Source organism: Sus scrofa, chromosome 8, assembly GCF_054392235.1.
Source record: "Sus scrofa isolate SSC_HxYL_T2T_F1_AM1 chromosome 8, Sscrofa_HxYL_maternal_Yorkshire_Landrace_v2.0, whole genome shotgun sequence".
In the NCBI taxonomy this organism is placed as follows: Eukaryota; Metazoa; Chordata; class Mammalia; order Artiodactyla; family Suidae; genus Sus; species Sus scrofa.
In genome coordinates this window covers 80,853,688-80,925,776 of record NC_139390.1, presented here as the reverse complement: position 1 = coordinate 80,925,776, position 72,089 = coordinate 80,853,688, and the positions used below count along the sequence as shown (strand labels likewise).

The following is a 72,089-nucleotide window of genomic DNA, read 5'->3' as shown; positions in this document are numbered from 1 at the left end:
AGCATATGGAAGCTCCTAAGCTAAGGGTCGAATCAGAGCTATAGATGCCGGCTCACGCCACGGCCACAGCAATGTGGGCTCCCAGCCGCGTCTGCGACCTGCGCTACAGCTCATGGCAATGCTGGATCCCCGACCCACTGAATGAAGCCAGGGATCGAACCCACATCCTTATGGATGCTAGTTGGATTCGTTTCCGCTGAGCCACGATGAGGACTCCCTCATTCAAGCTACTGTTCATTCTTTTTTTTTTTTTCTTTGTCTTTTTGCTATTTCTTGGGTGGCTCCCGCGGCATTTGGAGGCTCCCAGGCTAGGGGTCGAATCGGAGCTGTAGCCACCAGCCTACGCCAGAGCCACAGCAACGCGGGATCCGAGCCGCGTCTGCAACCTCAGCTCACGGCAACACCGGATCGTTTACCCACCGAGCAAGGGCAGGGACCAAACCCGCAACCTCATGGTTCCTAGTCGGATTCGTTAACCACTGTGCCACGATGGGAACTCCTACTGTTTATTCTAAATGTTATATACTAGCTCCTTGGGGGTCTTCCGTGAAGTTTTCTCTGGGCAAGGAAATCTTGGGATGACAGGAAGCCAGAGTGATAAACAAAAGTCAGAATGATGTCGTCTGTTAGAATAGACTGAGATTATCAGCAGTACAGAGTTCAGGCAGAGGCTTTCCCATGAAGCTTGTGACATTTCTAAAAGTCATCAGCATCAGTTAGTGAAGAGTTGATGCAGAAAAGTGGAGTCTGACGGGCGCCATGGGATCAGGCTGGGAGCGCAGACCTGAGGGGCTGAGAGAAGGCTGTGCTGGTCTCCAGAGGGCAGTGCTCGAAAGGAGATGGAGGCAGCGTGGATGGCACAGGCTGAGATGCGTAATTGTTTTCTGCTTACTTTTTAATTTTTTTTGGCCATGCCCACGGCACCTGGAAGTTCCCAGGCATTGAACCCGCACCACAGCAGCAACTGGTACCACGGCAGTGACAATGCCTGATCCTTAACCCACTGAGCCCCCAGGGAACTCCTGGAGATGATTTTTTTTTTTTTTTCTTTTTAGGGCAGCACCTGGGGCATACAGAGATTCCTGGGTAAGGGGTCAAATTGGAGCTGCAGCTGCGACCTACATCACAACAATACCAGATCCTTAACCCCCTGAGTGAGGCCAGGGATCAAACCCATGTCCTCATGGATACTAGCGGGGCTCTTAACCCACTGAGCTACAATGGGAACTCCCTGATTTTTAATGAATACGCTTATGGGACTTGATATTGTATGTAGTTTGCACATTCAAGAGGCAAAAGCATTTCTTTTAAAGAGGGATCTTTGAAGATTCCTTTGCATTTAGGATAAAACCCAGTACAGGACTCCAGCTGCCCTTGGACCAGTCTCTGTCAGTCTCCTCAGGGAGCGTTTTGAGGACCTCTCTGGCCCCCACACTCCAGCCTGACTCTCAGTTCCTCTGACATGCTTTGTCTTTTTTTAAGCTCAAAAAGGAGAAAGTACATTCACCTCTGTTTATATTCTTCCTGCCGTCTGAAATGCTTCTTTCCTTTGCTTATTCCCTTCTTCCACAGAGAAAACTTAAGTTCACCTAGGGAGTTCCCTTTGTAGCTCAGTGGTTAATGGATCTGACTAGGATCCATGAAGATGTGGGTTTGATCCCTGGCCTCACTCTGTGGGTTAAGGATACAGCATTGCCATGAGCTGTGGTGTAGGCCAGCAGCTGTAGCTCCGATTCTACCCCTAGCCTGGGAACTTCCACATGCTGTGGCTGTGGCCCTAAAAAAGCAAATAAAATAAAGTAAAAATTAAAATAATTAAAAAATAATTAAAAAAATAAATTAGGTTCATTTACTAGTCTCTTACAGAAGGATGAGATTATATATTTATTTGTTTGGATTTGAGTGCCTGTCCTGTGCACCACCTCCTACCTTATCAGGCCAGGGTAGTGAGAGAAAACTTTTTTTGTTGAGATTCAGAAAATCCAAGTTCTGATCCTAGCCCTGCATCACTGTGGTCTTTGGCAAATCGCTTCTCCGGGTTTCAATTCTCTTCTCTGTAAAATGACAAAACTAGAGCAGTTGATTTTTATTTTATTTTATTTTATTTGTGGTTTCCTCTTTATTGATGTGCCTCCTACCTCCCCCCCCCCACAATTTCAGTCCCTTCCATCCACCCCCCAAAAAAGAAGGTAGCAAAAATAAGGGATTGTTGGGATCCTGAGCCCCCTGGGCAGTTAGAAAGGAAACAGAAACCGAAACAGTCACTGGATGGGACAGAGATGGACAATCAAGAAGTCTAAAGCTGAGTGGGAAAGTGGTAGAGGAAGGGAAGGAAGGGAGTACAGGAGGCCATCTCCCCCATTAACGCTTGTTTTAAGAAGGGCTGGAGGAGAGTCTCAAACATTAGGAAGTGTAGGTCCTGAAGAAAGGAGGTGGTGGTTGAGCCTCCAGGAAGAGAGCGTAGTTGATTCCTAAAGCCCCGGAATTGATGGTGTCTGAATGCTATGGGTATAGAGTACAGAGTGAAATAGAATAAATATTGAATGCTGGTGGACTCTTTATGTAATGTGAAATACACCTAAACATTGCATACTTGTATGAAGTAATTTTATGTTATGAATGAAAGTTTAGTTGACTTCTTTCTTCAGAGTAACTTTATAATTATTCTTCACCGTGGAGTTGTTTACAGCCATGTCAAATACCTAAATATCCAGCTAATAGTCACGGATATAATTAACATAGAGAGGCAATATTCTATTTTAATATGACAAATGCTGATTTGTTTCTTTTTTCTTTTCAAGGCCATACCTCCAGCATATGGAAGTGCCCAGGCTAGGAGTTGAACTGGAGCTGCAGCTGCCAGCCTACACCACAGCCACAGCAACACAGGATCCAAGCCATGTCTTCGACCTACACCACAGCTCAGGGCAACGCCAGATACTTAACCCACTTAGCAAGGCCAGGGATTGAACCCACATCCTCATGGATACTAGTGGGGTTCATTACCACTGATCTCCAATGGGAACTCTTAATTTGTTCCTTAGAATCCTCTCCTTGCCAGGGTTTTATAAGGCAATATTTTTTATCCAGCATCTGCAACTTGAGTTATTAGATCATATAGGTCTTTTCTCATTCCTGTTTTGTTTTTTTTTAAACTGAATTATAAATCCACTAGATGGTGTGTATGGGCAGAGAAAAAGAAAAGCTATTTCATTTTTTCTACTCTATAGCCAAAGTTTAATGGTTCTATTCGAGGAGAAGGCTAAACATTTCAGATTACATTTTTGTTTTTAGAGCAGGGTGAAGGTACCTCCATCAAAAAAACACAACCAAAAAATGATTTTCTGCAATAAATGTTCAGGTTTCTGTTGGCTGTTAAAATAGTTAATTCTACAAATTGAATACTTAAATGAGAAGAATCTATCCAGTAAATACAATAAAATTCAATAAACACAATGAAAATTGTTTTCCTATCTCTTTCAGCTTTCTCAGTTGTAATAATAACTTGACTCTATTCCATGAGAATTTTTTTTTCCTTTGTACAGCTGCACCTGCAGCATATGGGAGTTCCCAGGGTAGGAGTCAAATCAGAGCTACAGCTGCCAGCCTACACCACAGCTACAGCAACACCAGATCTGAGCCACGTCTGCGACCTACACCACAGCTCATGGCAATGCTGGATCCGTAACCCAACTGAGTGAGGCCAGGGATCAAACCTGCATCCTCATGGAAACAGCATTGCGTCCTTAACCCACTGAGCCACAACGGGAACTCCCATAAGAATTTTTAGTTGTCAGATTATTCCTCACCGATTCCTACTTACGAATTCTGAACAGTGTTTAATTCCTCCACTCACTGATTCCTGTTTATGAATTCCAGACATCTTTTGTCTGAAGAGCTAATAGTAGCCTACAGTATTAGAAGATTAATCCTTTTTTATGATGGACCTCACTAAGCTTATATTATAGTAATTTATCAAATCCTTGTATCATAAGGAGGAATTTTTTTTTTTTTTTTTTTTTTTAGGGCTGCACCCAAGGCACATGGAAGTTCCCAGAGGTCAAATCGGAGCTGTAGCTGCCAACCTATACCACAGCCACAGCAACACAGGATCCGAGCCACATCTGTGACCTACACCAGAGCTCATGGCAACGTCAGGTCCTTAACCTACTTAGTGAGGCCAGAGATCAAACCTGCATCTTCATGGATACCAGTCAGGTTCCTTACCACTGAGCCATGACAGGAACTCCAAGGAGGAAATTGATTTGATTATTTTTTTCTCTTTAGCATCTGATCTGAGGGCAGGGGTTGGAGGTCACCCAGAAGTGTAAGTTTTCTGACAAGACAGGCTTTTATCTGTCGTGCTCCTCAGCACAGTTTTCGGGGCAGTGGGGGTGGTGAGAGCTGGGCAGCTCAGGGATCAGGGGCCTGTGCTCCTGCCACAGCTTGTCTGTTGTAACTCTCTCGTGACACTCGAGGTGGCACTCCCGAGTTTCCTCAGCAGTAAGCTGGCCTTATCTGAGAATCACCTGAATTGATCCTGGATGAATCAGACAGGTGAGTTGGTCCCAGGGGTTAAAGTTCTCAGGAGATAAATGGCTTTTCCAGGGAGTCACATGAGGCCGAGCTAATCTATTTTTCCAACTGTAATTTACAACAATGGGAATTTGATTTGTTGACAAATAAAGGGGAGTTCTTTGGCTTCACATACACAGTTAGGGGAAGGTGGACCCCTCGTTGAGGCTAGTCCTTCTTCTACCAGAATCCTCAGTTTGGTTTCTCTTGGTACAGAAAACATTCCTTATGTTTGTAGGAAGTGAAGCAAATTCTTGTCCTTTGGTGGAATTTTCTAGCTGCTTTGAGTTCTGTTCCTTTGGGATGAGATAAGGCATGGTATGATTAGATTACTGCTTTCCAGTGTGTATTTGTGTCAGTTTAACCAAGAATACATGGATATTGGAGTTCCCACATGGCACAGCTGGTTAAGGATCTGGAGGTGTCCTGGTGTGGGTTCTGTGTGTGGGTTTGATCCCCTGGCCTGGGAACTTCCACATGCCATTGGCATAGCAAAAAAAAAAAAAAAAAAAAAAAAAAAAAAAAGAAGAAGAAGAATATGTGGATACTCCTTCTGTCTCAAAGTCACATAAAGGAGAAGAAGAACCTTGGAGGAGCTGTTTGTTTATTCTTTTCTCTCTATTCTCTCTATGAGAAGGGCTATTCTCTGCTACGAGAAGGGCTTCACCTACGACCATTCCCCCAGGACTGCCCTTGTCAAGGTCTTCCACAACCTTTATTTTGTCTATTTTATCATCGTCCTGGACCCTAAGCATCATTTAATGCTGTGAGTCACACTCCTCTTCTAAATACTTTTTTTTTTTCCTCTTTTAAGGCTGCACCTGTAGCATATGGAAGTTCCCAGGCTAGGGATTCGACCAATTTGAGCCCCAGCTGCCAGCCACAGCCACAGCCACAGCAACGTGGGATCCAACCCAAGTCTGCGACCTATATCACAGCTCACATCAATGCTGGATCCTTAACTGTGAGCGAGGCCAGGGATCGAATCCACCTCCTCATGGATACTAGTCAGGTTCCTTATCCCTGAGCCATGATGAGAACTCTCTCTAAATCCTTTCTTGGCTCCCACGGCACTAGGTTCCCATGTCTCCTGGCTTATTGTCTGCTCGATCCATCTCCTTTGCTGCATCTTCCTCTTCCTCCCTGACTCTAAACATGGCAGTGTCTCAACACATGGTCCTTGGACCTCTCGTCTTTTCTAGCTACACTTACTCCCCCGATCCTGTCTTTAACCTTCCAATACTCGATGCTAAAGGCTCTCAAATTTATTTCTCCAGATCCGGGTCTTCCTTGATCCTCAAGCTCTGAACACCCCTTGTTTACTTAACAACCCCACTTGGATTCCTGGCAAACCTTTCAAGCTTAACGTGTCCCAAATGGAAGCCCTTCCCTCCCCCATCCAACCAGAAACGCCTCTTCTTCCCAGTGAAGGGCGACCTCAAGTGTCATCTGTGCAATAGCTCTGCACTTGTCTCTTCAAAACAGGTCAGTGATCTGCCCACTTCCCACCTCCACTGCGGCCACCCTGGTGGCAGCCACCATCACCGTGGGCTTCAGTTATTGCAAGAATCTCCTAACTGGTGTCCCTGTTTTTACCTCCCACCATCATCTGTTCCCCAAAGAGAGCATCCTTTAAACATGCAAGCCAGACTGTGTCTGCCCTGGGTCCAAGTTCTCAATCTCACCTAGAGTGAAAGATAAAGCTCTAAAAATGGTGTAGCAGGAATTCCTGTTGTGGTGCAGCGGAAATAAATCCGTTGCAGGTTTGATCCCTGGTCTTGCTCAGTGGCTTAAGGATCCAGCATTGCCGTGAGCTGTGGTATAAGCTGCAGACGAGGCTCCGATCCCATGTTGCTGTAGTGGTGGTGTAGACCAGCAGCTGTAGCTCCGATTGGATCCTTAGCCTGGGAACCTCCATATGTGGAGGGTGTGGCCCTACAAAACCAAAAAAAAAAAAAAAGGTGTAGCGTCTCCGCAGGTTCCTAGCCTCCTTCTTTTTTTTTTTAAAGGGTCACACCCACTGCATATGGAAGTTCCCAGGCTAGGGGTCAAATCGGAGCTGCAACTGCCAGCTTACACCACAGCCAGAGCAAATGGGATCTGAGCGGCATCTATGAGCTACACCACAGCTCTCGGCAACACCGGATCCTTGACCCAGAGCGAGGTCAGGGATCGAACCTGCATTCTCTTGGATGCAGTATCCATGAGGATGTGGGTTCGATCCTTGGCCTCAATCAGTGGGTTAAGGATCTGGCCTTGCCATGACCTGTGGTGTAGGTCACAGACACGGCTCGGGTCCTGCATTGCTGTAGCTAAGGTGTAGGTTGGCAGCTGTAGCTCTGAATCAACCTCTAGCCTGGGAACTTCCGTACACCAGGTGCAGCCCTAAAAAGGAAAAGAAAAAAGAAAAAGGAAATTTACCATCTTTCTGCATATATGCAGTTTTTAATCTTTAAAATTTTGCACCCTTCCTAGGTTATAGTTTTGTTAACCTCGACAGTAACCTGCTAGAAAACATAACTTACCTATGCTCTAACTCTTTGTATACCTCCCACCAAAGTAAGACCCTCCCCACCGTTCTCAATAAACCCAGAACAGCATACCTGCCGATCTGAATGCAGGTGTGGTCTCTTCTGCCATTTTGCTAAGTGTTGCTACAGCAAGAAATTCCTTATTAATCCTAGCTCCTGGAGTTCCCGTGGTGGCGCAGTGGTTAACGAATCCGACTAGGAACATGAGGTTGCAGGTTCGGTCCCTGGCCTTGCTCAGTGGATTGGGGATCTGGCATTGCCGTGAGTTGTGGTGTAGGTCGCAGAGGTGGCTTGGATCCCACGTTGCTGGGGCTCTGTCTGGCAGCTACAGCTCCAATTGGACCCCTAGCCTGGGAACCTCCATATGCCGTGGGAGTGGTTCAAGAAAAAGGCAAAAAGACAAAAAAAAAAAAAAAAAAAAAATCCTAGCTCCTGCCTGTGTCACCCCAAGGATGTTTATCTCTTGTTGCCTATCAGCCATTTTCTTCCAATTCCATAGGGATTTGATAGGAGTTTCCCTGGGTGTTTAGAATTTACACTAAAAAATCTTGAAATCGGAACCTCTGTTTTCATAAAGGAAATGCAGAGTGAGGTAAATGGAACCAGGTCCATTATTAAGGATGATAAAGACCTGACCTTTACACCTCTGACTATAGCTATAAAACAATCTTTACCGGTGTTAACGGCAAAATAGGCTGTACTCAGGGGCTCACTGTAGAAGCACTTATTCCAGAGCGTGAGGTCAACTTCAGCTGGGCCAACATAGGCTCAGCTGCGGTGGGCAGTTCTAGGTCATGTTGTGGGTTAGTTGGGCTTTAGCCTGGGTTCAGGTCTGCTGCACATTTTTCATTCTGGAGCCCAGGGACAGAGGCCACCCAGGGCTTACTCTTCTCCCGGCAGGAACATAAGCATAGCATATTTAGAGCTGCTGTTTGTCACACCTGCTGAGTGCCCCGTGGCCAAAGCCTGTCTCGTGCCCAAGCCCAAAGACAGGGAAGTAGACTTCATGCCAAGGGAGAGGTAGAGGGGCTGAGTGTTTGCTGAAGGAGAACCCAGTCCAACCCAAGCAGCAACCCTTTCTGTAAAAATACAGTCTGCGATTCATAGAGCATTTTTAGTTTTATGACCAAAACACAGGGACTATATCAAAACTAAGACCAGGAATTAATGGAATAACAACCAGAGCTGCAGCCCCATTGTGCACGTGTCCATGCACCTGCTCTGTGTCACACAGGCACACCCTCTCTGCCCACAGAGCCATGGCTGTCTGACTCCTTCAGTGGCAGCGGGCAGAGCATGTGGTTTGGAGCCTGGCCTCAAGCGTTTCTTCAATAGAAAAAAAATGGGACAAGAAACCTTGATTCCTGTCCATATTCCCTCTCTGCCAGCTCAGTCAGAATCAACATGCTGCAGAAACTCGAAGCAAGCAGTTCATGATTTTACAGGTAGAGTAGCTCAAGGTAGTAAGAAGGGAGAAGGAGTGAGGTGTTGACCTCTGTGTGGAGATGCAATCATGGGAGCTGAAAAAGCCAAGGCACTGAGCATTGGAAGCGTGGTCCCCGTGCAAGAGAGCAGGTTTCTGGCTGATGTTGGGTGGAGAGAGAACTCAGAAGCCGTGTTCCAAAATCTCTGATACATACAAGAACAAGAGGGCTGGAGAAGAGTACATTTGAGAGGCACAGGTTTCAGAGGAGAAGGATATTTTCCAGGAGCTTGGAGAACTGTTGAATGGGCAAGGGCTAACAGTCACTGAGCACTATTCCAAGGACTTCACAAAACCCACTAAATTCTCACGTGTGAGATACATGCTGTTATTATCCCCCATTTTACAAATGAGGAAACAGAGGCTCTGAGACACTGAGGAACTGGCTCAAGGTACCCACCCAGGATTCTCGGCCAGGCAGGGAGAACAAAGTCTGCCCATTTACCCATGACATTGACTCATTCTGCTGCGCAAGCCCTACCAGCCCCTGCAGTTGAGTGGAAAGGTCAAGCACAGCCTCCACTCAGAGTGCAGGGAGGAAGTCTTGTCTGGGGTGGGGAGCTATTCAAAAAGGCAGCACTAGTGTCTGGTCCTTGATCGCGTCAACTCCTTTCTGCTTTCTAGAGTCTGTTTTATTTAGTACTTCAACATAATAATGGACCTTCAAACTGTGTGTTAATATGTAAACAGCCTTTTTAGAAGTGGGTGCCTGAAGCTTCTAAAATAAATGCTTGCATTAATGATTAACTATAAGGACTCAATGACACAAGGGAATTAATTTGCATTTTCAGAGAACTTAATACACATTCTGACTAAGAATGGCAGAAAAGAAACTAAACCATGTAATCTTGAAAAATATATAGTTCTGTTTTTTTTCCTCTGGTATTAGTATGCTTTATGGCAAACCAGTTTATTTGGGGTTCATGACTAATGGTTAGAAGAAATTCTCCTTCTTTTTCTTCTTTATTTTTGTTACCTACCAGACACTACCTTAAAAGCCAAGAGCCCAAGAATGTAAGGAAGCATTATAATCCAAAGGAAAAGCCTATTTTTCTTGGCTCATATTAGGTTCTATTAGTTTTCTTAGACTCGAGTCCCAAAGAGTTTTTACATCAAATACTCGTGCTATATATAAAGTGCTGAGAAACCAGCTTCCTTGTCTTACAAAGCTCCTTCTCTTTAGAAAAACTGTGGCTCTAGGATGTGTAGACATGGGGAAAATAGGGATTTATGCAAAAGGAAATTTATGAGGTAATTACAGACTGTACCATGAACTCATAATTGGAAGTCTGCATTTTATAATTACATTTAAAAACTCTGGTACCTACAAGATAGTTTCTTTCAGAATGCAGCTCTGGTTTTATTTGGAAATGCATCTACTGCAATGAAGCTTAGTGCACAAACTTGACACTAATCACGAATATGGTTGTGGGCAGTTTAATCCAAGTTCAGAGTGGATCTGTCGGATGAAGAGTCTCCATCAGGGAATTTGAAAAAACCAAATTTTTTTTTTTGGTTTTCATCTCAAAGGTTCGGAGAGGCAGCTTTTTTTTTTTTCCTTTGGTCTTTTTCGGGCCACACCCACAGCATATGAAGGTTCCCAGGCTACCGGTCCAATTGGAGCTTCAACTGCTGGCCTACACCACAGCCACAGCAATGCAGGATCCAAGTCGAGTCTGTGAACTATGCCACAGCTCACAGCAGATCCTTAAACCATTGGGCAAGGCCAGGGATCAAAACTGCATCCTCGTTTCCACTGAGCCAGGAGAGCAACCCTTTTCAAAAGCTGTCATTGCCTCTTCAAGGTAGCTATTCTTAGTGCAGTGGAAATAACTAGAATTGGATTATAATTTTATTACTTGTACATAACTTCCTAGGTTATGACTTTATGGGATTTATTGATGAACTTGTAGAATTATTCACTTTAATGTAGTTCATTTCATCATTTTCTTTCTTTATGATTTGCCCTAGAGCTCTTTTAAAAGAAATTCGTACAAATTTTGAGGTCTTTTATTTTCCTATATTTCCTTATAAAAGTTTTAAAGTTTTACCTTTCATATTTAAGTTCTTAGTCCAAATTGCATTTATTTAATGTATTTCTAACAAAGTTTTCTAATTATCTCCGTGGTTGTCTTACATATTGAGGTAATTGTGTTTTTTTTGTTCATAGTCACTAAAGGTAGTATTAGAGCAATAATTTCATAACATTAAATCAACTGTGTTCCTGGAATAAATCCAGATTGATCATAATGTACATTACTTGATTTAGTTTGGGAATATTTTCTTTATGATTTTTGTATCTGTTCATATGAAGATTTATCTTAATTTCTCCCTTGGTTTTGGTATCACGTTATTTCAGTTCACCAGTTTGATTGTGGAGTTTTTTTTCTATCATCTGGAAGGAAATTGAAATCATGTTTTCTTCTTAATGACCTTGCTTTATAAAATTATTTGTACCTGGTGTTTTCTATGTGGGAAACAAACTTTACTCATTCAAGTTATTTTATGAATAATAATGAGGACTATTATTCAGTTTTACAAATTTCTGTTTTTTGGTTTTTTTTTTTCATTTTTAATGTTTTATTGAAGTGTAGTTGATTTACAATATTGTGATAAATTCTTCTTCAAATTGTTTTTGTAGTTATGTATATTTCTAGATATTTATTTTATTTTTTCAAATTTACTACCATAAATGAATCCTAACACAATAATTCTGTATTTTAATCTTTTTGTATCAGATAATACCCACTTTCATTATGAATGTATTTGTCCTTTCTACCTTTAGTCTTGATAAAACCTTGCTAAAGTTTTCTCATTTTTATTATTCATTTAAAGACCAATGATTTTAATTTTTTATCCAATCTATTGTACATTTACTTTTTATTTCATTAATCTCTGCTCCTGCCTTTATTATTTCCACTTTCCTTATGTCTGTTTTGCTGATTTTTTCCTGACTTATGTTGAGCGGTTAGCTCACTATTCTTTAAACTTTTTTCTTTTCTCATATAGAGAGTTTAGGGTATAAATATCTAAGTGCCATAAAATAACTACATTCTACATATTTTGAAATTTTATGTTTTCGCAATTCTGTTATGGTCCCTTTTTACTCATTAGTTATTTAGATGTATATTTTTAAATTTCTAAATGTATGTGTTTTTTCTAATTATTATGTTTTATTGGTTTCTAGCCTAGTTATGGTAAAAAGAGTATGATACAATAGATACTATTTTTTTTGAAGTTTGTTAATATTTGTTTTACAGTTTAGCTTGTATTTAGCTTCCTACATATTTGTTATGCTTAAAAACAATATATATTCTCTAGTTGGTAGATACAAAATCACATATATGGTATATATGGGTACATGTATATTGTGACTTATCTATACCCATAAGTAAGCTTGCAGATGTATTGTCTAGATCATCTGTGTTTTGACTTTTTTTGACTATTTGAGCTATGGTATTGTATTGTATATTGAGACTGTATTACAATATCATACCACAGTGGTAGATTTTTCAGTTTCTTCCTGTTTTTTTTTTTTAGGTCAATTTAAGTCATTTTTTTTCCAAAAAGGAGTTAGACATCATAATCAAGATTTTTCAGTTTCTCATTGTAGTTATTTCAGTTTTTCTTTGTATATTTTGATGTTATGAAATACAAGTTTCAGACTTGTGAACTAACCTTTTCATAAATATATCTCTTAATGCTTTTTTCCATTAAGTATATTTTGTCAAAGTTAATATACCTACATTTTCAAACTTTTTATTACTATTTAGTAGATGTTTAAAATACTTTTACCTTGTCATAATGCTTTACATGTGATTATTGTAAACAATTGAATTTGTGTACTTGTTTGATTCTAGGTGATAGGATTTGTCTTTTAATTGCAGTAGTCAATATATTCTGATGTATTCCCATCTTATTTTGGCTATTTGTCATACTCTTTCTATTTATCTTTTCCTTCTTTCCTGTCTTCTTTTGGGTTAACTGAATGTTTTCATTGGTTTTGTTTGGTTTGATAAGCTTATGCATTTTCATTTATTCTCATTACCAGTTTGGAACTTTCACCCCTTTCTATTTTTCTTACGAATTTTTTTTTTTTTTATGTTTGTTTCTGTTTTTTCCTATTTTAGGGCTGCGCCTGCAGCATATGGAAATTCCCAGGCTGGGGGTTCTAATCCGAGTTATACCACAGCCACAGCAACACAGAATCCGAGCTGCATCTGTGACCTATACCACAGCTCATGGCAACACCACATCCCCGACCCACTGAGTGAGGCCAGGGATCGAACCCTCATTCTTGTGAATACTAGTCTGATACGTTTCTGCTGTACCACAGTGGGAACTCCTGACAAAAATATTTGTGGTGAAAGAGGTCATAATAGTGATTAACTCCACAGCAGGACTGTGGGGAGTTGCTATTGCCTAGAAAAAATACACAAGGGAGGTAGTAGAAATATCTCGATCCAGGTAGTGGTCACATAGGTATAATCATACACACACATAAACTTACAAACATGCATCCGTATAGTCCTTAAGCTTTACACTTAATATTTATGCATTTTGCTATATGTAAAATGTACTTTAATATAGAGCAATTTAAAAAAACAGCAAGTAACCAAAAATGCATGAACTGTTTCAGCTACTACTATCGAGTTCATTAAGAGAGTGAGATAAACAAAACAAACATGTATAAACCAAAGCAAAATTAATTCATCCTTCCATTGAGAAGGTTGCAGGATATTGGCAAAAGCCATTCACTTTCTTATATACCAGAAATTAAAAAATGGATTTTGAAATAGAAACTACATTACTGTTTACATTAGCATGCAGAAAAAAACAAATACTTATGTAAAAATCTAACAAAATATGTTCAAGCTCTATATGAGGAAAACTACAAAACTCTGACAAAGAAAATTAAAGAAAAACTAAATAAATGGATAATTCATGTTCACAGATAGGAAAACTCAATCTTGGCAAGATGTCATCTTCCCAACTTGATCTACAGGTCTAACCCTGTCCCAATCAAAATCCCAGAAAGTCATTTGTGGCTATAAACAATTTGCTTCTAACATTTTAGGTGAAAAGGACCCAGAATAGCCAAGACAATGCTGAAAGAGAACGGAGTTGGAGACCTAAAGGCTTACTCTAAAACTGCGGTAATCAAGACTGTGGTATTGGTGAAAGAACAGACAGACCGAGAACAGAATAGAGAGCCCAGAAGTAGACTCACAGAAGTAGTGTCAACTCACCTTTGACAAAGGTAAAAAAGCAATTCAATGGAGAATATATTGCCTTTCCAACAAATGATGCTGGGACAACTAGATATCTATAAGCAAAAAAAAGAACCCAGACATAGACTTTACACTCTTCCCAACAATGCAAAATGGATCAAAGACCTAAATGTTAATTGCAAAATTATAAAATTCCTAGATGGTAACAGGAGAAAACCTAGTTATCTTGGATATAGTTATGATTTTTTAGGTAGAGCGCCAAAGGCTCAGTCCATGAAATAATCAATAAGTTTCTTGACATTTGGAAGACGCATATCCTAAATGAGAATCTGTAGGTAAATACCTGGTAATAGCATCCAGTATGGCTGCATCCATTTCTGCCAGATCACCTTGAAATCTCTTATCACCAGAGAATCAGTTGTGCCCAGAAGTAGCCGTGGCAAGAAGCATTCACAAGCTGTGAACCATCTGTAAAGCAAAATGACAGTAACACAGTTAATCAGTTGCTTTTGCCTTAGTAACCTTAAGCCAAAAGCAAAGTGAACAAACAACAACAAAAAATCTAAGCAGCAGTTTTAAGCAGGCTGGACAGGATGAGAGGAGAGGGAAGATGCTATTTGTTTAGATGGAACACCTTGGAGACAAAAATCCTGGAATATATACGGAACATCATTTCAACTGATGTCTATTTCCTTCCTGCTCTGTGGATCTTGGTACGGCACTTGCATTGGTCATAAAGAAGATCAAGAGTAACTGCAAGGGGCAGTTCCCATTGTAGCTCAGTGGTTAACAAACCTGACTAGTATCCATGAGGACTCGGGTTCCATCCCTGGCCTTGCTCAGTGGGTTGGGGATCCGGCGTTGCTATGAGCTGTGGTTTAGGTCTCAGTCAAGGCTCGGATCCCTGATTGCTGTGGCTGTGGCGTAGGCCAGCAGCTACAGCTCCAATTCAGCCCCTGGCCTGGGAACTTCTATATGCTGCAGGTGTGGCCCTAAAAAAACAAAAGACAAAAAAAAAAAAAAAAAAGAGTAACTGCAAGGGCAGCCTTGAAAAACAAACAAATAAAACTCTGAAGTTGAGTATGGCAATTACTCAGAGCTGGTACATGACAGGCATTAGGACACAAAGAAGCAGCCTCATCTAATCGCATAAAAGCCATATACACCCATATAAGAGGCATGCTCTTCTAGACTCCCTGACACACTGTGACTTGACTGCCCATTGGCGCATGAGCCAGGCTCCCGCCACCATGTTAAAAAGACGAAGCTAACATTGCTTTTGACACAGAAGGCTCCACTGTGAGGCCCTGGTGCTTGAGAGAAGGTATGCCTCAGACCTGATTCAGTTCTCAGGGGACCAGGTAAGGAAGCTGGAAATGCTCTTGCAGGGAGCTGGACCGGTGAGACAGCCATCGTCATCAATTCCCAAGACACAGAGTCTGGTTCCAGGGTCTGCCACAGCAGGTCCACACTTGTCAGCACTGCTTCAACTTAATTTGCCCCAGACTTCCCAAGGGAGTTCACTGTCACTCTCTCCTCAGCAACAGCAAGCAGAGGCAGGCACTCCTGAGAAAGGAATGCTTGCCCAGAAGCAGAAGGAAAGAGACGGTGGAAGCAGGTTAGGCATTACGCTTTTGCAGTAAGAGAAAAGACAAAGCAGTACGTTCCCTGGAGTTTTGTAAAAGCTTCTAAGGTGGGAATAAAGAACTGACCAATTTGCATTCCAATTAAACTAGAGGAGAAGTACAGAGCTGGCTTTTTTTTTTTTTTTTTTTTTTGGTCTTTTTAGGTCCGCACTCAGGCATATGGAAGTCCCCAGGCTAGGGGTTGAATTGGAGCTACAACTGCTGGCCTACACCACAGCCACAGCAACTTGGGATCTGAGGCTTGTCTGTGACCTACACCGCAGCAGTGCCGGATCCTTAACCCACTGAGCGAGGTCAGGGATCGAACCGGCATCCTCATGGATCCTAGTTGGGTTCATTACCACTGAGCCACGGCGGGAACTTCAGCACAGACCTTCTTACTCCTAAAATCTTTCTTCCTCATTTCCTTCCTTAAAATGTTTTTTCAGGTTGCTGTTCAGATCAACGGAGAACATGTTGAAAGTTTTCAGTGGGTTCCACCAAACTTCCCCGCAATCGATGATGACCTAAAGGCGTGTTCGTCTTCTCTATTCGGTATTTTCCACCAAAGCAGTTATTCCCTCCATTTTTCATTACTTACCCTTTCTTCCAGTGTATTTTTTGGTGTTTGTAAAGATTATATGGCAGGTGTGTCGGACACTGTGGCAGGAAGTACCAGCATGGTTTCCTGAGCTCAGAGTCTGGATGTGGCATTCAGAACAGAGCTGGGGGTTGGTTCATGAAAGAGGCTCAGGGGGCTCCATTTTCAGGGAGAAAATTGCACTTGGCTTCTCTTTTCTCTGTGGATGAAGGGATCTGAGCAAACGTAAAGGGTATGATTGCATAAATCAACAGCTGGTCTGCACAAATGGAAGACTAAATTTCAGCCTAGATTCCACAAGGTAAAATTTCAGAAAAATGATCTTCTCCTAGCAAGAAGGGAGAGTTACCCCTGTAGTCAAGGTAGGAAGGACACACACACATAAGGCAAATCCTTATTATGGGAAATGGTCATGAAGGGAGCGTTCGAATCAAAAAAAGAGGGAGAGGAGTTCCTATTGCGGCTCAACGGAAATGAATCTGACTAGCATCCATGAGGATACAGGTTCAATCCCTGGCCTTGCTCTGTGGGTTAAGGATCCCACATTGCTCTGGCTGTGGTGTAGGCCAGCAGCTATAGCCCCGATTCGACCCCTAGCCTGGGAGCCTCCATATACTGAGGAGCTGACCCTAAAAAGACAAAAATTAAATAAATAAAAAAATAAAAGAGAGAGAGGGAGAACTTAGGAGGGCTTTCAGCCTTTTAGAGATTCAGCTTCAGGACAGTAAAGTCAATCCAAGTCTACTCTGACTTGTCCTGCTCCTTCCTACCTTTGGATCAGCTTCCAACATTTTGTCCCCCCACTCCACATTCTCAATATTCTGAAATAGCTCCAAGAATCCCTTTCAGGTGAAGCTTTTCTTTCAGCAGGCACCCTTTCCTCTGGAACCTCTTCATCCTTTTAAGCACGATCACTTTCTTCATTTTTGTTGGTAAGTTTGCCTTCGCTCATTTCTTCTGGATGCATAACTAGTCTTTCAAGGGTTGACAGTCATCATTCCTAGTGTGAGGTCTTCCTTTTTTCTTTTTCTCATTTATTTATTTTTTAATTTTTATTATTTCCCCAATACAATTTTTTTTTCTACTGTACAGAATGGTAGAAAAAAATTTTGTATGGGGGAAATAACAATAAAGAAATTAATACAAAAATAAAAAATAAAGTTTTTTCTTGTGTAATCCTTCACAGCTGATCCGAGTTTTACTTCCCCTGTTATCACTTATCCTGTCCTTGCTGCACTTTCATCCTTCTTAACCAGTTCTCTCTTTCAGGGATCCATTTTTTAAAATGTCGTGTGGGTTTGTCACTGAGAGACAGGGAGGCAACACAACTACACACTTTGTGTGTGTGTGCATGTGAATGGAATAATGTCATCTTGCAATGACATCCAGTTGGTATAGCGTGATAACTAAAATTGGAACCGTGCTCTTGGGGTACTGGGGTTAATCAACTAAATTTGGTAACTGAAATGAGTACATATTGGAACTTTGCGGAGGAAGGGCTGCCTTTCTATGCAAAGGGTTTACACTGCAACTGTGCATAAATTGAATCTGTGCATGTTTATGAAACTTGATTTAAATATATTTTACAATTCAGGACTCCCCCCACACTTCCTGGAATAGTTTTCTCACTAGTTCGTTTTAAGGAGGTCTTACTAGTTTTGCACATTCTTTTACCTTTATCTTGGTGAACTGGTATTTATTGCATAGTTCCCTGTATTAAATGCTATACAAGGAGTTCCCGTCCTGGCTCAGTGGAAACGAATCTAACTGGTATCCATGAGGACGCAGGTTCAATCCCTGGCCTCTCTCAGTGGGTGAAGAATCTGACATTGCTGTGAGCTGTGGGGTAGGTTGCAGACACAGTTCAGATCTGGGGTTGCTGGGGCTGTGGTATAGGCTGGCAGCTGTAGTTCTGATTCGATCCTTAGCCTGGGAACCTCTATAGGCTAAGGGTGTAGCCTTAAAAAAAAAAAATGCTATTCAACCTTAGAGAGTATCTGTAAAATTTGGTCTCCCATGAAGATGAGATATGAATTTAAAGACTAACCAAAGTGTTATTATTCCCACAAAAGCATCACTGTCGACTGAAAAAAAAAGGTGAAAGCTGTGAGTTACATTTTATTGGGGGCAAAGTGAGGACTATGGCCCAGGAGACAGCCTCTCAGATGGCACTGAGGAGGAAGAGGGAGGTGGGTACATAGGTGAGGTTAGCAAAGGGGTGCATGCAGTTGAACACACATTTTGGCAGAGGCTTGCTGCTAGTCACAAAGAACGGAGGTCTCCGTTAATTATTTTAGAGCTTTTACTAGATATGAGAAGATGCAAGAAATTGGGCTCACAAAATCGTGTCCTGGAAATATCTCACTATCTGAGGTCCTGTTCTGCCCGTTTTTCCCAAAGCATAGAGTGGCTCACTCTTGATCAACATTCTGAACCCCTTTCAAGCTATGCTGAGGGTCAGTGACTACAGTGACTCCTCCTGATAGAGGCAGATGGCAAGTGGCCATTTTTTTGGTGTGTGTGTGTTTTTGCCTTTTCTAGGGCTGCTTCCCGTGGCATATGGAGGTTCACCAGGCTAGGGGGTCCAATCAGAGCTGTTGCCACCGGCCTACACCAGAGCCACAGCAATGCAGGATCTGAGCCTCGTCTGCAACCTACACCACAGCTCACGATGGCAACGCCGGATCCTTAACCCACTGAGCGAAGCAAAGGATCGAACCCGCAACCTCATGGTTCCTAGTCGGATTCGTTAACCACTGTGCCAAGACAGGAACTCCATGTGGACGTTTTTATGTGGCATCCTAAGAAGAAAAAAAATCTGACATTTTTCTGCTGCCCATTTGTTAAATGACACTGTAGACCTTTCTACAGTTATGCTGGCATGCTCATTTAGGAAGCTGTGAATATCTCAATTAACCCCATGACCAACTTTCATTTTATTACCGGTTTTCCATAAAACTTGGATAAATACGAGTTCACCAAGATAAAGGTAAAAAATGTGCAAAACTAGTGAGACCTTCTTAAAATGAACTGGTTCCTGGGGCAGGGGTCAAATTGGAGCTGCAGCGGCAGCCTACACCACAGCCATGGCAACACCAGATCCAAGCCGCATCTGTGACCTGTGCTGCCAATTGTGGCAATGCCAGAAGCTTAACCCACCGAACCAGATCAGGGATCCAACCTCAGTCCTCAGGGACAACATCAGGTCCTTAACCAGCAGCGCCACAATGGGAACTCCAAAAATTGGATTTTTTTCAGGCAAAGCATGTATTTATGCTTCATAAAATTTAAATATTCTTAGAAATCTTAAAAGAATGTATATCCAACCTCAGTACTGAGAGAAGATTCCTCTAAAAAGAGATTGTCTAATTTTGCCCAAATAAGCTTCTCTGTGTAACTTCAAAGTCAGAACGATCACACTCCATATGACCATCTCCTAGTTTTTTATGTCTCTCCAATTTTTTTCCATTGGTGGATCTACCTAGTGGCTCACTGATGTATCACCTAGAAGATCTGGCCCATGTGAGAAGTGGGCATAAGAGCAACTCTGCAAATATATGTATGTGTTGCATTTAAAAAAAAGCAAAACAGTTTTCACATTTCTAAAATGGACTTCAGTCACTTAATAGGTTTTCCTTTGAATTCAGTTAAAGTTTTTGTTCACTGTATTGAGTTACATTGAGTTGTTCAATGTTTTGCAGCTATTTTCTTACTCACTGATACAACAAAAATAAAACAAAAACATGGGCTTAAAATAAGCTGTGGCTCTCAATACAATAATTCTTTTCACAAAAAATAATTATTTTAAACATACTCTGGGCCTGAAAATCCACTATTATTTCATAGTATTTTATTTTATTTTTTTTGTCTTTTTAGGGCCACACCGGCATATGGAGGTTCCCAGGCTAGGGGTCGAATGAGAGCTATAGCAGCTGGCCTACATCACAGCCACAGCAATGCAGGATCCAAGCCATGTCTGTGATCTACACCACAGCTCATGGTAATGCTGGATCCTTAACCCACTGAGTGAGGCCAGGAATGGAACTCACGTCCTCATGGTTACTGGTCAGATTCATTCCTGCTGAGCCACAATAGAAACTCCCCATTTCATAGTATTTTAATGCACGTCTTCTATTATTGGGCTTTTGCCATGAGCCCCCTTTAAATCTTCCTTCATGTTCTTTAAATAGTATAATGTCCCATTATTATCAGTATATTTCTATTTTCTCTCGTTCTTACATTTTCCCTTTATTTATATATTTTAAAGAATATTTTTTCCACTCTTAAGACTTTTTTCTTCTTCTTTTCCTCTCTAGAAATTGCTGGATCCTTTCCTTTTTTCCTTAGAATAATTTCCCTAGTTCTTTCTCCTTTTTTAATCTCATAGAAGGCCATTCACGCATCTCTTTACTGAAATCCCAAGAGGAACCAGACTGTTTTTCAATAAATGCCTTTAAGTGGACTGCAAAAGCCACTGTCCTTTGGTAAAAATCATCTGTAAAAATCGGAGCAGACCTAAATTTCTATCGTGTAATAAATTTGTAAGCTGAAAAGAATGCAGGTATACAGATTCTTTTGCAAGGCGCCTGTGTCAGCAAATTTATAAACAATGACTGCATTGATACTCCGTCTATACCTGGCAGGAGATCTGGGTTATAGCCTCAGTGAGTTAGTGTGTGTATCAGCTTCACTAATACCTGCTGTGTTTATTTGAGCTGTTTGAGCTGAGGTGACTTAGAGGAATGGAGTAGCCTACCCTTTTATTTCTGATGATAAAAAAGAAGTATTTGCATTTGTAAATAATTGAGACATTTATATCTGCTAATTTGAACTCCCAAAAAAATGTTGTCCCTATCATTCCCTAGAACATCAGTGATGGGTTGGAATAGAGCAGTGCCATGACAGTCAAGTTTCCTACCTCTAAATATAGTTTAGTTTTTTTGAAGTTAATATCCTAACATTCTTCATTTAATTTTTGCCTTCCAGCCCTTGTTTGCAAGTTACAATTATATGGCATGTTCTTTTTTTTTTTTTTTTTTTTTTTTTTTGTCTTTTTAGGGCCACACCGGCAGCTTATGGAGGTTCCCAGGCTAGGGGTCTAAGCAGAGCTACAGCTGCCTACCTACACCACAGCAATGCCAGATCCGAGCCATGTCTTCAACCTACACCACAGCTCAGGGCAACGCCGGAGCTTTAATCCACTGAGTGAAGCCAGGGATCGGACCCGAAGCCTCAGTGGTTCCTAGTGGGTTTGTTTCTGCTGAGCCACGACAGGAACTCCAGCATATTCTTTGTATCAAAAAGTAAAGGAATGAGGAGTTCCCGCCATGGCTCAGTGCTAATGAACCCGATAATATCCATGAGGATGAGGGTTCAATCCCTAGCCTCGCTAAGTGGGTGAAGGATCTGGCACTGCCATGAGCTGTGGTGTAGGTCGCAGACATGGTTCAGATCCCAAGTTGCTGTAGCTGTGTGCAGTTCCGATTTGACCCCTAGCCTGGGAGCCTCCATATGCCATGGGTGGGAACCTAAAAAATTAAAAAAAAAAAAAAAAAAGTAAAGGAATGAAAATAAAGTTTCTTAGAATTTCATAATACCCCTTGAGATAGAGTTGACAGATAAACTTGTTGAATCTAAATTTTAGATAAAGAATGAGTAATTCTTAGAGTAAGGATGCCCCATGCAGTATTTAGGTATGCCCTAAACTAGAGAAACTGGACATTCCATAGCAGGGAGAAGGACATTCAGCACCAGGAGATTCACTCTGATGGCAACAGTTTATCCAGTGTCTTCTCCCTGACACCTCTCCCATCCCCATCCGTATCCTCACGGAATCAGAGTACAATGCTTCAAGTTATCTAGTCATCTTGACTGATCTTTAGCATACATGCTTATTAATGTGGTGTTTTGTATACAGTAGCATCATAGCACAGTACCCTCTCTACTACCCATACTTTAAGAAATATCTGGAGTACCCACCGTGGCACAGTGGGTTAAGAATCCGACTGCAGCAGCTCAGGTCACCTCTGAGGCTGGGTTCCATCCCTGGCCCAGATCAGTGAGTTAAACGATCAGGTGTTAACAAGCTTTGGCTGCAATTCAGCCCCTGGCCTGAGACCTTTCATATACTTCGGGTGTGTCCATAAAATGGAAAAAAAAAGTTTCTAATTGCTCAAGCCATAGAAGATTACTTCCAGCATCTTCTGCATAAGGAACAACCTGAAGGGGATTCAGCAATAAGGTATGGTTCAGTTTAAGTGATTGAATTGCCATGTCTATATTTGGAACTTAGTTGAGGGTGTTGACTTTGAATTAGGAGATCAATAGCTTTTGTTTTTATTCCAGGACCTTTTGCCCACGTTATGGGAGACGCAAAAAAACAGAACACATGATCTCCATCCTTCAAAATGAATTGGTGTTGTTGCTAAATTGGCACCCTTTGTATCTCTGTTTAACTGACAAGATTTGGAGCATCTAGAGGTCAAAGGGAGACCCTTTGATACGTGCTAAATTGTTGGTCCAGACATTAAACTTAGGAGATGGGAGAGAGCTTTGTGACATGGGCTAGGGAAAAACTTCATGGAAATTGGATATTGGCCCTTTAAATGTTGCCTCAGTTTCACAGTCTTAATACAGTTGAATCATATGCAGAGAATATTTATTAATGAAATGTAAATTTCTTTTGTTTGCTCACTCTAAGTGAAATGTATATAGTCTTACCTTTTTTTCAATTAGAGAGTTTTTAAAGATATAAGATGTATTCAAAGTTTGGAATAGGGAGTTTCTGTTGTGGCTCAGCAGGTTAAGAACATGACTAGTATCCATGAGGATGCGGGTTCGATCCCTGGTCTCGCTCAGTGGGTTAAAGATCCGGCACTGCCATGAGCTGTGGTGTAGACCGGCAGCTATAGCTCCGATTCGACCCCTAGTCTGGGAATCTCCATATGTTGTGGTGCAGCCCTAAGGAAAAAAAATTTGAGATAGTATATACATTTTAAAACTCCATATACGTATTGTTTGACATGATCATGTTGTTTTCTTTAAAGACGATTAACATTTTTGGAGTTCCCGTTGTGGCTCAGTGGTTAACGAATCTGACTAGGAACCATGAGGTTGCAGGTTCGATCTCTGGCCTCACTCAGTGGGTTAATGACCCGGCCTTGCCGTGAGCTGTGGTATAGGTTGCAGATGAGGCTCGGATCCCGCGTTGCTGTGGCTCTGGTGTAGGCTGGTGGCTACAGCTCCGATTCGACCCTTAGCCTGGGAACCTCCATATGCCTCAGGAACGGCCCAAGAAATCGCAAAAAGAAAAGACAAAAAAAAAAAAAAAAAAAAAAAAGATTAACATTTTCAATGAAAAACAAACTATACAATTTTTCTTTTAACATTTTTCATTTTCTGATAGCTGACTTTTAGAAATTCATCTATCTTAACAGTTTAATCTAAGACTAGAAGATTGAAATACATAATTAGATGAATTTATGTACTGCTCCAAATCAACCATCAGAACATTTTAAGCTAAAAGCAGTATAATAGACACTATTACTTCTATGTAAATAATCTTCTCTGTAGTGTTTGAGTTTGGAATGTGGTCCTACTAAAAGTTTTGTGCCTGACTGAAAGCAACAGTGAGGTTCTGCGTTGTTTTTGGCACTGCTTCACCCCCAAATAAAACGAGTTGGCAGGGCCTCACATTCTAGGTGGGTTTGATGAAGTGCTCTGGCTTGTTTTAGAGGTTTGCAAATGTCAGATCAATAGCTCTTGGGGCTGGAAAGTGCTGCTGCAGTTTGAGAAACAGTACTGTAAGGCAGGGCTTTGCTGTTTATGCAAGAGTTTTAGAAAAGATAGGCAGGAACCAAAATGAGACAGATCACTATCAATGTTTTGGGTGGGAGGAGAGTTTGCAAAGGGCTGGGATTGCAGTTAGAGCATGACTGGATCAAGGCTCCCTCGAGGATCTTGACCCAGTAAACCAGGTCAAAGCAGGGTGAAGCTGTTGGCAGGTTGAAACTTATTGTCTTAGCCAAACAGGACTGGCTCAGGGAAGACTGAGGTCAGGATCAGATGACTTAAGAGCCATACCAAGAATTTCTGAAGGAACATAGGACAGCCAGATAAGCAGAAGCGGAGACCTCACCTTGAGCCAGTACTATGTATTAGCTCTTGTAAGTTGTTCCAATAAGCTCTTTCTTTTTGTTCCTTAGGGCTGTACCCACAGCATATGGAGGTTCCCAGGCTAGGAGTCAAATCAGAGTTTCAGCTACCAGCCTACAGCAATGCCAGATCTGAGCCAATTCTGCAACCTACACCACAGCTCATAGCAACGCCCGATCCTCGACCCATTGATCAAGGCCAGGGATGCAACTGGCATCCTCGTGGATGCTATTTGGATTTGTTTCCACTGCACCCCCCGATGGGAACTCCCAGGAAGCTCTTTGAAACTTAAATCTTTTCTCATCTGTGCAAATACACATCTTCCCTGCTCTGCTGCTATGTCAGTAGTTCTAGGACTGTGTGTGTTGGGGCAAAACAGCAGCTGTATTTTCGCTCCTGTGCCCTGAGCCCTGTTTGCGAAGGATGGCAGCGCTCTGCCCCAGGCCTCTGCGGGGCTCTCGTCCAGGCTTCCTCCGATTTCCCCTTAGGCTCCTCTGTAGGACTTTTCCTTGGGTCTCTCCCCACCCCCACATCCTGGGCCGAGGGCCAGGCTTATAAAACCAGGCTTTGAATCAGGGCTTAGACATATGCTGCCTATAAAAATGTCTCTCAATCGGCAATAATTAATCTCCTGTGCAACTGAATTTTGCTCTAAAATGCCTTGTGTGCTCAGCCATTGCTTTAACTGGAAACAGATCTGTGGGGGTTGGGTGTGATAGAAATATCCTTATTCATTGGGGGAAAAATCTAAGCATATTTCTGTTACTGCCTCCTTATCAAAGCTTTAACTCCTGAACCCTGATCTTAGGTTTTGGAGGGTTACAGGGGAAGGCTGTATGCAGTGTGATTTGATTCTGCTCTTGGGTCAGCCCATCTCATGTCAGAGAGTGATTCTCAGGGCATTTAGAAATGAATGGGAGTGGGTTGGGGTTATCATGGAGACAGGGGAGCAACCTTGGCACTGAGTGGGCAGGAGCCAGTGATGCTGAACTTCCTGGAATACACAAGACAGTCCTGCAAAACCAAGAGTTACCTGGCATAAAATTCCCACAGCACACCCATAGTGGACAATACCTGCAATGTTCTCTAGTTGACTCCTAGCTGCATTTCCACCACAATTGTCCCAAACGTTTTCTGTTCTCAGAACCACTCTGTCATTGCCGTCATGTCACATTCTTCTTTCCTCAGACTCTTCCTCTCATTCAACAAAAACTTAGGGAGTTCCCGTTGTGGCGCAATGGTTAACGAATCCGACTAGGAACCATGAGGTTGCGGGTTCGGTCCCTGCCCTTGCTCGGTGGGTTAACGATCCGGCATTGCCGTGAGCTGTGGTGTAGGTTGCAGACGCGGCTCAGATCCCGCGTTGCTGTGGCTCTGGCGTAGGCCGGTGGCCACAGCTCCGATTGGACCCCTAGCCTGGGAACCTCCATATGCCGCAGAAGCGGCCCAAAGAAATAGCAAAAAAGACAAAAAAAAACCCACAAAACTTAGTCAAATTCCCTTCCTCTTCCCCTATTTTCCATCGGTGCCCACCCTCTTCTCCTTCCTACCCCCTCAGAGAAAGAAACCTGTCAAAGGTAACAAGGCTGCACCTAAGGCAAGGCGTTGGTCCCATCCCGCCCCACCCCCATTCCACTCCCAGCTCTGTCTCTTGCATCTTCAATGCCTTGCTAGTACCTTCTTCCCCTTAGAAAAAGTGCTTGAGTTTTCCTATCCCAAATAGCAAATAAAGCAAAACCCAAAACTCATTTTTTTGTTTGTTTGTTTTGCTTTTTTTTAGGGCTGCACCTGGCAGCATATGGAATTTCCCAGGCTAGGGGTCAAACTGGAGCTATAGCTGCCAGCCTGCACCATAGCCACAGCAACTCAGAATCAGAGCCACATCGGCAACCTGCACCACAGCTCATGGCCACGTCAGATCTTTAGCCGGATGAGCGAGGCCAGGGATCCAACCCATGGATTCTAATGGGATTCATTCCTGCTGAGCCACAACACGGGAACTCCCCCAAACTCTTAAACCTGCTACTTACCCCTCAAATGAAATTCCATTTCATTCTTCATCACCCACTGGCTCCTAAACCCCTCATAATCTGGTTTCCACTCCCTGGCTCTGCTCTCCTGATGGTTAACTCAATGATCAGTTGCCAGGTCACTTACACTTCAAATTCCTTGCATTTCTCCACAAAGCTGGCTCCTTGATAACCCCCTGACTAAAGATCATTCTTCCTCCCCTCGCTTCAGTTGCCTCTTGAGGTTCCGGAGGGCGAGGCTAGAGCCAACTGTGCTATATGAGCGTCTTTTTGTTCCAAAGCTCCTTTTAGTGTTTCTTCCGTATGTTCAGAGTTCTGGCTGTTCCATCTTTGGGCTCCTTTTTCTCGTCTTTTCTCACACACCGGATACAGATGTTGGATGCACGCCACTCAGTGTCCTTGGCCATCTTCTCAGCAAAGTGAGTGATCGGCAAACCTACACCTGTAAGGAACCGTAACCCGTCTCTTGAACCAGGCCAGATGGCCAGCTGCCCGACAGATAACTCCACCCAGTGGTTCACTCTCACTTCTTAAATTTAACAAAATAAAATCTAACCCTCTCGATGTGTTTCTTTTATAGCACTTTCAGTTTGGTGATTATTTTGATGGTGACTATCTCCACCAGCAGCCTCAGGAATCTTTGAAGACAAGAATGGTTACTTATTTAATTCTTGCCCTAGTAGCCAGTGTTTTAAACAATGTTTCTCGGATAGTCAAGAAATTGATAAGTGAGTAAAGACTTAAAGTTTCTTTAGAAAATAGATTGTGTCCTTTATGTCTGTGGTCCAGTGCCCAGCACAGCACTTGGCACGTCGTTGGTACTACACAGAATTTTTTTTTTTTAATTTTTTAGGGCCACATCTGCGGCATATGGAAGTTCCCAGACTAGGGGTCAAATCAGAGCTACAGCTGCCGGCCTACACCACAGCCACAGCTACGCAGGATCCTTAATCACGAATCGAGGCCAGGGATTGAACCCGCATCCTCACGGATACCAGTCAGGTTTGTTTCCACTGCGCTACAATGGGAACTCCCTACACAGATATTTTTTGAGTCATCTTGTCGCTTCTTCTTCCAAAGTCACCTTCTACTATGTTTTTCCTACTAATATCAATGACACTACCATTTTCCTAGTTACCCAAGTTGCAAACTTCATGCTTTTCTGATCCTTCTGTGGTTGTCAAATCCAATGAAGCACTAAATCTGACAACTCTCCCTTGAAGATTTTAAATATCCCCTTTCATTCCCACCATCACCATGCTAGTATGAGCTTCCTCTTAGGCCAGTATTTTCCAGTCTGTGATCGGGTAGTCCATCAGAGCCTGAGAGGGGGTATGCTAAACAAACAAACACAAATAAATAACTACCTCAACAGGAGCAAGTGTGTTTGCAAGGTAGTTACTAGGGGTCAGGAGAAGTTAGGAACCAGGAGTTCCCTGGTGGGTCGGTGGGTTAAGCATCTGGTGTTGCCACTGCCTCTCTGAACCTTTAATTGACTAAAATATGTTGTATTTTAAAAACCAATATAATTTATTGCATAGACTTTTCTAGATTTATTTTACTGTGGAAACATTTTTTCTGATGTCATATCAATTATATCTCCTAAGAGTTCTACAGAGCGTAAGTTTGGGAAACAGACTCAAACTACCACCATAGCATCCTAATTGCTCTCCTTGACTTCATCTTTTTTTTCCCCCTCAAATCTGTTATTAAAAAGAATGCCTAGGCGTTCCCGTCATGGCTCTGTGGTTAATGAACCTAACTAGGAACCATGAGGACTTGGGTTCAATCCCTGGTCTCGCTCAGTGGGTTAAGGATGCAGCATTGCCATAAGCTGTGGTAAAGGTTAAAGATGTGGCTCTAAGACCGTCTTTCTGTGGCTGCGGTGTAGGCCGGTGGCTACAGCTCCACTTGGACCCCTAGCCTGGGAACTTCTGTATGCCGAGGGTGCAGCCCTGAAAACACAAAAAGACAAAAAAAAAAAAAAAAAAAAAAAAAAAAGAATGCTTAAACTAATTTCCCTGAAATCCAGCTCTGATAGATTACTCTCTCATTTCCTGCTCCCCCCGCCTTTCCCCCAAAAGGGAAATTCCCAATGGGTCCCAGTGATTTACCTAATAAGCATCCCAAACATCTAATTCTTTAGCAGGCTGCAATGGACAGGGTGAGTTAGATAAGGCTGCTTTAGCAAACAATTCACAAATCTCTGTGAATAAAAACACTTTTTTTTTTTTTTTTTTTTTTTGCTCATTATCTGCCTATCATATGTCAGCAGAGAAATTGCTCATCTTTAGTGGCTCAGGGGACTCAGGCTGGTGGCTCATGCCAGGCAAGTGAACACTGACATGTCTTGTGCGGGCCATTAAGTACTTTGATTAGGAAATGACACATGTCACCTCTGCTTAAAACCTAGTGGCCAGAACCAGTTATATGATCCCATCCCAACACAAGAGGGCCAGGAAGTGCAATTTTATGCCCCAAAGGGGGTAGAACTAGAAATATTTGGCAAACACCACTGATGCGTACCGCACAGAGCAGTCCTGCCTTTAGGTTTGTCTCTAATCTACCCGTCTTGGTTTCTTTCTTGCATCATTCACCATACATTTCAATCAACCTGGTCATTTTTGCCATCCATTCACTAACCAGGAGGGATTTATCATGTACCTACTGTGTGTCAGGCACTGTGAGAAGACAAGGAAAACAACAGTGACCAACTCCGTTACTGAGTGCTGAGGACCACCTGGGACTGGGGGAGCCCAGAAGATAAAAAAGCTCCAAGCCCAGCCTTGTGTGGGGGAAAAGGGGGTTGGGAGCAGGTGGAACCAAAACTAAGAGGGAACTAGTTGAGTCTTGAAGAGCAGAGGTATCACTTTGCTGAGCTAGAGGAAGAGGTGGCTCAGTAGCGAGAAGGGAATGACAGGGCGTGCTGAGGTCGGGGAGCAGAGAGGGGAATTGCAAGAGGGGTACAGAAACAGACAAGGCTGAGAATTGGGGTCAGGACATGGAGGGCCCCTTTGCTGCACGACAAAGCCTGGACTCTGAGCATCCCCAAATGTGACCAGGGCTTGCCCAGCTCCGTATCTTGGATCTCACTATTTCTAATAACCTGCCATTTTCCATCCATCTTGTAACAATCACATATTCCTATTTAAGCGTACAAACCCTAGGGCAAACAGAAGGAATTCTAAGGATTATGTTAAGATATCTTAGTTCTTAAGAGTTTGCTTTTTAAGTTTTATTTTTATGTAGACTCATTCAATTGTTTTTTCTACATACATTGTAAATGTCATTTATGAATAGATAGGTAATTAAATAAAGACTTAAACATAACACAAGACACCATAAAAAACCTAGAAGAGAACATAGACAAAACATTATTTGACATAAACTGTATAAATGTTTTCTTAGGTCAGTATCTCAAAGCAATAGAAATAAAACCAAAAGTAAACCAATGGAAACGAATCAAACCTACAAGTTTTTGTACAGCAAAGGAAACCATAAAAAACAAACAAACAAACAAAAAACCAAAAGACAACCTATGGAATGGGAGAAAATAGTTTCAAATGATGCAACCAGGAAGGGCCTAATCTCCAAAATACACAAACAACACATACAACTCAACAGCAAAAAACAACCAACCCAATTGAAAAATGGGCAGAAGAGCTGAATAGACTTATCTCCAAAGAAGACATACGGATGGCCAACAGGCACATAAAAAAATGCTCAATATCACTGATTATTAGAGAAATGCAAATCAAAACTACAGTGAGGTACCACTTCATACTGGTCAGAATGGCCATAATTAGTAAGTCAACATAAATGCTGGAGAGCATGTAGAGAAAAAAGTACCCTTCTTCACTGTTGGCGTGACTGTAAATTGGTACAACCACTATGGAAACCAGTATGGAGGTACCTCAGAAAACTAAATTTAGAACTACCATATGATCAAGCAACACCACTCCTAGGCATATATCCAGACAAAACTTTCCCTGAAAAAGATATATGTACCTGTATGTTCATTGCAGCACTATTCACAATAACCAAGACATGGAAACATGTCTATCAACAGAAAAATGGATTAAGAAGATGTGGTATATATACACAATGGAATACTACTCAGCCATTATAAAGAACAAAATAATGCCATTTGCAGCAACATGGATGGAAATAGAGACTCTCATACTGAGTGAAGTAAGTCAGAAAGAGAAAGACAAATACCTTATGATATCACATATCTAGAATCCAACATATGGCACAAATGATCCTCTCTACAGAAAAGAAACAAACTCATGTACATGGAGAACAGACTTGTGGTTGCTGAGGGGGAGGGGGAGAGGAGGTGTGTGGGACGGATTGGGAGTTTGGGGTTAGCAGATGCAAACTATTGCCCTTGGAGTGGATAAGCATTGAGATTCTGATGTGTAGCGCAGGGAACTATATCTAACCACTTGCGATGAAACATGATGGAGGATAATGTGAACAAAATAAGTAAGTAAATAAATAAATAAATAAATAAATGGCTTATATGTAACTGGGTCACTTTGCTATACAGCAGAAATTGAAAGAACACAGTAAATCAAGTATAATAAAAAATACGTATATATAGTGTGGTAATTAGGGCCAAATTCTCTGCAATTAAACCAACTGGGTTCATGCCCTGGCTTTACCGCTTGAAAAAAAAAAAAGTGACTGTCATGTATGGAAGAGATATGTAATTAAATGAAAGCATTTTAGGAAACTAATTTTTCATGTTTCTAAATTCTTTTAGTTTTCTGCCTTTAAAGAAAAACACTTCTGTCTCCAGGGAAATGAATTTGCATCATAATGGAGGTATTTTGTCAGAAAAAGCAAGACTTGTGTATTCCGTTATGCTTCAGGTTCTGGTTCAGTGACTAGTCAATACTGCAATAAAGTGCATTCCCTAAGAATGTAATAGGTTCTGAAATATTCAGCATTAAATAAAGTTTAATTGTGTGTGTGCGTATATGTGTGTGTGTAGATTTTTGCCCACATATGGGTTTCCGAGGGAGTCAATTTACTAAAACACTAACCCACCCACTCTTCACCATGAATATTTAAGCAGATGTGGTATTATTCATTGATCTCTAAGGATCTTGATAAGGTTTCTGCCAGTTCATCCCCACCCTCTCACACTGCCTGCTTTGTTATTTGTTGAACGTCCTGAGATTAGAGCCATTTGCACTAGGGACTGAAAAATGAATCACCCTGTGTAGTTCCAACTTCATGCTCACTAACAAATCTCCCTAATCAGGTGGGGCAGTTAAGCGAAATGGCACCAGCAGCGTGGGGTGATGAAGTAAAATATTACTCCAGAATACAATAATTTCAAAATAGTATGGCCATTATCAGGGTTGGATAATCTTGGAATTTATTTAAAGAAGGCAATTCTAGGAAATGCGCAGACCTAGAAAAGCCATTTCTGATTTTGTTAACCCGAGAAGCATGTGGCCACCACATGGCTTAGCTTCTGGTCGGCAATACCACATCCCACCCCCCTCCCTCGCCACATGAATGCACATGCACAGGCAGTGCTGAACTTTTCCTGAGAACAAAGCACCTAGTTTCTCATTCTTCCTACTAAACTCATCATAGTAGAGTAATTTGGACATGATGTTTCCTATCGGTGCTGGCGAACTCCACACAAGACATCTCTTGGAACATATATGAATAACTTCATGTTTGGATTGATTTCTAACACGTTGGCATTTTCTTTATGTAACATCATTTCCTAGGTTTCAATCATGATAAAATTGTGAAAGTTGCAAGATATTTAAATTAAAAATTGTCTTTCTGGTGGTAAATAAAATGGGAGAAAAATCATAGATTTTTCCCTGGGGCCACCTGGTAACTGGGCTGAGAGGGAAGGAGTAAATTGTTTCTAGTTGCTTTGAGCAAATCCATATGGTGCCAGTTGTTACCACACTGGCCAACAAGAGGGCAGAATTTCACTAGCATGTTCTGAGCTTGAGTCTGATCCTCAGTTGCTGCTGATTAATTCTATGCAGAGACATTTTCTTTCTTATGTTTTCATGTAAGACTTTCCAGAAACTAGCAGCAATCTATTGATATGTTCTGTTTTTCCCATATAATTCCAGTAACAATTTAGCTAAAACTAACAGGAAATTGTCCTGGAAGTCTAATCTCTAATGAATACTGAAACCAAGCTCAGCACATTAAAGAAAGTAATTAAGAAGGCACCCCATTGTGTTTAGGTATGCTAGATCAGCCAAAACAGAAGATTGTTCTATTTTTATGGGCATTTGTCAATTTTAAAGTATGCTATATTTTAAGATAAGAACTTAAAAGAATTTGTTAGTAGCAATGCTACCGTATAAATATTTATTTTAAAAATGATTCTTTGTGTAACTTCAAGACAACTCTTTGAAACAAATGGCCTAGATATGCCAATAAAAGTACCTATTCAATTTCCCTGAAAAAAACAATAAATATTTCAGGTATTTCCAGCTAATTATATACACACACATTATTGCGTGTGTGTGTGTGTGTGTGTGTGTGTGTGTGTGTGTGTACATAAGTCATGCAATGACCATTAATTACAAAATTCTGCAGAGGTCACATGGTTAATCACCTGTACTTCACATCTGGCTTGCTCCTCCATTCTCCTGGGACACATGGTTACCTCATGTGGTTTCTTTTTTTTTTTTTTTTGTCTTTTTGCCTTTTCTGGGGCCGCTCCCTGGGCATATGGAGGTTCCCAGGCTAGGGGTCTAATCGGAGCTGTAGATACCAGCCTACACCACAGCCAAAGCAACGCGGGATCTAAGCAGTGTCTGCAACCTACACCACAGCTCACGGCAACTCAGGATCATTACCCCACTGAGCAAGGCCAGGGATCAAACCTGCAACCTCAAGGTTCCTAGTCGGATTCGTTAACCACTGCACCACGACGGGAACTTCAAGCTCAGGTGGTTTCTTACCTCTTGCTTTTCCACCTTGTTCCTCTTCATTGCAGTCATGGTCACAACTAGCCCTTGTACAATGTCCACTGTTTCTCAAGTACCACTGTGGCTTTTTTCACCTCCTGACTCCTGTTACCCAGGCAGTGACTCCCTGACATATCATCTCCCACCTCCTTCTTCGTTCCCTTGCTGAACTCAATTCTGACTTTAGAATTTCTGTTCTTGCTTCCTATCTCGAGGGGAATAAAAGCCCACCTTCTCAGATGAGTGTTTCAAGTACACAGCCTTCCTGGTAAAGATCTTGAGCTTACATAAGAGTCACAGAGTCACCTGGGGGCTCCTTAAATAGATGGCCAGCCCCACCCACCCTCCACCCCCCATCCTGATTCTGTAGGTCTGGGGCAGGGATTTAAGATACCCAATTCTTTTTTTTTTTTTTTTTTTGTCTTTTTAGGGCCACACCTGAGACATATGGAGGTTCCCAGGCTAGGGGTCCAATTGGAGCTGCATCTTTGACCTATACCACAGCTCATGGCAACACCAGATCCTTAACCCACTGAGCAAGGCCAGGGATCGAACCTGTATCCTCATGGATGCTAGTCAGATTTGTTTCCACTGAGCCATGATGGGAGCTCCAAGATACTCAATTCTAATTGCTCCCAGGCCAGGCAGAAGCTGTCTGCCCACAGACCACTGCTTGGGTAGCACTCCTTGGCAGTTCTTTCTGTGTTTCTGATCTCTAACTTAAATAATTCTGGATGTACTTTACAGCCAATCACCTGCTGAATGACACAAACTCATTAGCTTATTTTCTCATGGCTCAATAATATGAATTTCTTTAGCTTTTTATAAAATCTATTCTGTAACTCTTTCATCACGCTTACTGCTCTTCCATTTGTTCTACTGGTTGTCTATTTCGTCTTCAGGCGTAGAAAAGCAAAGTGAATTTAATATTCTATATAGTGTTTAAACTGAGCCGTCTTTGAGCTTCTGAAGGACCGTATATTATTTTCTATTCACAAAAGGCCCCAGATTGTCATGGAAGACTAGAGTAAATCCTGTACAGAAATACTTGTCCAGTAAATCAAGTAATGAATGAAAAAAGTCTGGGGAGAATTCTGTATCACCTGAAATTCATGAACAGACTTTTTTGTGAATATAATTTTCATAATTGTAGAAGTATCATTAACAACAGTTCTCATATAATTTTCAATCTCCCCTTTAAGTCCACATTCCACCTGGCTGCATGTACATAGAAAAAAAAGTCAGATTTACACTAACAATCATCAACTTATAAAGGAAATAGTAACCTAGGGCAAGTTCTCTTATTTAAAATTAATCTTTCCTTGAAATAACATTTAGAAATTGCTCTTAAACATGGCTTTTGCTCATTAATTTGAGTAATAATGAATGTGTTTAATACTATGTAAAATTGATAGCTGAAATTGCACAGTAGAAAAAAAAATTTTTTTTAAATCAAAGGCTCCTCGGAGTTCCCATTGTGGTTCAGTGATTAACGAATCCGACTAGGAACCATGAGGTTTCAGGTTCAATCCCTGGCCTCGCTCAGTGGGTTAAGGATCCAGCATTGCTGTGAGCTGTGGTGTAGGTCACAGATGCGGCTCAGATCCCACATTGCTGTGGCTGTGGTGCAGGCTGGGGGCTATAGCTCCCATTAGACCCCTAGCCTGGGAACCTCCATATGCCGCAGGTGCGGCCCTATAAAAGGCAAAAAGACATAAACAAATTAATTAATTAATTATCAAAGGCTCCTCAAAGGTAAGGATTCTAAGAGGAAAAAAATTTCTCCTGACACCAGTCTTGTGATTATTCAATATATCCTGCATGTAGACCCTAAAACAAAGTGAAATAATTATTTTTGAGACATCAGTGATGAAGCTGTCTTCTGTTGGTCTGGTTTTTGTTGGGTTTTTTTTGGTCTTTTTTCTTCAGAGCTGCCCCTGCGGCATATGGAGGTTCCCAGGCTAGGGGTCGAATTGGAACTGCAGCTGCTGGCCTACACCACAGCCACAGCAACGCTGGATCCTTAACCCACTGAGCAAGGCCAGGGATTGAACCTGCATCCTCATGGATACCAGTCAGGTTCGCAATCTACTGAGCCAGGAGGGAAACTCCCTGAATGTATAAATTCTTATATCGGTGCCTGTGTCATCACTTGGGATATTTATTCTCCTTCTGTAATAATTGTATTGTTTTTATACATCCTTGCATAGCTTCAATCATATTCATTTGTTTTCATGTCATTGTTCAAGAAATTAACCAAAACCATGTTTAAAAGTGAAAGAAAATATCTCGTTCCTAGATGACACATGACATCTAAGCAGTTCATCTGCCTTTCTCTTTTCATTTAATTTCCCTGTTTTTGGCCTCTACTCCTTTCCCAGATGCACATCTTGCTCAGGACACCCTGTTCCACACTCCATGGCCCTTTGATCTCTGAACCATTTCCACTCAAGCACACATAAGCATAAATTACATATTTATAGAACAATCCCTTAGTCCATACATTTACAATGATGTATGTAGGTGTACATGTGTGTTTTCCCCTGCTCTAAGTGCAATAAGCACTAGACAGAAGATACAGTATAACTCTGTCTTGTGGGCACGAATAAAAATTTCCCTGGAACACTCTTCCTGTCTATTGAGATATTCCGACTTCAACATAAATTTCATGGGATCTGGCTTAGTCCACGAACAAAGATTTGAAGGTAGAAAGTTTCAGAGGAGAACAAACAAACAAAACCACATCCTGATATCAGCTTCGTGATTTTTTTTTCCTTTTTTGGCTGCACCTGCAGTATATGGAAGTTCTCAGGCCAGGGATAGAATCTGAGCCCTAGCCAAAACCTACACCACGGCTGCTGAAGCAATGACAGATTCTCAACACACTGCTCTGGGCTACAGATTGAACTTGCACCTTCGCAGTGACCCAAGCTGCTGCAGTTGCATGGCTCCTTAACCTACTGTGCTACATTGGGAATTCCCAGCCTCATGATTAACACAATCTATGCTGTAAAGTGTCGAGTTCTGGCTTTCTACCACCAACTTGGTGTCTTGGGAAACAGTTTTGAATTCTTTTTTTTTTTTTTTCCTGCTTTTTTAGGGCCATACCCACAGCATATGGAAGATCTCAGGCTAGGGGCTGAGTCAGAACGACAGCTGACAGCCTACACCACAGCCACAGCAACAGCAACATGGGATCCAAGCTGAGTCAGATCTACACCATAGCTCATGGCAATGCTGGATCCTTAACCTACTGAGCAAGGCCAGGGATCGAACCTGCAACCTCATGGTTACTAGTCAGATTTGTTTCCTCTGAGCTGCTCCAGGAACTCCCAGTTTTGAATTCTAAGGCAGTACGCTAGCGCTAATGCTGAGACTGTAGCAACGAAGCTGGAAGGATGTTTCTGTATGTTCAAATTAAGTGTTATCATCAGCTAAGCCTTCTTCCAACTGTCGATGAAACAGTGGTAAAAACGTGAGGATTGATGGAAACCCATTGCTGTTAGGAAGGGCATCGTTAACATTCCTGAGATGGGAAGACTGACCAGTGACTGTAACACTGGTGTCGGGAAGAAACTGCCACTAGACAGTGACAGGCCTTTAGGCAGAGGGATTGGCGATACATAGCACTGGATATGGATGTCCATAAGGACCACAGCATCCCCAGCCTGTAAGTGCTCTTGGATTAGAGCGTTCTTGCTGAGGGCAAACTCGGTACCTCCTTTCCAAGTTGTGTGTGCACTTAAAATGCAGTCCAGCTATAGCAGGACCCTAATGGGGTAAGACTGGAGGCATCAGGATAAACTCACAGCTTCTAATATATGAAGACAGACAAAGTACAGGACCACATATGTGCATGTGTGTTTACGTGTGTGTGTGTATGTATGTTGTATATGCATGTGTGCATACATGCATGTGTGTATGTGTGTGCATGCATGTATGCATATACAGGCACATGTTATGTATGTGTGTATATACATGCAAGTGTATATGTGTATGTATATATATGTGTGTCTACATGTATGTATACTTGCATGTGTGCCTGCATGTGTGTATGTATGTGTTATACATATGTGCATATGTGTGTATATGTATGTGTTTATATACATGTGTGTGGATATGCATGTGTTTATATACCTGCATGAGTACACGTTTATGTGTATATGTATATATACATGTGCGCGCGTGTGTGTGTATTCATGTATGAGCATGTATGTGTATATCAGTGTATCGGTATATACTCATGTGTGTTTATACGTGTGTGCATATATGTGTGTCTATATACATGCATGCGTATACATGTATGTGTATACATGTGTGTATATGTGTGTGTATCCATGTATGTGCGTATATGTGTATGCATATATATACATGTATAGGGGTGGGTGTGTGTGTGTATATATATATATATGTACAGCTATGTTCTTTATCTGTTGGCTGAAAGGGTGTAGAAGCAGTGACACTCCAGTAGTGAACATACCAAGTGTTCAGATTTTTATTTCTAAATATTATTCTACACTAGAAGGAACAGGGGCTGTGAGAAATGGTGATTGCAGGACTGGGATAGGGAAAAAACTGATGAGCTTGGAACATCTTGTGGTGGCAGAACATAGAGAAGAGCTCAAAGAATGATGAAGACCAAGCAAAAGAAGACCTCCAGGACAAACTTGGAATGATTCAACCATCAAAGTTGATGCTGAAACCCAAGGTTTAGCAGAATCATAAGGAAGAAAAGCAAGCTTCAGGGATTCCCAAGCTGTGAGGACCCCTTGCCTCAGAATCACCTGGGGATCTTCTAAGAATGAAGATTCCTGGCTCCACCCCAGACCCACTCACTGGGACACTCTTGATGTGGGGCTCAGGAACCTGCTTTGTAAATAGCTCCTAAAGTGATTCCGAGGCATCTAATGTAGGAAAACTATCCTCGGCAGAACTTGCCTGAAAGGAAATTTTAAATATTGAATATTCTTTAATTCCTCATCTCATTCATATTTCTTTCCACATCATGTACTTAATCAATACCTCAAATTACATACGTAAGAAATTGTAGAACTAATTTCATTCAATCCAAAGTTTAAAAGGCCAGAACGACATAAACCCTTCTTAGTTCCACTTCTCTCTCGCTCTGCTTTAAATCCTTCATTTGGGCCATCTGAGGCTCATGAAGTCATTCTAAGCTTCAGTCATCAGATAAAGGAAAGAATTGTAAAGTTGGTAAAAACAGCTTGCATCTTCAGCTATGCTTCTAGCTGAGCCAGTAACCTGCAGGTAACCCCGATGATATTAAAACACTTGGAGTGATACGGCGACTCACTAACAGAAAGAAGATATTATTTCAGTTCCTTTGTACGTTCAGCTTCCTTAGATGTTTATCTGTGTGTTATGTTCTGTATGTGATTCTTATTTTCCCCTTAAAATTTGTCTTCTCCATTGTTTTCTTGCAACTAGGACCTTCCTATATGAGCCTTAAGCGTTTTCGATTCAGGAACCGGCTCTCATTTGTAAACATTAACCTTTTTTCCATTCGTTTTTCACCTGGAAAAACTGTGTTCCATTAGTATGTTTTTTTTTTAAATTTCTTAACAATTTCTTAACTGTCATTATATCAAATAAAATCTTACTTATCCAGGAGTTCCATTATGGCTCAGAGGGTTAAGAACTGAACATAGAGTCAGTGATGATGCGGGTTCAATCCCTGACCTTGCTCAGTGGGTTAAAGATCCAATGTTGCCATGGCTGTGGCGTAGGCTGCAACTACAGCTCTTATTCAATCCCTGGCCCAAGAAGTTCCATATGCTGAAGGTGTGGCCCTAAAAAGAAAAAACAAAACAAAAAACAAAACAAACAAAAAAAAACCTTATTTATCTAAAATATTTAAATAGAAGTCACTTTTTAAAAATGCGTAAAATTGAGTTCCCTTTGTGGCTCAGTAATTAATGAGTTAATGAACCCAACTGGTAGCCATGAGGATGTGGGTTGGCTCTCTGGCCTCATTCAGTGGGTTAAGGATCCGGCATTGCTATAAACTGCGGTGTAGTTCACAGACTCAGCTTGGATCTTGTGTGGCTGTGGCTATGGTGTAGTCTGGCAGCTGTAGCTCCAATTCGACCCCTAGCCTGGGAACTTCTGAGGGTGAGGCCCTAAAAAGCACCCCCCCCAAAAAAATTAGTAACTACAATGAATTCCTCTAAACAGTACATTTCTGTTTGTTTTGTTCAACCGGGCAAAGTGCTTGGACAAACAGTACTGGACTTCTTGATTTATAGTCATTGGGAGTTCTCTTGTGGCTCAGCAGTAATGAGACCGACTAGTATCCACGAAGACATGGGTTCGATCCCTGGCCTTGCTCGGTGGGTTAAGGATCCAATGTTGCCGTGAGCTGTGGTATAGGTCACAGACGAGGCTCGGATCCCGTGTTGCTGTGGCTGTGGTGTAGGCCAGCAACTGCAGCTCCGATTTGACCCCTAGCCTGGGAACTTCCATATGCCATGGGTGCGGCCCTAAAAAGACAAAAATAAATAAATAAATAAATAATGAAGTCGTCGGGATATGGGTAAACGAGCTTTGGCATAGGGAAACTTACTGTTTCTTACTATAAGTGCAAAATTGAATCCAAGGTAAAAGAATATCGGAAATGTACAGTGTAAGTAAGGACCAGCATTAATATTGTGCTCACTGGAAGGCAGAAGAGAATGGTGATTTTTAACACAGAACTGTAAACCACAAAGATTGAATATATGAGACAGACAAGAAGACTGACAGATATATCCTCCAGCCATTAGGTAAACATGTTCTTTTATTCTGTAATGCTTATACTTTAAAACCTTAATAAATTTTGAATTGTTTAACAATATATGCACTGTTAGAGTCCATCTCTCTGATATGCAAATCCAAGCTCTGACTAATAGTGTTATCATTTATTTAAAGAATATTTCACTCTTTTTTTTTTTTTTTTTTTTTTTTTTTTTTTGGCAGCACTGGCAGCATGTAGACATTCCCAGGCCAGGGATCAGAGCTGCTGCTGTGACAATGCCAGACCCTTAACCCGCTGCACCACAGAGAAACTCCTGTTTTACTCTTTTTTTAAAATGTTATTTAAGGAGTTCCCGTCATGGCTCAGTAGTTAGCAAACCTGAGTAGCATCCATGAGGACGTGGGTTCGATCCCTGGCCTTGCTCAGTGGGTTAACGATCTGGCATTTCCCTGAGCTGTGGTATAGGTCGAAGATGTGGCTTGGATCCTGTGTTGCTGTGGCTGTTGTGTAGGCCAGCAGGAACAGCTCCGATTGGACCCCTAGCCTGGGAACCTGCATATGCCACCGGTGTGCCCTAAAAGATAAAAAGACAAAAAATATATATTATTTAAAAATCTTATTATCTATTCCAGTAATCTTCATGTGTCAGTCTAGAGAATAAGTTCAGGTTCCAATAAGTAGTCTATCCATTACTTACAGAATTTTCACACATGTGTAGTACCCTCACACTGATTTTGAAAAAAAAAAAAAGAAAGAAAGAAATTATCTGACTGTTGTATCTTTCTCAGTAGCAAAGAGTTTGAAATTTAACACTACAGTGACTTAATACTTTGAACTCAAATTAAATTCAAGCTTTACTCTAACAGAGTAAAGCTTGAATTTTTTTTTTTTTTTTTGCATTTTAGTCCAGGGGACTAACCACTTTTCATTAACTCTAAAATTTTTCTGTTCCATAGTAAATAGTTTAGCAGTAATTTGGAAGTGATTTGATGTAATAAAAATGTGAGTAAGAATTTTAATGAATTGTCCTGATGAGCCTGATTAGAGATTGACATTACTAAGGAAGAGCTTGTTTGTTTGTTTATTTATTTATTTGCTTTTTAGGGCTGTACCAGTGGCATATGGAAGTTCCCAAGCTAGGGGCTGAATCAGAGCTGCAGCTGCCAGCCTACAACGCAGCTCACAGCAAAGCCAGATCAAACCTGCATCCTCATGGTTACTAGTTGGGTTGGTTAACCCTGAGTCATGACAGGAACTCCCAAGAAGAACTTGTTGATACTTAAAAAATGAGAAGATCAAGCTCCTGAGACCATGCAGCTAAAATTGACTATAAATAAATACAATGAATAGGAATGGAATTCCGAACTCACTTTGCATTAAAATCCACACAATAAGCAAACGGCCTATTGGCACTTTGTCAAGTTATGAAACACCCATAAACTTGCATGAATTTCCTAGTTGCATCAAATCTTGAGGCATCCATGCAAACTTTGCTGGCGGGTTGGGTTTGGGAGTTTTCTGTTTCAGAGTCTACAGTACAAATTAAAGTGGAGAAGGCAATATCATTTTATTTTATTTTACTTTACTTTACTTTATTTCATTTTATATTCTTTGGCCACGTTGTGGCATGTGGAGTTCCCAGACCAGGGATCAGATCCGAGCCACAGTTGTTACCTACACACCAGTCCTTAACCCACTGTGCTAGGCTGGGTATTGAACCTGAGTCGCAGTGCTCACGAATTGCTGCTGATCCCATTGCACCACAGCAGGAACTCCAGTATCATCTTTTTTGACTTCTACTTCCAAACATTTCCAAAGCTCCACTTCCAGGAGCTCCCTGGTGGCTCCGTGGGTTAAGGATCTAGTGCTGTCACTGATGTGGCCTGGATTGCTGCTGTGGCTCGGGTTTGACCCAGGAACTTCCTATGCTGCAGGTGTGGCCCCCAAACCCCCATCTCACAGCAAACCAAATCACCATTTCTTATCTGCTTCCTCCTCTCCTGACTCAGAGGAGTAACAGTCATTACTCATCACCAGCTCTAACTCCCCCATGGGAACCTTTGGTCCTCACGCTTCCCACTTCCTCTGGGACTGACTTCCATCCTCTGTATTCCTCCTCTCTCCTGATATCCCTCCTTTTATCTACAAACATCGTCATGCATTCCCCATGAAAACAAACAAAAAGCAAATCAACAAGAAGCCTTCCATAGGAGTCCTTCTTTTTCCTTCCCTTCATGGCAGAGTTTTTTGAAATAAGCATCTTCATTTGCGGCCCAGCTCTTCCCTTTGCCTGATGCCTACTCTCCCCACCCTCAGCAACTCTGCGCCCTGAAACCACTCCCTCACCAGGACTATCCTCATCGCCTCCTCCAGTGGCCCCGACCGTCCTACTAGCTCATCTTCTCTGGATACTCCTGACCGTGCCCTCCCTCGAAGGCTTTCTTCAGCGCCTCCTTCTTCAGGGGCCCCCCTTGGCCTTCCCTTTCTGCCCAGCCGCATCCTGGCTTCCCCTCTCATCCCTCACAATTTCATCTCCTCCAAAGGCTTTACTTACTGCCCAGGACACCTGTGACCCCATAGCTCTTTCTCTTGGCCAGTCCCTTCTCCAGAGACCTTATGTCACCACACCATGTATTGGCCTCCTAAATGTCCTCATGAAAAGCTGTAGACTCTTGACATTCCATATGTCAGAAGCTGAACTCATTTTCTCCCTCAGAAATCAATATCTCCTCCTCCCTTCTTCTCCATGAAGAGTTTCACTCTTTGTCCAGTTGCTCCAGCAAGAAACTTCACAGTCGGCGTTCCCATCATGGCACAGTGGTTAACGAATCCAACAATGAACCATGGGGTTGCGGGTTCCATCCCTGGCCTTGCTCAGTGGGTTAAGGATCCAGTGTTGCCGTGAGCTGTGGTGTAGGTTGCAGACGTGGCTCAGATCCCTCGTTGCTATGGCTCTGGAGTGGCCAGTAGCTATGGCTCCGATTGGACCCCTGGCCTGGGAACCTCCATATGCCTTGGGAGTGGCCCTAGAAAAGGCAAAAAAAAAAAAAAAAGAAGAAAAGAAAAGAAAAGAAACTTCGCAGTCCTCCTCCTCATACCTCTTAGCACTCCAGCCACCACCTGGTCCTCAGAGCTTGGCAATCTGTCTCCAGAAATATCTTTCTTTCTTTTCTTTCTTTCTCTCTCTCTCTCTCTCTCTCTCTCTCTCTCTCTCTTTCTTTCTGTCTTTCTTTATTTCTTTCTTTCTTTCTTAGGGCCGCACCTGTGACATATGGAGGTTCCCAGGCTAGGGGTCCAATGGGAGCTACAGCTGTCAGCCTACACCACAGCCACAGCATTGCCAGATCCGAGCCACGTCTGCGACCTACACCACAGCACACAGCAACACTGGATCCATAACCCACTGAGTGAGGCCAGGGATCAAGCCTACAACCTAATGCTTCCCAGCTGGATTTGCTTCCGCTGCACCACGATGGGAACTCCCAGAAATATCTTTCAACTTTTCCCCTGGGCCTCTGTCTCTCAGCCCTTCTAGGTCCTTCTTATTCTAGCCCTCTTCCCTGGACCACGAGATGGCCTTCTAACTGGTCTCTGCCTCCAGCTTCTCTCTCTTCTCCTTCCAATCCAGCTCTTCTATTGCCCCATCTGCAAATCCTCTCCTGTCCCCCTGCTGTCTGCAGAATGAAGTCCAAGCTCTTGGCCCCCTCAAACCTCCCAGGTGGGGCTCTAGCCTCTGCTCTGGGAGTTCCCTGGTGGTCTAGTGGTTAGGATATGGTGCCTTCACTGTAGCAGTCCAGGTTTAATCCCTGGTCTGGGAACTGCATATTGAGACCAAAAAGAGAGAGACAGAGAGAAGGTTATACCTTATATTCTGGCTGAGCTGCACCATTGCTCTTTGCAAAATATACCAAAAACTTTTTAAAATCTTGGAGTAACCATGAAGGTGTGGGTTTGATCCTTGGCTTCACTTAGTGGGTTAAGGATCCGGAGTTGCCGTGAGCTGTGGTATAGGCTGCAGATGCGGCTCAGATCCTCTGTTGTTGTGGCTGTGGCTGTGGTATAGCCAGCAGCTGTGGCTCTGATTGGACCGGTAGCTGAGAACTTTCATATTTTGAATGTGCGGCCCTAAAGAAAAGCAAAAAAATCTTTTCAAAATCTTGCCTTTATTCGTGTTTTCCTAGCTTGCCTCTCTTTGGGCACTAACTTACCTCTACCATGTGTGCCTAGCAAACTCCACCCCCTCATGGCACAGCTAGGGTGCTTCCCTAGCTCTCAGGTGCCCCCCCCCCCAGTTAGAATTCATTGTTTCTTCTTCAGTGTCCCAGCACCTGCAGTGTGTGCTGCTATTTCGGTGCATCACATGGACTTGTGGAAGTTTATTTAGGTCTGTCTCCTTCCCCCAGGTTCGGTGTTCCCTTAGGGAGGAAACTGCACCCCGCTCACTGTTGTGTTTCTGAACTCACACAGAACCAGAGACGAAATATTCAATAAATACCTATGTTGACAGATTAGAGATTAGAATTCTCCCATCCCCATTTACAGAATTTTCACTACCCGATAGATCTTTGCCCCGCTTGCAAATTTTCATGAGAGCGATGGATAATCAGTAGATTGCTGACTCTGTTCCAGAATGAAAACACTTATGTAGCCATAATTTCTGGAGTAAGAAATAATATATGCATAATATATGCATCTTTGGTCTTTAATCCTCACAACAACCTTTTAAGACAGGCATGATCTTTATTGTCATACTCATTTGAAAGAAAAGATAACAGAGAAGAGAGGAGTTATATAACTTACACAAAGTCACAGAGCTAAGGAGAGGAGCCAGAATTTGAACCCAGGCAGCTTGGCTACAAAGTAGACCTTCTTAACAACCTCCATATATTGCTTTTGTTGTAATGTGCTGATCTAGCCTAGCCCTTGGTTTTTATTTGGGAGAAACAAACATAAGCATCTTCAGGAATACACAGATGATATGACTCAGGACACTTCATCTAACCTATTTGGCTATTTGAGAATATTTCACTGGTATCAGGAATTTTTTGGTATATAGTCTGTAATTTTTTTATTTTTTGTCAGTTTTGTAAGCACTTTATTTTTTCCTTTTTAATATATTTTTATTACGGTTGATTTACAATGTTCTATCAATTTCTGCTGTACAGCAAAGTGACCCAGCTATCCATATATATATATATATATATATATATATATATATATATATGGATCTATGTCTGGGTTTATTTCTGGGTTTTCTATTCTATTCCATTGGTCTCTATGCCTGTTTTTGTATGAGTATCACACTGTCTTATTTACTGTAACTTTGTAATATCGTCTGAAGTCTAGGAGATTTATGCCTCCTGCTTGGTTTATTTCCCTGAGGATTGCTTTGGCAATTCTGGGTCTTTTGTGGTTCCATACAAATTTTTGGATTGTTTGTTCCAGTTCTGTAAAAAATGTCATGGGTAATTTGATAGGGATTTCATTGAATCTGTAGATACTTTGAGTAGTGTGGCCATTTTAATGATACATTTCCCAATCCAGGAGCATGGACTATCTTTCCATTTATTTGAATCCTCTTTAATTTCCTTGATTAATGTTTTATAGTTCTCAGCATATAAATCTTTCACCTCCCTGGTCAGGTTTATTCCTAGGCATTTAATTTTTTGGAGTGTGATTTTGTTTTGCTTTTGCTTTTTTAGGGCCGCATCCACGGCATGTGGTAGTTCCCAGGTTAAGGGTCGAATTGAAGCTATAGCTACCAGCCTATGCCACAGGCACAACCATAGCCACAGCAATGTGGGATCAGAGCCACGTCTGTGACCTACACCACAGATCACAGCAATGCCAGATCCTTAACCCACTGAGCAAGGTCAGGGATTGAACCTGCATCTTCATGGATACTAGTCGGATTTGTTTCCTGCTGAGCCACAATGGGAACTCCCTGGGGTGCGATTTTAAAAGGTATTGTATTTTTATATGCTTTTCTAATATTTCATTTTTCGAATACAGACATGCAACTGATTTCTGAATGTTAATTTTGCATTCTGCTACTTTGCTGAATTCATTGATAGGTTTGAGTAGTCTTTATGTGGCATCCTTAGAGTTTCCTATACATAGTATCATGTCATCTGCACACAGTGAAAATTTTACCTCTTCTCTTTCAATTTGGATACATTTCATTTCTTTCGTTTTTGTGGCTAGGACTTCCAATACTATGTTGAATAAAAGTGGTGAGAGTGGGCATCCTTGTCTTGTTCCAGATTTTAGTGAGAAGGCTTTCAGCTTTTCTCCATTGAGTATTGTATTGGCTGTGGATTTGTCATAAATGGCTTTGATTATGTTAAGGTATGTTCCCTCTATACTCACTTAGGTAAGGATTTTATCATGAACGGATGTTGGATTTTGTCAAATGCTTTTTCTGCATCTTTTGAGATGATCATGTGGTTTTTGACTTTTCTTTGGTTAATGTGGTGTATGACGTTGATTGATTTGCATATGTTGAACCATCCTGTGAACTTGTGATGAATCCCACTTGGTCGTGGTGTATGATATTTTTTACACATTGCTGGGTTCGGTTGGCTAAAATTTTGTTGAGAATTTTTACATCTGTAGTCATCAAAGATATTGGCCTATAATTTTCCTTTTTGGTAGTATCTTTGTCTGGTTTAGGTGTTTGGTAGTATCTTTGTCTGGTTTAGGCTTCATAGACTGTCTTTGGGAGTGTTCCTTCTTCAACCTTTTGGAAAAGTTTAAGAAGAATGGGTGTAAGTTCTTTGTATGTTTGGTAGAATTCGCCTGTGAAGCCACCTGGTTCTGGACTTTTCTTTGGAGGGAATGTTTTTATTATATATTCAATTCCATTTCCAATGATCAGTCTCTTCAAAAGACTGTAATCTTAAAATAGTTAAATAAGGAGTTCCCTGTTGGTTGAGTGGGTTAAGGATCTGGCATCGTCGCTGCTGTGGCTCAGGTCACTGCTGTGGTGTGGGTTCGATGCCTGGTCCAGGAACTTCTGCTTGCCTTGGGCCTGGCCAAAGAAATAACGAATTAAAATAGAAGTTAAATAAAATGTAAATTATGCTAATATTTTATTATAGTATGCCTTGGTTTATAAATTTGACATTTGGCTAGTGGTAAAATATTAAAATGTATTATTTTTGTCTTTCTCAAAAAGTGTGGAATTTTAGAGTCAAAGGGACTTTGAAAGTCCCTCAAAAAGATGACTCTACCCAAGGCAATACAATCTTTTTTTTTTTTTTGCTTTTGCTTTTTAGGGCTACACCCAAGGCATATGGAAGTTCCCAGGCTAAGGGTGGAATTGGAGCTGCAGCTGCTGGCCTATACCACAGCCACAGCAACGGGGGATCCACAACTGCCACCTACACCATAGCTCACGGCAATGCTGGATCCTTAACCACCGAGGGAGGCCAGGGATTGAAACTGTGTCCTCATGGATCCTAGTCAGGTTCGTTAACTGCTGAGCCATGAAGGGAACTCCCAATACAATCTTAAATGTGGCAATAATTTTGAAATATTATTCAATATATCTAGGATTCTTAACTAATCCAAATAAGTTTAACTTATAATTAAAATTTTAAATACTATTGTTAAGATAAAATTATAAGTGGGAGTTTTTGTTGAACGCCCACCATGAACATGGAACATTGATGAATACAGCTTTAATCAAGGATAATGGATAGTCACATTTTTCATCAAGCACACTATTAAAATAACTTCTTCACAATAGTCTTTTTTTTTAACAATATCAATAGTCACTCTTTGAAAAGTAATTCTTCCTTAATATTGTATTCTGAAAAAAAATCTGCTAGATATTCTACATTGGAGGATTAAATAAGTAGAGAAAAATCTTCACATTTAATCTGTTAAGATTTCTCCCATTTAATTTATAAAGCAAAAGACTTGGCTAAATTATAATTAAGCCTCACAAGACCCAGAAATTGTAATCTGAAAGCCAAATGGTACAGCTCCTGCATTTGTGCTGACATCTAAGAAACTCTGGTCCCTTTCAACAAAGTCAGCACAAATGCGGGGGGAACCACAGTTTAAGGAAACAGAGAGGGAGCGTTTGGATTTTGTCATCGTATGCTTGACTTGGTAGTGAGGCGTACAGGATGACTGTCTGGAGCTGTTGCTACACTGAATTCCAGAAGGTTCAGGAGGCGATGAGACAAGGAGAGTCATCATGGGGAGGCAGTGGATACCTGACCAGTTTACTTAGAATCATAAAGTGGGTTGTGACCACATTCTTGGTGATACAGGACTGAGTGTAGGAAACTGAGGCTGAGGACTCTACCTCTGGCTAAACCTCTACGCCAGGTGCCAGGATGGCCCTCCACTGGCTCCCGCGTTGCTGAGTCTGGCCCGGTAGGTCTGCTTACTTATTCTTCCAAGGGAGGTGAGTCCCAGAGGATAAGAGCCATCTAAGAGCCCTGAGCCCACTTTCATTCAGGCTGTGAGCCCATGTTCCTAGGTTCTAGAACGCATTCGGGACTCTGATTTGCTGGGTGCCATCTGGCCTCCAGTGGAAATAGGTCGATCTTGGAGGCCACCACAAAAAACATCTGAACCACCTCTTTAGGAGTTAGAGAGGCCAAAGGAAGAAGACGGTAAAGAGAAAGTGTAAAATGCACATGTTAGAACATGAAATAATTATGACCAAAGGGCAGATATCCTGGTTTATTCTTTTCAAAAGGTAAACTTGAATACTAAAATTACAGTAATTTCTGGGAGTTCCCGTCGTGGCTCAGTGGTAACAAACTCGACTAGTATCCATGAGGACATGAGTTCGATCCCTAGCCTCGCTCAGTGGGTTAAGGATCTGGCTTTGCTGTGAGCTGAGGTGCAGGTCGCAGATGCAGCTTGGATCCCATGTTGTTGTGGCTGGGGTGTAGGCTGGCAGTTGTAGCTCCAATTTGACCCCGTAGCCTGGGAAATCCCATATGCTGTGGATACAGCCCTAAAAAAGATTAAAAAGATTAAAAAAAAATCACACTGATTTCTGATAAACAACAAGGTCCTACTATTGCACAAGGAACTATATTCAATACCCTATGATATACCACAGTGGAAAAGAATGTTAACATATATATATATATGTTATGTATTTTTAAAAATATATATGTATTTTAAAATATATATGTGTATATATATATGTATAACTGAATCACTTTGCTGTACAGCAGAAATTAACACAACATTGTAGATCAACTTCAATTAATTGTAGTTCAACTAAAAAAGAAAACAAAATAGTGAAAGAAAAATAAAAAATAAAAATAAAAAAATTATAAAGATTTCTGGTTTAAACTCCTATGTGGATGAAAACAATTTCCCAGATGTTTAATTCAGCTTTAAAAAAATATCGAATTTATTTTCCTTATTAATTCTGTGTGATCCGATTTCTGCTCCACTCACATTCTTTACAGGTAAAGTCTGTGTGTAAATGAAATGAAAGTAACTTGATGTAATCCAACCGAAATGCAAGTCATTGCAGAGGGCAAACCAGAGTAAAGATAAGTGACCGAAATTCAAGCACAAAGTTTTGGGCCTACACTGGAGAACACAGGCAGCCTGGTTCTTAAGGAGAGAGCTGCCCATTTGGAGTTCTCCCAGTTAAACAGTGTGAGACAATTTAGAATCCAGTTTCCCTTTTTTTATAGCTGCTTGAGCTATGTAGGCATGAATCAGCTTCAGCCAAATGACACTGAATTTTCTTTTAGCATGGGGTGGGTAAGAGTAAATACAATTACAAAAATACCAGAATAATACACTCACTTCCCTTCGGATGAACTTTATTTATTAACTTATTGCTTTTTAGGGCCGTACCTGTGGCATATGGAGGTTCCCAGGCTAGGGGTGGAATCGGAGCTACAGCTGCTGGCCTACACCACAGCCACAGCAACACCAGACCAGAGCCGTGTCTGCAACATACACCACAGCTCACGGCAATGCTGGATCCTTAACCCATTGAGCGAGGCCAGGGATCAAACCTGCATCCTCATGGATACTAGTCAGGCTTGTAATCTGCTGAGCCACAGTGGGAACTCCCCTTTCAAATTAACTTTAGAAATTAAAGACAGGTTATTGTTTTCAAATCTCTACAAAATATTGATGAAAGTGTGCTGATATTAAAATTTTTGTGCTTGAACATATGTTATCAAAAGAGCCATTGATTTCCAGCAGCAACTGCTGCCAAACACCTGCTCTGTCTCTTCTCTCCTCCCTTTGCAGTTACTGCTTCGCTGGAGTGATTTCTTTCTTATTTTTTTTTTTTTAACTCAATGAGGCATTGCACTTTTTAAAGCACTTATTGTGAATACGACTTAGATTTTCTAAGTACTGGACAGTGATTTATCTTCTTTTTTTCTGGTAATTACTCCCTGTGAAAATTCACCATGAACAACAGCCCATACTCTCTGAAGGGCCTGAGTAATTTGATTTTCATAGGCCCATGGACCATCCACACTTGGAGGGGTTGAGAAAGCGTCTCATTCTAATCCAGCTCAGTTACTTTACAGATGCGGTTCTAGAAGTCTCAGCAACCTCGCAAACCATCAGACGTGAACAGCTGAGGCTAAGACCAATGTTAAGAAAGTTCTGCATTGGATTAAGTTATTATACAGAGAATGGATAAACAACAAAATCCTACTGTCTATCATAGGGAATTATATTCAATATCCTGTGATAAACCATAATGGAAAATAATTTTTTTTTGCTTTTTAGGGCTGCCCCCGAGGCATATGGAAGTTCCCAGACTAGGGGTCAAATTGGAGCTACGGCTGCTGGTCTACACCACAGCCATAGCAACATGGGATCTGAGCCGCATCTGTGACCTACGCCACAGCTCACGGCAACGCTGGATCCCCAACCCACTGAACAAGGCCAGGGATTGAACCAGCATCCACATGGATACTAGTTGGATTTGTTTCCACTGCACCACAAGGGGAACTCTGGAAAAGAATATTTTAAAAAATAGTGTATATACATATGTATAACTGAATCACTTTGTTGTATGGCAGAAATTAACACAACATTGTAAATCAATTTTATGTCCATAACAAATAAATGTAAAAATTAAAATTAAAATCTCATTAAAAAAAAGAGAAAGTTCTACATTCAGTTACCTGCCATTTTTACGCTTAGGATGTCTATGTATTTGGAAAGGATTTTTGAAATATAATGAATGATGTGGCATCCATCCATCTTCCTGGTACTTAGCATTACTAGTAATGGCCGGTGCTGTCCTGTTTGGGGCATAACGGTATCTGATTTCTCTCTATAGTTCCTATATAAATACAGTGGTACGGTAGTTGTCTTTTGAGTAGGCAGCCAAAGGTTATTATTATCACATTTGCCTGTTAACAAACCTGGGTCACCCAATATCCATCCTTATCCTTGCCTCATAATGGTAAATTAGAATCAAAAGATCAATTTGTAAGGTGGTTGCTATCTGCTCAAGTTATTAAAAAGTAACAGCTTGCCATTTGTTAGTTGTATTTTATTTATCTATTTATTTTTTATTTTTACTTTTTTTTAGGGCTGCTCCCATGGCATATGGAGGTTTCCAGGCTAGGGGTCCAATCAGAGCTACAGCTGCTGGCCTATACCACAGCCACAGCAATGCCAGATCCGAGCCGCATCTGCAGCCTACACCACAGCTCATGGCAATGCCAGATCCTTAACCCACCGAGCGAGGCTAGGGATTGAACCTGAAACTTCATGGTTCGTAGCAGCATTCGTTTCTGCTGTGCCACAATGGGAGCTCCTATTTATTTATTTATTGGGTCCCCAGTGGCATATGGAGTTCCCAGGCCAGGGATCAGATCCGAAGCTGTACAGCTGTGACTTACACCACAGCCCCAGCAGAGCCAGATCCTTTAACTCATCGTGCTGGACCAGGGATTGAACCTGCGTTGTGGCATTGCAGAGAGGCACCACAACAGGAACCTCTATTATTTGTATTTTAAAGTGATTTGTGCTTTATGTGAGCCTCTCAAAAATTTTAGTCATGTCTTGGTATTATGTCATTTTATTTCTACAATGGACATTTGGGTTTTTGTTTGTATCTTGTGAGAGGCACTTTCAAAAGGTAAGCTTTTATCTTTGTCTTATGAATTACAAAGGACTTCTTGGCATTGGCAGTGGGCAGTGGGAGGAGCAGGGCTCTCTCTGCCCATTGCACTCACCTCGAAACACGTGACTTCTTTCTGCTCAGTCTTGTGGCTCTGTGCTGAGATGTGGGAGGGCCTGTGATTAAAAACCTGTCTGTTGTCTACTGTGTACTGTTGGATGACTGTGTCTTTCGGGGCAGAAAGGGAAGAACACCTCTGCCTTCCTCAGTTTCCCTGCTGAATAGTACAGGTGATATCAGAGATGATGCTTTATGAACTCTCTCACGGCACTGCAAGTATTTGATTGTTTGATCCTCAAAACTGCCTTCTGAAATATTATCCCCAGTTTAGAGAGATGTAATTGAGGCTCATAGGTGGCAAATGATCTGAGTTCATTTAGCTGTAAATGGCAACACATAAGCCTCATGCTCAGGATTTCTGCCTCCTTCATCTACCTCAGAGCTGCCTCAACTTGTCAATTTATAATAAGATATTCATTTGGGTCATAAGTCTTAAAATATTTTAAATGTAAGTGCCTTGTTTTGCTCAATGTTCTTATTTTATAGTTGTCCAAAACCAACAAAAACCAAACCAAACAACCAACTAAATTCTGTCTGGCTGGAGCTGCTGCCTTTATCTTTCTAAAGACGCTAGGCAGGATTGAGAGTCTCATAATAAGATGCTAGCAAACCAGAAAGGAAGCTGGGGAACTCTTTCTCCCAGGAGGTAATGGATTCCTGTCAGAAAACACTCCAGGGAGCTCTGGATTAGGAGGATCCATGAAAAGGTGTCTGCTCTTTTTCCTCTGCCTCCAGAGGGAAGTTCTCAAAAGCCTTTATTCTCACTGTCTCTGGGTAGTCAGCTAGTTAGGGCCTCTGTCTTTGTCCCCGGGGCCAGAGCCAAGCATGTGTAAAGGAACTGAAGGTAGATGGTAGCTAGTTCAGAAGAGAAACAAGTGTCACAGTTGTCATTATGTATGTGTCCAATGATTTAATAATCGAAAAAATCTAAGAACAACAAAATAACCCTAGAGGAGGAGCAGATTTCAAAAACATGAAGTTTAGAAAGCCAGATGTTGGAGTTCCCTAGCAGCCTCTTTGTTAATGGTCTGACGTAGTCACTGCACGGTGGTGCTGGTTTGACCCCTGGCTCAGGAACTTCCAAAGGCCATGGGCATGGCCACAAAGAAAGGAAAAGAAAGCCAGATTTATCAGGCTTTGGCGAAAAGAAGGTCTAAGACCTAAGACTGTAAGGAGCCTGAGACACTGCACTTAGGTTCTGCTTCTGACTCTGTGCCCTGGGGCAAGTTACCCAACACCAACCCCCCTCCTATTCCTGGGTCTAAGGAGGGTATAGGACTACCAGCCACACCAGTTCCAGGGCCTTTCTGGTGACGGTATGCTATTAACCAGAACCTCAACCAGACCTTTCTCTATGGCAGTAAAATTGGCATCTGCGGCACTCAGGATGAAGGGAAATGAAGTCCCAACTAAAAAGAAAAGCTGTGGGATCTACGTTTAGGCTTGAGTATTTCACTGAACCTCCAGGACTGGGTACAGCACCTGGGACATTGCAGGTACTCAGTAAATGAATGGATACAGATGGAGGAACTGACGGGAGGGGTCAGCCCTTCCCACGCAGTGATGGACCTGGGAGCAAAGAACATGGTTCAGCCTTTATCCACATTAATACTTGTCCAGAGTTTATAACCTCAATTTCTTCCTGTGTACCATGGAGCTGACACCTCGTAGGGTTATGAGGATGAAGTGAGAAAGGGCCCAGCGCATCACGCGCCTGCAGTGTTGCGATCTTAACCTCCACTCCAAAGACTTCTGAGGGTTCAGGAGCCTGTCCATAGAAAATCCATTTGGCTTCCAGGCTTCTGCAGGATTCTGCCACCTCTCCCTGAGAACAGAAACTCCTGGGACCTGCAATGGATCCAGAGCTCAAAGGTGAAGCCTGCAAGTGAGGTGGGCTCTTTCAGCTTGATTTCAGCCTCCTTTGCTTAAAAACCCAGGGAAATCTTGGCCTGCATCCCTGGGGGAAAGGGGCCTGGGACTGACCTGATGCTGTGGCTGTCTTCCAACCTGACTTTCTGTGGAAAGGTAGGAAATGGTGGCCCAGGAGAGGATGGACAGTTCAGTGACCATGTGTTGACCTGGGGAGGCCAGGACTCTTTCAGAATCCCTTCACCAGACCTGGTGACTCACTCATCCCAGTGTGATCTCCCATCTGGGAGCAACTGGGGCGCAAGGGGGTCTCTAGCAGGACAGAGTCTCTCTAGCGATGCACACCTCTGGTTTAGGAAGGAGGATGTTCTGATGTTGGCAGTCTCTTGGGCCTCTCCTTCTAACAGCCATCACCTTCACTTAGTTTGGCTCAGATTGTTCAGGCAGGAAAGTACAAGCGGGAATGCAAGCCTGTTAGTGTAAATACTTATTTTTTATGAAGTGTGCCTCTATAGGGAGCCACACCAGGAAAATGATGGTTCAGCCACAGAAATGCTTATATGCAACCCTGAGAACGTTGAGAAGTACCTGTTTGCAGGTTTTCCATGATTGTTGAAGAACTGGGGAAGAAAGGGCAGACAATTCAGCCTGGGAGAGCTCATTGGATACTGTTTTTTTCTTAGGTGAAAAGCAGCCTAATCCTCCCTAACCACCCCCATTCCAATGAGGTCTGGGGAAACCTCAGAAATGGACAGTTGAAGATGTTCCATTCTTTGGAGTTCCGTGAATAGAAATGCTTTGGGACAATTTTCATTGAAAAAATAAGTGTATTTAAGGGTATAATGTTCTGGCTTAAAAATCGGGAGTTGACCCAGGCAAAAATAACCTTCAAGAAACTATGAATGCTCCCCACTACCAGTTCATTTCCCAAGCCAGCGGAATGCCTACATCTTGAGCAAAGTACTCCAATTCGTGATCATGTTAATCTCATCTCTTTTAAGTGACTCCCTTTTCTGAGGCAGCAGCCAAAAAAAGAACCCCACCGGCAAAGCAAGAAAAATCAAAGGCAGATAATCTCCACGCTTCCTGCCTCTCTACTTTTAAGGCAGAACTTGCTGAATGCAGCCGCCTTTCGTTCAACTGGGGAGCAAGGGGGTCTCTGCAGCAGGTCAGATTCAGCTATTGGAAGTGGGTCCGTAGAGACCCCTCCCTTTTTTCTTTTTTTTTTTTGCTCTAAAATGAGTTCTCTGGAGCCGCGAGGCAGCTCTTCATGCTTTTGTCTCCTGCAAATTTGCCGGGTGCAGACGGCTGGTTTTAGCGTTATAAGCCGGGTTAGTGACCACTAGAGACGGAAACCGCTAATTACCAAGTCCTCTTTGATCTCCCCAGGCCTTTTGGCTCCAGACCCTGGAGGCCCCGGGTTCCAGACTTTCCCAGAACTGGGCCAGATCAGCGCGACCAGAGCCTAAATGTCCGACGTCGGTACCATACAGTTACCGTGCATGCCAAGGTCTGGATCAGACTTCTAAAAGTGTCCCCGGACTGCCCCGAGGTTCAGTTCCGCGTCTGAGCTGATGTGCGGCCAGACGCTAACAGAGGTCTACTTGCGGAGGAGTGTGATTAATTTTGCTACTCGCTAAGTGAGCTTTTCTTTAAATTTGAGAGTAGGACCGGGGATATAAATGTCTTAAAATTTCCACGTCCACGGCCTCTCTCCTCTTCCCCACTTTCCTCTTTCGATTCTTCATCAGGAAATGGAGCTTTCTTCTCTTTGCTGGGACTATAATGGGATTCGAAGTCGTTTTGTGAAATGAACAAAAGTCACCAGCAATTGGGGCGACTGGGACTGAACACTGATGGCAGACGGAGTGGGGGCAAAGGCCAGCCCCGCAGGATAATGCGGAGCCGGCCTCCTTCCCGTCTGGTCTCCATGGGGTCCCCTACATCTTACAGGTAAGATGAATGTCCCTTCATCCATCACCCACAGGGAGCCTCCTCCTCCGGGCGGGCGGAGAATCAGCTCGCGGACGAAACCTATTGGTCCTGCACTGGGCGGCTTTGTGGAGCCAGCCAAGGCTCTCCATTGTGGCCTTTGTCCTAGGAATTCAAGCATTTACATAATGCTTCGTCACAGAACTCCGCGCTGGGCCGGAACCCTGCGAGCTGAGCCTGGCACGGTCGCCGCGCCCGCAGCTCTTCCCCCGGGGGAGCCGAAGGACCGCCTCGTCCGCAACCAACGCAGCGCCTTCTTCCTTTTTCGGTCATCTCCAGGGGTTGCGCTTTAAAAGAGAGCGGCAAAGTTTCCGTGGGTGAACCGAAGCTGGATCCCTGTGACTTGGAAGCCGGAGAAAAAAACTTGATATTAATCCGGCTTTCCAGGAGGACGTTGGGCGCTTCGCCGTTTTACTCACTGACCGTTGGGAGCCGTGCGCTCAACGGTCACTGGTGCCTCGGCGCGCGTAGGCGCCTCGGGTTCCGATCGCCGGGTGTGTGTGGGGGGTCCCCTCCCCACCCGCGCGCCAGCCCAAAGGGGCATTTGCGGCATTTAAAGGGGAGGAGGAAGCGCGGGGAGCGGGACCGCGTCTCTACGGAGTCTAAGGACGTAGTCTAAGGCATTCGAGGCGCGCACTCTTCTCAGAGTAAACGCAAATATTTTAGGAAGCCGGGATCTCCGAGTATCCAACCCTTTAGAGAAAGGTGGTTCTGCTCAGAAATCTTGCCCGAGGGGAACCCAAAACGTCCCCCTCGTGCCCCGAACGCGCCTGGGTCGAGACAGGTGCAGGGTCTTGTGTGCGGCCACACCTCGGCCTCTACGCTCCGAAAAAGACCGCTTAAAGGCGGGAAGTACTAAGGTCCCCCGTGCAAAAGAGTCTGGAAGCCGTCATAGAGCGGAACCCCGTGCAAGAGAGTCTGGAAGCCGTCATAGTGCGGAACCCCGAAGCCCAGGGGTTGCCTGCAGCTTCCAAAGAGACTGAGGTCCTGCGCGACCCCGCTGCGAGCAGCCCTGTCGCCGGCGCCCAATCAGCGCTCTCGCTGGGTCTGTGACGGCGTTCGGCCCCGCCCCCTCGACGGTGATAAAAGGCCTCCGTTAAGGCTCAGCGCAGAGAACCGCGCGCGGCCCTGCGCCCCGGCACGGCCTCCAGGTGCGCGTCCCCGCCTGCTGCTGGGAGCGTGGGCCCTGCTGTCCCCTTGGTCGTCAGCTGCCAGGCCCTCTTCCTCCTCAGTCCCCAGTTCACAGTGCGGTTCGGCTGAGCAGATCTCCAGGCTTCTCCCGCAACCATTCTCCCGCCCGCTCGCTCCCCTCCTCCGCAGCCGCCTTGCCCCGTGGCACCCGGCGGCCGGCCGGCAGGTGAGCAGCTGAGCAGCGCAGCGCCCTGTCTGGCCAGCTCACCCTGCCCCGCACGGCCTGTGCCCGAGTGGTGGCGGTGCCCCCAGACTCTCTATTCTTCCCCTTCAGGATGAAGAATCCAATGCTGGAGGCGGTGTCCCTAGTGCTGGAGAAGCTGCTCCTCATCTCCAACTTCAGGCTCTTCAGTTCGGGCGCCCCGGGCGAAGACAAGACGAGGAACACTTTCTACGAGATCAGCTCTTACCTCCGCGGCGACGTGCTGGAGGTACCTCGGACCCACCTGACGCACTATGGCATCTACCTGGGCGACAACCGCGTCGCCCACATGATGCCCGACATCCTATTGGCCCTGACCGACGACAAGGAGCTCACGCAGAAGGTGGTCTCCAACAAGCGACTCATCCTGGGCGTCATTTGTAGGGTGGCCAGCATCCGCGTGGACACGGTGGAGGACTTCGCCTACGGAGCCGACATCCTGGTCAATCACCTGGACCGGTCCCTCAAGAAGAAGGCGCTGCTCAACGAAGAGGTGGCGCGGAGGGCGGAGAAGCAGCTGGGCTTGTCTTCCTACAGCCTGCTCTGGAACAACTGTGAGCACTTCGTGACCTACTGCCGGTTCGGCACCGCCATCAGTCCCCAGGCAGACAAGGTACGACGCCCCCTCTCATCCCTAACCTTGCCTCTCCCCCGGGAGCAGGGAATCCGTTCCAGATTTCGTGAAGGAACCCTCCGGTGTTCCTCTGAGAGTTCAGGTCAACACGTAAATGGCAGTGTGCTTGGCAGGATGTCCCGACCTGCACAGTGAAAGAGAACCGCTGCCAGCAATGCCACACAGCTGCCCAGTTCTTGCCGCACTAGTCATCAGGCATTGTTGAAATGACAAAGGGCAGGGGACTGGGAGGGTTGCAGAAAATCTGTCGCCATGTGCTTGCAGCTTTAGCCCCAATCGCAGTTGGAAGGAAGATGTCCAGAGTTTATATTTAATCCGTTAACACTGGGTAGTACAAATTGCTGTGTCTTTAAAATAAGGAAGCATGCAGTTTCCCCCCTCTATAAGCTGCAGAGAGCGAATTCCTTTTGCTTAATATAAACTACCAAAATTCCCGTTAAGAAGGGTAGATCCCTTATTCCTGTGGCTGGGTTTCAGAGAAGTCTTTTTTCTTGGTATTCCGAATTCTTTCAGTGTTGGCTTTAATCCGCCTCTAGACTTCCTCATTGTTAAGCATTCCCCATTCACTAGCCCCACAGGTGGGTTAGATTGTGCATTCCCCAGAGATCAAAACCATTGGTTTTCAAAGAAGAGCCATTAAATGTTGGAAGGTAATTTTTATGGGTACTTTTAAAATGGGGGGGGGACATGTAGAATTTAAGATGATTAAATTAGCTACACGTGCAAAAGAAAAAGTTGATTTTTATTTCCTTTTGAAATCACTTCATTTGTAAAGATAACACCCATGCCTGCATCTTCATTTGCAATTGGAAGGCTTCTCAGCCTTTTCTGCAGTTGCTAAAGAGGTATTGTTTGCACTTTGCACAGGAAAACCTGGGCAATCTCAGAAGCAGCTTCAGATTTTACTCTGCATGTTGATATTTTGGAACCTAAAGAATCTTGAGTCCATTTAGCCAATTTTTTTTTTTTTTTTGCGCTCCACTCTTAATTTTTTGACCAGTATTTTTCCATAGGGGAAAAGCTTTCTGTCCTTGGTGGCAGAACCTCAAAGTATAGCGCATATACATTAGTGTATAAAATTCCTTAATAGATGATTTATAAAGCCACACCAGACTCAATCTAGGAATTCTTTTCTAAGGAAAGTAAAAATACAGTTAGAGCCCTGTGCGGTGTTTCAGGACTCACAGCTCCAGTCCAGGCCTGTTAAGAAATGAACTTCACCACATTTACAAACACTGGCTCCAAAAGTGCGAAAGGAAACACGTCAGATTTACTTAGGACCAAAGCAAATCATTTCTCTAAGGAAAAACAGTATTTCTACCCTGTAATTAGGAGTTACCTTTTCATAGAACACATATAGCACTGTATTATACATTGCCACCAAAAAAAAAAAAAAAAAAAGAACAAGTGTTTTTAAGGTAGTAAAGTATTTAATCTGCATAAATAAGGAGTTTGAGTAGTTTTTTCATCTTTGGAAACTTGGTACAAGTTTTACAGAAGTAGAGAAATGTTTTAATTGCTGTCGCTGCATAGCACCTCTTGTGAAACAGAGGTTTTGTCTTGGCTTTGAATGGTCTAATAAACAGTTTGGCCACAGAGTAGATTTCCCGTGGAAAAAAAAATATCCCCATCCCAAATTTTCTGATTCTAAGGACTGTTTTTGAATATGCCCTGAGAGAAGTAGGCCATTAATACTGAAGGAGGACTGGTTTCTATTTTGCAGAAACATAAGGAAGGACTTGATTCTGGGACTAATTGCTGAGATCCCCAGCAATTCTTGACGTGAGAATTGCAAAGTTGTCTCCTAGCTAAACTTGAGTTTATAAACACTCTCAAGAGCACGTTCCCTCACGAAAACACAACCATGAGTGTGAAAATGAACTGGAAGAGAATCTCTCTGTTGTCTTGTCTTTGTAGTGATGCTCTCTTGAACAAGTTTAGAAATTAGACAATGAAACTATTTTATATTACGGTTAACAATTTCAGTGTTCCCTGAAAACGAGAAAGCCCTTTAATTGGTAACTGTTATTATTCCTTATCCCTTTTTTCTTTGCTGACATTGCTTTTCATTGGCAAAATGAAGGGATGTCCTTTCTTTAAAAATTTTTTTTGTTTAAAATATGATTGATTTACAGTGTTGTGTCAATTTCTGCTGTACAGCAAAGTGACCCAGTCATACATATATATATATATATATATATATACATTATTTTTCTCACATTATCCTCCATCATATTCTATCTCAAGAGATTGGGGCTATAGTTACTTGTCACATACTTCTTTTACTTTCTGAAGATTCAGTGCTCAAAAGGGCCTCTACAGGCTTCTTAACACATAGAAATATAGGACATTTCCTACCATCGAGTGCCACCAAAGATGACTCCTGGACTGACAGCCGAATGAACAAGAATTGGACATGAGAAATGAGATGCTTCTTGGGGAAAATCTTCTTTTGGGGGAAAGAGAGTTCACAATGATTCTCTCAGCATTGATTAAAAATTATTAGGGAAAAGATAAAAAAGACAACGTTCTCATTTACCCTAATGTCTGTCTTCCCATTTTTTGCCAAGTAGCTTTTCTCATTGCCTGGAAAACTTCATTCAGTTTGATCTTCATCATTTTAGAACTGTGTCTTTGTTACTTGATGTCTTGTTAGTTTAGTAAAAAGAAACAAATCATACGTTTGACATATGAAAAAGACATCTGATTACCAACAGGAAATTTCAGATTTGTTGAGATACTGTATGCAACTATGGGCAGAGACAGCCTGACAGTAGTGTATTAAAATATGTTGGACTTGTGTGTGTGTTCTATGCATTAAGAATTTGGAAACCTTGATGTCCAGTGTTAAATAGACCACCACGGAGACCGACCCTAAAATCATATACAATATCATGTGCAAAAAAGGAGCTCAAAACCATATGAGTAGGAAAACTCATAGCAAAATGGAGCAATTAATTGCTAAATTCTGCCCTGACAATGATGAGGTAGAGAAAACTGTCAACAGACCTAGCAGTAATAATAATGGTTATAAGACTTAAATTTATACAGCATACAGGAGTGCAGTGGTACAGTGGAAATGAACCCAACTAGTATCCATGAGGATGTGGGTTTGATTCCTGCCCTCCCTCAGTGGGTTAAGGATCAATCGTTGCTGTGAGCTGTGGTGTAAGTCACAGACGTGGCTCAGATCTGGTGATGCTGTGGCTGCGGTATAGGCCGGCAGTTGCAGCTCCGATTCACCCCCTAGCCTGGGAACCTCCATATGCTGCAGGAGCGGCCCTAAAAATAATTAATAAATAAATAAACATACAGATGAATACAGAGAGTACCTTTGCAAAAAAGATCTCATTGAATTCTCACAACAGCCTCAGTATTCCCATGGAGGAGAAGAGGGTTTTCTGGACACAGTAAATGATGAGGAGGTGAACCAGGACTCAGACATAGGTCATTACTTCTGAGACAAATCAGTTTTCTAAGAAAAAAAATACAAATAGTAGAAGAATGCAGTCCTCAGGGATAAGGATCATGTTTAAATTATCTTTATTTCTAGCAGCCAGTTTTCTGTCACATAATTAACTGATCATGAATTTAATCTATTTTAGTAGGGAATGGGATATGACAACAAAATTAGACTTTCTATGCCTTTAGATTTTGAGACTTATAAGGAAATTATCATCAAAAATACACCAAATTACAAGGAACTATATCTGATCTCCTGGGTTAGACCATAATAATAATAATAAAAAAGAATGTATATATATATGATGACTGAGTCACTTTTCTGTATAGCAATTGACACAGCATTGTAAGTCAACTATACTTTAATTAAAAGGGAGTTTTAATTTTATTTAATTTGGACTTCTCATAGTGGCTCAGTGGAATGACTCTGACTAGTATCCATGAGGATGCAGGTTCCATCCCTGGCCTCACTCAGTGGGTTAAGGATCTGGTGCTGCCGTGAGCTGTGGTGTAGGTAGCTCCGATTTGACCCCTTGCCTGGCAACTTACATATAATGCAGGTGTGACCCTAAAAAGCAGCAAAAAACAAAAAACAAACAAACAAAAATTATCATCAAATTTTCGAACGGTGAGCTTTAGGAACTGAATTCACCAGTAATGATAGGCTAATTTCTATTTGCTCAAGACTACAGATCCCTTTGCTCATCTGACCAGAACGTTATTATTATTGAGAGGCAGCTTAAGATTATTTTTAACATTTAATCCTGAATAACTTGTATGTGGTTACAGTCTCTGTAGTTTTCTATAAATGTTCTGTGTTTACAAAGGCAATCACCGGTATTGACCTAGTTGCCTGAAGCATCATTTCAGCTCCTGTGGGATGTGGAATCAAGAGACTGAACTATTAACATCTTAAATTCTTTCCTACGTTGTGAGAGAAATTCTGGTTCTCCCAGGAAATAGAATATAGCTGGGACAGTTGTGTGCTACTGTTTGGTATATGTGAGTTTTAGATTCTTAGCCACCTTTTCTAATATTCTTAAATTTTGTTTTTCAGTTTTGTGAGAATGTGAAGATAATTATTCGCGATCAGAGAAGTGTTCTTGCTTCGGCAGTCTTGGGATTGGCGTCCATAGTCTGTCTGGGCTTGGCCCCCTATACTACTCTTCCTGCAATTTTTATTCCATTCTGCTTATGGATGGCTGGCTAACTTTCTACCCCCGTGTCAGTGTGTGTGTTCTATGTGTAGATAGGTTCGTATTTATAGAGCACAAATCAGTATAAGCATCGTCAGAAAATAATCTGACCTGTAACACTGTGTTCTGGATAAAAATGTGATTAAGAATCACGCCAAGTGCTTACCGTGTAAGCCCAAGAGCAAGAGCTTTCTGAAGGTTCTCAGGCAGTTGCATGTCACAGCCCTGGGTCCTTCTTGGAAATAGGACAACCTGTGGTAGAATTCATCCTTGCAAGGAAACCAGCCCCTGAGATGGTGGCCACAGGAGATTGTGGGGGGTTTTTTTCGTTGTTTTTTTTTGTTTTTTGTTTTTTTTGTTTTTTCTCCTGTAATCATTGCCCTTCTCTGTCAAGCCTGAATGTGAAGACTGGAAAATTTATTGGATGGGATCCCTAATTTTATTGTATATTTATGCTGTTTCACTGAAAAAAATGTATATTAAACTCAAAGAATTTCCCTTATTCAGATGAAAACATGTTTGATGATTGGCCCCCCAAATCACACTTTTTTTCATGTATCATATATCATTTCCCATAAGTCAAGAATAATTTCATTACTTCCAACAACACTGGCAAAGTTCAAGGTTTAATGATAAAGTAACTGACCAGAACTATAGAAATCTGTGTTGCCCTGCAGAGATAGCTACTAATGCTATAGTTTTATTTGCTTTGGTGTTACTTACTAGGAAGCCTGGCATTCTTCTTCTTCTTTTTTTTCTTTCTCTTTTTATGTGTCACCGTACTTATTTTAAACCATTCTAAAAAGAAAATGAATCTAGAATTGAAGTCATTTGGGAACTTGGGGTATGTATATGCTAATTGAATATGCAGATATCCATATATACTCGTTCAGTATAGAGCACTGATGGAGGTGAACGTGAAAGAATGTTGAATCCATTTTCTTATGCCTTGCATCTGTGATGTAGCTTGCATGTATGTCATCGGATGGTTTATCTTTTAAAGCACTTACTCTAATGCACACTATGTTTTGCAAAAGCCCTGAGATTTGGTTTCCAGTCACGTTTCTCGCATTTCATTGGTAAGTCAATATGGGTTATATACTTAAAAGAATGATGCTTCAGCAATATATAAAACTCAAACAAATAGAACCAAAAGAAACAACTGTTGGAAATAAATTTCAAGTGTCTTGGTACCACCAAGCATGTAAGTTGATCACACAGAGGTCATTTTTAATATCAAGATCGAGATGTTGCAGTGTTAAAGTAAGCTTGCAAGTACTTTTGCAAAACTGCCAAGTTCTAAAAATTAAGCGACAAGCTAGACTTGCATTTCAAGTATTAAAAGTGCTTTATAAACTATCAAGAATCACAAATAATGAGTCACATAATGAGTGTTATAAGGAGAACAGGGTTGGTCACTCACTGATCCAATCAAAACAAATTTTTTAAAAGCAGATTTTAGTGTATCTGGTATTTTATCTCCACTAATTGTAAGAAATCCAGTTAGAGTTTAATAATAATTAAACTTTATGTTTAATCATTTCAATGGTTGAAATAATTAAAACATGAAATGGCAACACCACAGAATAAAGCGTTCTTTGGGCCTGTTCCAGCCACTTCAGTTTATTCTAAGTGTGGGAGTTTCCCTGCTGGCTCAGTGGGAAAAGGAGCTGGCATTGTCCCTGCTGTGGCTCAGGTTGTTGCTATGGCACTGGTTCAGTCCTTGGCCCAGGAATTTCCACCTGCCATGGGCTCAGCCAAAAAAAAAAAAAAAAAGTGTATATCCATAAAAACAACCGCTATGAGAACTCCATTGTATTAGTGGTTTTTCACTTATGTATATTACCCATGTAGTAACTGTTTAAATAAATGTATTTAAAAAATACTGTGTCCTCATAAGTAATTAATGCCTTCTTCTGCAGACCGTAGTATTGCAGGTGGCCACAACTACTGTCTGATATTAAATTTGTGTTCAAAGATCATGATCCCTCATTAAAGGCCAGGGGAAGTAGGGAGTTCCCATCGTGGCTCAGCGGAAATGAATCCGACTAGGAACCATGAGGTTGTGGGTTCCATCCCTGGCCTCGCTCTGTGGGTTAAGGATCTGGCATTACTGTGGCTGTGGCCTAGGCCAGAGGCTGTAGCTCCAATTAGACCCCTAGCCTGGGAACCTCCATATGCTACAGGTGTGGCTCTAAAAAGCAAAAAACAAAACAAAACACCAAAGGAAGTGGTTAATTTTGGAATTAACCTAATCAGTCTTGACTCAGTTACATCCTGAAAGCAAAATTCAATTCGTCACTCACGTGTTCATTATGTGCCAGTCACTGATGTGTTGCAATTTCATGATCTAGAATTGATATTATTTTTTAACTACCTGTATTAATGTATACACAGTTCTATGGGAAAACTGGAGTAGAGGAAATGGAACTTCCTGAAGTGTCAGAGAAATGTGTGTGAAGGAGGCAGTACCTGACAACTAGTAAGAGGTGATTGTATACTGCTTGTGGGAAGAGGGACCTGGAAGGAAGCCTTTCTTAAATGTTCCACGACCCTAGAATTTGCTGAACTTCTTAGGAGCAAAGGAGAGGTTTCATTTGGTTGAGCTCAGTTTGATGAGTTGCTAGTAGAAACAGAACCCTTCACTGCAGTTATGGAAGAAAATCCAAGCCGTGAATTTCTCTGGGCATCATTAGTTAAGATTCATCCTGATGGTCCTGCAAACCCCTTATATTTCAACATTTCTATTCTAACTTGTGAAATGGTAATCAAATAGTATCTGATGCTGCTTTTGGTCACTAATTTTGTTCTTTGCCCTACCTCACTAAAGGCCTAATGTGACAAGCTGGGGCTAAGATGAAATAATGCAAGTGTCAGGTCCTCTGCAGGTGTTGGGGATGGGAAGATGAATGAGACATGGACATTTCCTTTAAAGTTGATGGTCTCATCAACATAGAAGGATATATTAGCAGGAGTTCCCTGGTGGCTCAGTGGGATAAGGATCTGGTGTTGTCATTGCTCTGGCTCAGGTTGCTGCTGTGGCACAGGTTCTAGCCCTGGCCCAGGAACTTCCCCATGCTGCGAGTGCAGCCAAAAACAAACAAACAAACATATATGTATATATATATGGACTTAAAATTTTTTTTCTTTTTTTGGCTTTGACACATGGAGTTCACCCCAGATCAGGGATCAGATCCGAGCAGCAGTTGCGACCTATGCCGCAACTGCAGCAATTCTGGATCCTTTAATTCAAGAAGGACATATTAAGGCTTGATCCAAGCTACAGTTGCGACCTATGCCACAGCTGCGGCAATGCTGGATCCTTTAATTCAAGAAGGACATATTAAGATTTTTGCAGTAGAGCTGATCGAAGGTACAGAAACAGAAGGGGTTCTTTTTCACTGATAAGGCCAAAATTATGGGAAGTGTACTGAGGCTTGAAAAATGGGAAGTGTTTTCCAAAAGCCCAGACATGGGGGCAGGACATGCTACACACGGCAGACAGCATGAGCAAATACATGAAAACTGCCCCCCCCCCCCCATCCCTGGCACTCATTTCCTGTTGAGTGACTGGAAGCATGAAACCGCCTGGAGCAGTGGGGCAAATGCAAGTGTTTCAGAGGCTAGAGCAGGGCCAGGTGATTAGGGAGATGCAGGAAAAGGAGGGCAGTGTCAGGTGATGCATGTCTCACCTGGTGACCAGATTTGGACTTTATGAACAGGTGATGGAGATTTGGGGTTCAAATCTCCATGGGGTAACTTCTGAAAGTCAGGAGGAAGACAGCAAGGCCAACTTAGGAGACAAGTTTATGGTCTTCCGCCTCTCAAATAACGGCCTGTAATTGTAAGGGCGGAGAGCAAACAGGTCAAGGAGGTGTCAGAGGACTTTAGCCACATCTTTCTTTTTTTTTTTTTTTTTTTTGTCTTTTTGCTATTTTCTTGGGCCGCTTTCGCGGCATATGGAGGTTCCCAGGCTAGGGGTCGAATCGGAGCTGTAGCCACTGGCCTACGCCAGAGCCACAGCAACTCGGGATCCGAGCCGCGTCTGCGACCTACACCACAGCTCACGGCAACGCCGGATCGTTAACCCACTGAGCAAGGGCAGGGACCGAACCCGCAACCTCATGGTTCCTAGTCAGATTCGTTAACCACTGCACCACGACGGGAACTCCTAGCCACATCTTTCTATTTGACTCATGAGTAACTCTGCTCTGGGGTGTCAGGGAGGAGACACTTCTTTCATGCCAGAAAGTTGATTCCTGAAAAATAAACGAAGGTGGTGGCCCGTGTTGGTATGTTGGCTACTCCAAATCTTAGTTCTGCAAGATATGTTTCTTTCCAAGGACAAGCAAATAAGTATGGATTTGTTGTTTAAAAAAAAATCTTTTTTTTTCCAGCATAAAGAGATATTTCTTATTTTTCCACTTGCTACTTCATACTCTTACTGTCAGGTATCAGTAATGCTTTCCAGCAGTGTCAAAGTTATGCCAATGGCAAAAGTCATCTGTTATAGATGAGAAGCCTATAAGAAAGGCTGGTTGCTGATCTTGTTTTATATGATCTCCTTAGAGAGTTTGACCTAACTAGATGTGTCAGCTCAACTAATTTTATATTTGATATACATGCATGTTCAATAAAATTAATTCTATATACTGTCCCCTCTCGTCTTTGAATTTGAAATACACAAAAGTAGGTAACAAACTTTTTTTTTTTTTAAACTGGTCGCCTGAAAATTTTTGCCTCTCAAAGCTTTCTTTCCTGAACATAGTTTTATATATTTTAATCTTTTTGTGGATCTGCCTTCAGATTGATATAATCTGTGATATCTATATCTTGAAGCCTAACTTGACTAAGCACAAAAGGGTTCTGTGTGCTCTGAAGTAACCAATCCCTTCTCCATGCTGCAAAGTGAAGCAATAACAACGAATAAGGAGGGCCACAGGCATGAACTCTCCAACCACGTGTGTAATGACACCAAGGCAGCCTGCAGCCTCACACTAGCCATGGGGGCTGGGGTGGGGATGAGGTGTCAGTAGGAGCAAGTCCAAGGCCAGTCTTGAAATGCATTCACAGCACCATAAGGACCACAGGAGTTAGTGGGCTGAACCCTTAGACACCTAATCACAACTCACACATGGAAAATCAGGCACTGAGGTTGAGATATTTTGTGATTATGTAAATAATGAGAGCTAGACCCAAACCTTGACTTTCTTTCCACTGTACTGTATCAATTCCCTGAAGTCTTCCAGAAACTGGACAAGCTTCCTTTCCTCCAAGAAAGGGCCACACGAGAATGAACTAATTATCATCTTAGTCCTGTAGTTGCTCTGTCTAAAGAGCAAGAATGTCAGTCAAGAGATTTCAAAACAATAATAAACTTGGCCAAGTGTCAGAAGAACAGAGAGATGAGATCTGTCTACTGGGGGCAGTAAGGGGAGGGATGGGAGTTTGGGCTTAGCAGGTGCAAACTAGTGTATATAGGATGGATAACAACAAGGTCCTACTGTACAACACAGGGAACTACATTCAATATCCTGTAATAAGCCATAATGGAAAAGAATAGGAAAAAGAATATAAACATGCATAACTGGATCACCTTGCTGTGTAGCAGAAATTAACAACATTGTAGATCAACTACAATACATTTTTTTAAAAGAATAAAATCCTGGGGGAATTCCCGTTGTGGCTCCATGGTTAATGAACCTGACTAGTATCCATGAGGATGTAGGTTCCACCCCTGGTCTCGCTCAGTGGGTTAAGGGTCCAGTGTTGCCATGAGCTGTGGTGTAGGTCACAGATGCAGCTCAGATCCCATGTTGCTTTGGCTGTGGTGTAGGCCAGCACCTGCAGCTCCGATTGGAACCCTACCCTGGGAACCTTCATATGCCACAGGTTGGGTCCTCAAAAGACAAAAGACAGGGGGAAAAAAAGAATAAAATCCTGAACAAATGCCAAAAAAAAAAAAAAAAAAAAGCAGAGGGATAGCAATGAAGTCTTCAGTGATACATTAACTGAGCCGTAAAAAAAAATACAAAAAATATGCAAATATTTAAAGTAGATGAGAATTCCCTTTTCCTGGCCATTGCAGAGACCTGAATCAGTAAGTAGACAGGCAGAGCCCTGAGACTGCTCTCGCTGTTGGTTGTTAAGAATAATTGCCTGTGCATATGTTGTTGCCTTGAGAGGAGGGCACCCAGTACTGTTACAAAGAACTCGTTCTCCTTTAGAGGAAGAACAAGTCTGCTCAGGTGATGCTGGAGGCACAAGGCAAGGTCATGGAGGACCTGACACTGTAAAAGCCTCCGGTGGAAAAAGCGTGTTTCCTAAACTTTGCAAGCACCCCAGGCGAGGCTAATAAGCATGCAACTTTATGAGGCAGAGGATGAATAGGAGTGGAATTAGGCTGAGAGGAAAAGAAACATGTTTTATGGACAGTGGTTTGTTTTAAGGCTACATGGAGAAGTGGGAAGTACAGGGAAGTGTCCCTTCTCCCCCAGTCCCCACGGCTCCCGTGTCCCAACCACAACCCTGGTGCCATCTTCTCCAGCCCTAGATGCTATTCCCGGTATATCTTCCCTTGAGCGTCTAACTGCCACTCCTATGGCTGCCGACCTGCGAAGTCTCAGGGTGTCCCTGCTCCTGCTGCTCATGGCTTTCTGTACCCCTTCACTTGGTGTCTCACTTCTGCTCCACTCCACCAGGCAGGTCTCTGTCTCCCACCAAAAATTGCCGAAGGCTCTAACTGGGCTGACTAGGCATGATGCACTCTTGCTGTGCACCATGTATGAAGTGGTGGAGCCAGGCTGCCTCATGGGCCAGGGGACCCTCTGGTATCTTCTAGGGTCAGCTACCTTCAGATCAGGTGACTTCCTTGGGCCAAGGACACAACCATGCCAAGTCGTCCAACCATGGGCTCCAAGGCACGGTGCAGTTACTCTAAGGAGCTCCTTGAAACTGATTGACTTTGACCATGGCTGTCAGTCAGCTTACATGGGAGAGCAGCACCTGCTTATCACCTCCGAGCACTCAGTCTGCAACTACAGAGACAAGGGACCGGATGAGCAGACGAAACTCAGAGGGCAAGCATGCTGCTACCCAGTGTGGGAGAGAAATGATAATGGCAGTGGTGGCGGGGAGGGATGGAGAGCTGAGAATGGAGTGACTTGAGAGGTGAAAAAGAGGGACAGTGTTTCATACAGGGTCCAACCAAAAAAAAAAAAAAATTCTTAGTATTGTCTGGCCAGGCGCAAGTGCACAGGCGCGCGCGCCATTGTGTGTGTGTGTGTGTGTGTGTGTGTGTGTCTGTGTGTCTGTGTGTCTGTGTGTCTGTGTTTGTGTGTAATACCCTGGTTTCTCTCTGCCACTCACCCTCCAGTCTCTCGTGAGGGCCTCACATTGGCCGATGGAGCCAGCAAGCTGCCAACAGGAGAGGGAAGAAATGTATCTGTGGACAATAGGCAAATATCTGGGTGTATCATGCCACACGGGCTGATGTAGGGAATGGCCTTGGGAGAAGCAGGACAAGCCCAGTTTGGGATAGACAAAGTGGGAGCATCTGGAGTCCCACAGGTGGATATGCCAAGTAAACAATTGGAAGCTCAAGACGGAGCTCAGGGAGGGAGATGTATTTGGGAGTTAGAAGAGTGGCGAACAAAGCTGAGGCTATGATCAGGCCGTTAAGGGGGTGCGGTGTCCAGCGCTGAAGGGTAATGGGGAATCCTGGAAGAGGGACGGCGCGGCATAACAAAATAGCAAGATGCTTACATTTAGAAAGTGGGGGACCAGGAGGCACTCTGTTCCTAGAACAAAGGCGAGTAGGCTTTAGCCCACATGATTTTTAAGGAAGGTGATGAGATTATTATTAGTGGGATTAAGGAAGGTGACAAGATTATCGGGCAGGAATAGGCATATGCAATAACGAGATTATCTTCTTAGTGATATCAAAGGGGGTATCTTAGGACATAGTGCAGCTGTTTATAGAGTAACATGGTTAATGCGTAAGTCCTTTATCTTGTCTTTGCTTTTTTTTCCAAAAGTATATTTAGGTATATTTAGATACTGTACAAGAGACAGCATTGTCATTTAACATTTAATGAGGTTTTAATCATGAGCAGTACTCAACAGAATATAGAATTATATGAAAATCTAGTGGAGCAAACTTCTGAATTTCATTTCTGCTATTCAAACAATGAGGACAGCAGCTAAAAATAATAACTTCCAAATATTAAATATTTAAGATCATACACACTTAAAATTTTAGACATCATAAACTGAATAATTAGCATATGTAACCACAAAAAGTTTGGGGTATAAACTTTTCAAATTATAATTAAAAAGTCTGATGTTTCTTTGCTGTGTTTCCTTTAAATATCTATCTACATATATGAGTTAATGCCACATGTTGAAAATAATATTTAATTTTCTGCTCTTACATTCTATGAAACACTTTAAACTCTGCACTTTAGAACTCTGCGTCCATAGATATTTGCCTTCTGAAGAGTTCAGCTCTTCCGTGGTCTCCATCATGGGGGGATCTACGAACAGTTAAAATAAAATATAATGATGGGAGACTAGAGTCACAAACAAGAGGGAGAAAGAAAGACCACAACTGTTCCAGAAGAAGACTGAGAAATAGTGGTACAAAAGGTTAGTGCAGACCTGGAGAGCCTGCAGAGGGGTGAGCTTTAGAAGAAATTAGATGGATAGCATCAAGACAGAGAAGAGGGGAGGTCCTGTTGTGGTACAGCGAGAACAAATCCAACTACTAGCCATGAGGATGAGAGTTCGATCCCTGGCCTCGCTCAGTGGGTTGGGGATCTGATGCTGCCATGAGCTGTGGTGTAGTCCCAGATAGATGTGGCTCGGATCCTGTGTTCCTGTGGCTGTGGCGTAGGCCAGCAGCTGCAGCTCTGATTTTACCCCTTATGGAACTTCCATATGCGGTGGGTGCAGCCCCTGCCCCCCGCCCCCAAAAAAAGACAAGAGAACAGAGAAGGGCTGAACAGTGGTAGTGGTCACAGTGTATTCGCCAAATGAGGAGACAAAGCAAATGTGATTAAGAAGCACCCGCTGGAGTTCCCGTCGTGGCTCAGTGGTTAACGAATCAGACTAGGAACCATGAGGTTGTGGATTTGATCCCTGGCCTTGTTCAGTGAGTTAAGGATCTGGCGTTGCCATGAGCTGTGGTATAGGTTGCAGATGAGGCTCGGATCCCATGTTGCTGTGGCTCTGGTGTAGGCCCATGGCTACAGCTCTGATTTGACCCCCTAGCCTGGGAACTTCTATGTGCCTGGGGAGCGGCCCAAGCAATGGCAAAAAGCCAAAAAAAAAAAGCACCCACTAACGCTAGCGATGAAGATCAGTCAAATCAATGAACATTCCCA

The 72,089-nt window shown here is 42.6% G+C and overlaps 1 protein-coding gene across 3 annotated transcripts; it reads left to right on the top strand.

The window, feature by feature from the left end:
- The first annotated feature begins 48,098 nt into the window (after positions 1-48,098).
- Positions 48,099-67,363, top strand: LRAT (lecithin retinol acyltransferase). Of its 3 annotated transcripts, none has more exon segments than NM_001244920.1 (3): positions 48,099-48,337; positions 57,487-58,027; positions 62,568-64,482. In NM_001244920.1, coding segments are annotated over 2 exon segments (693 nt in total). In that variant the 5' UTR covers positions 48,099-48,337; position 57,487; the 3' UTR covers positions 62,721-64,482.
- Positions 67,364-72,089: the final 4,726 nt, after the last annotated feature.

Bases quoted from the DNA above. Each gene is read 5' to 3' on its own strand.
- LRAT (XM_005666790.4), top strand. From the start codon at position 57,488: ATGAAGAATCCAATGCTGGAGGCGGTGTCCCTAGTGCTGGAGAAGCTG. The intron at 58,028-62,567 runs GTACGACGCCCC...TTTGTTTTTCAG, and splicing joins TCAGTCCCCAGGCAGACAAG to TTTTGTGAGAATGTGAAGAT.